This window comes from Dioscorea cayenensis, chromosome 18 (assembly GCF_009730915.1).
Source record: "Dioscorea cayenensis subsp. rotundata cultivar TDr96_F1 chromosome 18, TDr96_F1_v2_PseudoChromosome.rev07_lg8_w22 25.fasta, whole genome shotgun sequence".
Taxonomy (NCBI): domain Eukaryota; kingdom Viridiplantae; phylum Streptophyta; class Magnoliopsida; order Dioscoreales; family Dioscoreaceae; genus Dioscorea; species Dioscorea cayenensis.
This window is the reverse complement of record NC_052488.1, coordinates 5,116,659-5,180,929: the sequence shown is the minus strand read 5'-3', so window position 1 is coordinate 5,180,929 and position 64,271 is coordinate 5,116,659. Positions and strand designations below refer to the sequence as shown.

At 33.3% G+C, this 64,271-nt stretch overlaps 3 protein-coding genes across 3 annotated transcripts; all 3 read left to right on the top strand.

Annotated features, from left to right (window-relative positions):
- The first annotated feature begins 25,295 nt into the window (after positions 1-25,295).
- On the top strand, positions 25,296-26,352 carry LOC120282738. Its single transcript, XM_039289589.1, has 2 exons — positions 25,296-26,134; positions 26,238-26,352. The coding sequence occupies exons 1-2, from the start codon at positions 25,296-25,298 to the stop codon at positions 26,350-26,352; spliced, it is 954 nt and encodes a 317-aa protein (XP_039145523.1).
- Positions 26,353-29,349: 2,997 nt separating this feature from the next.
- On the top strand, positions 29,350-34,031 carry LOC120282209 (T-complex protein 1 subunit eta). The gene is made up of 14 exons (XM_039288966.1): positions 29,350-29,635; positions 29,735-29,995; positions 30,155-30,280; positions 30,370-30,573; positions 30,851-31,020; positions 31,105-31,240; positions 31,314-31,430; positions 31,858-31,977; positions 32,045-32,143; positions 32,216-32,305; positions 32,663-32,744; positions 32,820-32,908; positions 32,992-33,066; positions 33,403-34,031. The coding sequence occupies exons 1-14, from the start codon at positions 29,621-29,623 to the stop codon at positions 33,505-33,507; spliced, it is 1,689 nt and encodes a 562-aa protein (XP_039144900.1). The 5' UTR covers positions 29,350-29,620; the 3' UTR covers positions 33,508-34,031.
- Positions 34,032-50,883: 16,852 nt separating this feature from the next.
- On the top strand, positions 50,884-52,388 carry LOC120281839 (thioredoxin-like 1-2, chloroplastic). Its single transcript, XM_039288533.1, has 4 exons — positions 50,884-51,202; positions 51,387-51,563; positions 51,693-51,857; positions 51,951-52,388. Exons 1-4 carry the CDS (start codon positions 50,954-50,956, stop codon positions 52,200-52,202), a joined length of 843 nt encoding a protein of 280 aa, XP_039144467.1. The 5' UTR covers positions 50,884-50,953; the 3' UTR covers positions 52,203-52,388.
- The last annotated feature ends 11,883 nt before the right edge of the window (positions 52,389-64,271 follow it).

Below are 64,271 nucleotides of genomic sequence, written 5' to 3'. Positions count from 1 at the left end.
TATTACGTATTGCTATTGGTATCAACTTGAGCTTATCACATGCTTAGAAACACGAATGATCCTGCCAATTTTGCAGTCACTGTTCTAAACATCCAGAGATACAAGCCAAGGGTTTGGAAGAAGGATCCTTGATTCCCATAGTAATAAAAACTCAGAGGATCTTACTGGTTTTGTAATCCCCTTTTTTGTCATCGTGTAGGACGAATCAAGGGGTTTCTTTGATTATTCTTGAGAACTTATTTGCTAAGAAATTAGTATTTCCCTTTATGTATTCTATTGTTACATGAAACCCATTTCCTATTATGTAATCCATAAATTTTAACCATCTATTTTCTGATAATTTATTTTCTGATTTTTTATTATAGAATGCTACTATTGCTTCGCAATCTGTTCATAATGTAAAACTTTTTTCTAAGATTATAAATAATTTAAAATTTTCCATTTCTTTCATTGTTACTATGATTTCAACATCTGTTGCAGTTAGTTTTGTCTAATAATTGTCACTATCATATCTACTTATTTTTTCTTCTTTTATACTAAAAAATATAGTAGGTCTATATTTTTAATACAAATCCCCATCCTCCTATTCTTCCATCTGATTCTATAATTAAATAACTATTTGGAGGAGGTAATTCTAATGGTTTTAAATTCCTTATATTGTCTTTAATTTGCTAAACAAATTTATGTCTTCATTATTGAAATGTCTTTCTCCTGTTTACTTAGTTTTATTATATAATGGTCTTGCTAATTGGCTTAAATTTGGTATAAAACTAGCATAATTTAGTTTTCCTAAGAATGATTGAATTTGCTTTAAACTTTGAAATTTATCTGGCATTTCTAATATACTAGATGCCATATGTCTTTGCTTTAAACTCTGAAATTTATCTGGCATGCTCCTTTATAGACTTGCTAAAAATTAAGATATCATCATATAAGTTATAACAAAATTTGCATATTTTCTAAATATATCATCTATTTTTCTTTGGAATACTTGTGGAGCATTTTTTAAGCCGCAAGGCATAAAAGTTCATTCATAATGTCCATTATGAGTAATAAAGGCAATCCAGGGCCTGCTTTCTTTTGCTAAAGGGACTAGCCAAAATCCAGATTTGAGGTCAAATTTACTATAGATATAAGTGTTTTTAATTTTATTAATTAAAGTTTCTTTATTAGGATGTGGATATTTATCATCTTTAGTGTTATCATTTAACCTTTTATAATTAAACACTATTCTACTTTTTCCTCTAATAATTTCACTATGTTTATTAATTATAAACGCTCTAGTTCTATGTGGACTTTTATTTTTAGTGATTAGTTTTAGTTCTTCTAGCTCTTTTATATGTTTTTGAAATTCCTCTTATTCATAAGGGGTTGCTTTTAATATAGTGCAAGTGACCTTAAGTCAGGATTTATGATTTCTAATTTGTAGATATTATTTACTCTGTTAATATTTTTGACAGGGTTTTCTTCTATAGTTCCATCTTTATTCAATTTTTTTAATTAAGGGTTCTAATTTTTGCCTTACTAGATCAATTTCTACTTCTAGATTGATTTCTTCATAGATTTCTACTTCCTTTGGATTATTTCCTTAATAAGATATTCTGCATTATTAATTATAGGTTATGTCAAAATACTATCCATATGTTTACATATAGTAATTTTTTCTCGTTGAACTATGAGTCCACCATTTCTATGTTTTATAAAATTCATTCCTATTAGAAGTCTGGCTATGCTTTAACCTAATGTTGGTTTTACCCTAACAAATGGTAAAAAATACTTAATATTATTAAATATTACTGTGCAATCCACCAGTTTCTTTTCTAACATAGTTATTTTGCCAAAAGCATTTTTTACTTTTGTTATATATAAAGCATTTTCTATATATTTTTAAGGAATTAAATATGTGGAAATATAACATTTACTTGCTCTTGTATCTATGATACCTGTTATATTAACTTTATAACCATCTTTAAATTCTATAGTACAATCTAAGTTTAAGAGATTGTTATTACCACAAGTATTTTGGGATAATGCTATTGCTTCCTTACTTCTATTTCTTCATAACTTTCTATTTCTTCTTCAATTGTTTCTATAATTATAACTCCTTTTCCTTTAGTTTCATAGTAGGCTAATTTTTCTTTTTCTAATATTTCTATTCTTTTGTTGTCACTTTCAGTATTTTCTTTTGTTGACTAATTATATATTATAACATCCTTTTGCACATAGTTTGCATAAAGATAAATTACATTAATTACATGTTGTTCTATATTTAGTAATATGAAATTTATAATAAATGTCACATTTTTTGCTAAAAATTTAGTTTATGATCTATAAATTCATGTGTACAACTGCTATTTAATTTTTGCTTATATGTTTCTAAAAGAAATTTAGAATTTTTATCTAGGCTGTAAGCCATTCATTATCCATAGGTTCAATATACCTAAAACTTGATTAAATTCTAAAATATTACTTTTTTCAGTAAAATTATTTTCTTCTCCTCCAAATATACTATATATATCACTATCTTTTGCAGTATCATTACTTGCTACACTATGTCTACTTCATCTGGTAATTCTAACTGTTGATACATATTTAACCTTTCCTTTTTAACTCTATATTTAGTACAATGTCTTGCATAATGTCCTATTTCTCCACATATAAAACACTTACATTTTACAGGTGGTTTGTGTATTTTAAACCTTTTTATGGTAAATGCAATGTTGTTAAATGCTAAGTTATCTTATTATCTTTGGGGGGAGGCATTATTAAGTGCTTGTCATGTGCATAATATAATTCCCTCAAAAGTGATAAAAACATCTCCATATGAATTATGAAATTGTAGAAAACCAAATTTAAGTTATCTTCATGTATGGGGTTATCTAGCAGTTTATAGAATAACAGATCCTAAAAGGACTAAATTAGGACCACGGGCTATAAAAAGTGTTTTTATAGGGTATGCTGCAAATTCTAGAGTCTATAGATTATTAGACTTAGAATCTAATGTCATTGTACAATCAAGAGATGTTCAATTTAGAGCCTGTTTGGATGCAAATTAAAAAAATATGGCATAATTTTATTATGCAGGAAGTGCAAGTGATTATTACAGAAATTATAGCATATTTTATTCCTACAAAATGAGTGTTTGGGTAACAAAATAAAAAAATATTACAAAAATTATTACATATTTTTTTCTTACATAATGAGTGTTTGTTTTGTATAAGAAATAATTATTACATAATAAAAATAACCGTTGGATTATAACCGTTGGTAATTAAAATTTGAAAAATAGCCGTTGTAAATATAGTCGTTATAATTATAGCCGTTATCATTTTTTCCTATTTATACACATGATTCCTTTGCATTACACACATAACTCAAAAAAATTCATAGTTGTAACCATTGTTTCACAATGCATTCCTTAAAGCTTTGGAGGAAAAAAAAATGAAGAAGATGATCTACTCATGCTTAGCAATTGGTCAAGAGAATGTCCAGCAACTTCCAGAAATGTAGAACGTCACACATCCATTCTTACAGGTGTTGCATATGTACAAGAAATTCTTCAAGGTAATGAGGAACGTTGCAAAAGAGAATTTTGTATGGAGCCATATATATTTCAAGCACTAGTTGATCGTTTAAGAGAAAAATCTCTCCTCTGCAACTCAAAATGGACAACAGTCGAGGAGCAACTAGAAATGTTCATGTACACTCTAGCTCATAATGCTAGTAACCGTGATGTGCAAGACCGATTTCAACATTCTGCAGAAATGGTTAGTCGATATTTTACTAAAGTACTTTAAGCTATTAATCGACTTGCTCATGAATACATAGAACCTCCATAGACACTGACATCACCGGTTATTCATAATATCTGAAAATTTTTCCCATATTTCAAGGTAGGCAAATCTATATATTATGAAGTTTACTGTGAACTTTTTTTTGTCTTTATAAATGTTTATATGTTTGTTTATTTTTTAGGATTGTGTTGGTACTATTGATGGAACACATATTCCAATCACGATTTCTTTGGATAAGTAAGATCCTTACAGAAACAGGAAGCAAACGTTATCGCAGAATGTTATGGTTGCATGTGATTTTGATCTTCGTTCTGTATATGTACGAGCTAGATGGGAAGGTTCTGCTTCCGATGCTAGGATTCTCCAACGTTTGATTGAACAAGGTTTTGAAGTCCCAAGGGGTAAATATTATCTAGTAGATGCAGGATATGTGAATACCCCGAATTTTATTGCTCCATATAGAGGTGTTCGTTACCATTTGCAGGAGCAAGGTCGAGCGCAAACTAAACCGATCAATTATAAAGAATTGTTTAATTTGCGACATGCGTTATTACAGAATCATGTTGAACGCATCATCGGCATTTTGAAGATGAGGTTTCCAATCCTTAAAGTAGCAACTTTCCACCCAATAGACTCTCAAACTGATATAGTGGTTGCTGCTTGTATGTTGCATAACTTCATCCGTGTACATACTGGTACAGATGCTATTGAGGATTTCAATAATGAAGCCGAAAAAACTATTGTTCTTAATGGAGATGAGTCATATGGAGAGGATGTTGACACCATGAACTCTGAGCGAAATGCAGGTGCTCGTAAAAGAGATGAAATAGCAATGCAAATGTGGAATGATTATTGTAGCTATCGCCGAGCTTGACCATAGGTGTGTGGCAATCATAAAATTGTTTCTTATCCATTGTATTGCCGAGCACTTTTGGATGAATGAATCTAGGGTCTTGTTTGAAACCATTGCCTATACTGAAATAGCATTATAGAATATATTACAAGACAAAAGGATACTTATTAACAAATTCATGCCAAGAAAAAAGACCTACAATCAAAATTACATGTTATGAAAAGATTCCCATAACAACTTTAACAACAAAAGGATATTTAACAAGTTCAAGATTACAAGTTCATAATCAAAACAAGTTCATGGGGAAAAAAATTGTGCTTATGAAAACATTCAAGTTCAAGGTAACAAGTTCATAATCATCTTCTACTCAATTTTAGAGAATATCATTTTGAGCCATGGCACTTTATGATCTTCCTGAAGACATAAGAAGAGTTCACGATAACTCTTATCTTTAATGAAAATTTGGCTAGCTTTGAACATTTCTTCTTCAGTGAAAATGTCACTCATTTGATTGAACACATTCATGCAATCTTCTATTGTGTGTTTTCCCACTACTTGAGTGCCCTTGAGAATTTCGAGATATTCTTTGTTCTCGCGCTCTGGAAATGCAATGTATTTATCCATATTGAATGATGAATCTTGCGGCTTTTTCCCTTTTTGCTACCTTTTTCTTCTGTGTCCATCTTGATCTCTTAGTCCCCAAAGAATTTCATTGCTTGAACTTTGAGTTTGAGGATTCCGTGGTTGAGAACTAGGAGGTTCCACTTGCATGATATCATCATCCTCAGTCTCGTGTGTAGGTGATGGTTGCCTTGAATCGTTTAGAGTAAAAACACTTGGACTTGGGGTGTGCACTGGTGATTGGGAGATGTCTCCATAATCTTCTATACCACAAGAACGTTTGCCTTCAGCATATCTCCCTATATTTTAAATATATTATATGTTAGTAAAATAAAACTTTATAAATGTAAAATATTATAAAATATATGCTTACCCTCATAAACCTCCTGCAATGCCATAAAATATGAAAACGGTCTAGTATGCCACTTCCTTGCATCTCTATTCCTCTGTTTGATGAACATAAAATTAGATGGTTGTAATTAATGAAACTAGTCATTATGTACATACATACCTCTAGTAGTGGTGCCCAAACATTATCAAGAGCCGATACAATATGTCTTTCATAATCCCATCCAAAGCCACTTAATTCAGAAAACCCTTTTAGAAGCTTGTAGGTTTTTTTCAACTCTTGCTCTAATGCTTTGACTTGGCTTGTTGTGATGCTTGGATTTGAAAACTTGGTTTTCATGTCCCGTACCATCTTGTTCCATGCTTCTTTGGTCCATCCATATTATGAACAGTACACAGGAGTAATATACTCACCTAATAACTTTACTAGATGAGCCTTGTGAATTTCATTCCACTTTGCCCTAGTTTCATGTCTTCCTTCACTTGCCACACTTTCAATTGCAATATCTGATGAAGCACTGTAAAATAGCATGGTTAGAACTCAAAATTTTTGGTAGAAACCATCACACATAAGAAGATTAAGAAGGACAATTAACCATGAAAAAGGTCAGTAGAGGTACCCAAAAAAAAATCTCTAAATAAGATCAGCTTTTGCTTCTTGTTTTCTATGATCAGCTTTTACTTTCTGTTTATTAATTTCTAGTTTTAATTTCTGTAATCTTTCTGTAATCCTAAACTAATGACTCTCTAATCATTCACCTTGGACTCTTAGACTCCTCAATGGAACACCATTAACAGTTTCTTATCATAGCCTACAGTTTATTAACAATCTTTTAAATGTTCCAACTTAATTCTGTATCAAATTTTCCTTCAAATTCAGGTTGTACTGAGTTGTACACTGTGAGTCCCCACATTTGACTCTCACATACACAGTTTTGATCTTCATTTATTTATTTATTTATTTTTAAAAATTCATTGACAAACAATATAATAAAGTTGGTTTTCATTTTAGTTGTTAGATTATATATTCGGTAAAGCAAGCTCATAATCCACATGAGAAATATATAACAAATGAAGAAAAGCAGTACTAATTATGAAGAAAAGCAGTACGAATCTGATCCGGTTTTTAATATATTCATTTATATATATATATATATAATTAGATATAGATATATAATTAGATATAATAAATTTAAATTTTATATGGTTTAAAAAGTAAAAAAGAAAAAAAAAATCCAAATCCCTCATTTAAATCCTTTAGTTTAAATTTTCCAAATCTCTCATTTAAACCCTCTAAGATATTTTTTTTTTCTTTTTTACTTTTTAGATCATATTAAATTTAAATTTATTATATATATATATATATTAATAAATTTAAAATTTTACAAGGACGTAAGTAGAAAAAAAAAATTTAAATCCCTTGTTTAAATACTTAAAGAGTTACTTATATAGTTACATTATTATAAATATATATATATATATATACATATTAATAAATTTAAACTCTTATAGGGTTAAAAGTAAAAGGAAAAAAAATTCAAATCTTTATGTCTAAGATCGATGAAACACTTTATTATTTTTTTTGAATTTTTTTGTGGGGAGAATAATGTAAGGTTTTAATCCTCTTTTATAAGTTACAAGTTTCTCATATTTGTTTTTTTTTATGAATGTTGATGTTGTTATATAAAAAAAATCCATGGAGTAGATGAAACTTAATTTGGATCCGGATATCCGATATCCGATCCGGTTTAAACCGGGTACCCGATTTAAACCGGGTCGGATACGGGTCAAGCTTTTGCCGATCTGAAAAACCGGGTACCCGATCCGGTTTTAAAAACCGGGTCGGGTACCCGGTTTTGCTCACCCCTAGATTTAAGCTCCTATATATTTCCACCAACCTGATCAGTGCCATAATCTACTCAAAATTCTTCAGCTAAAAAGGATGCAATATATTGAAGATCTCATCTTTTTGAATGCCTTGTGCAAATTAAGTCTATTACACTAATTACTAAAAAAACAGTGATAGTAGTTAACAAATGAATGAAAAAGGTATACCATAGCAAATTATCACAACAACTAGTTAAAACATATGATGGCCATCTAGAGAACTTCCAGCTCACAACTCTAAACAACTATGCCAGTAACATTTTCAGCTCAATAGCTTTAATTTTAAAATCAGCCACTCTCCTTATATAGTTCAATTGCATAACTTTGTTTATTAATACCCAAAAATAGGCCTGACAAATCACAAGCCCAAATTAAAAAATGGTTAACAGAGATTAAGAGGGTCACAGAATTCATAGCGAAAAGGTATATGATTTTGCACACGCATGATCTAAATGCACTTTAAATGGTCACAACATGCGGTTCTTTGGATATTTTTGCTGTGATAGCTTGTAATTTATCTAAAGAACTTGTATTTAGAGGATTTATAAGTCCATCAATGACCTGTTATCCAAAGACACAATGTGGTTAATAGATGAAAAAGATAGAGAACAACAATTCAGAAATAGAATTATAGTAATAAAGTTTGATATAAAAGAATTTGATTTGATGCAGTTGGCCGCCTCACATCACAAGATCAGGTCATCACAAGGCAACAGCTTTTAAACAGATTGTAACAAAAAATTGAGTATGTTCTTCTTTAAACATGATGAGAGGAATTTCCACATGAACTCAAAGAACTATCCAAACTTAAAACATGAAGATCATACACTATCCAGATAGAACATGATGAACAAACCTTGGCAAATTGATGCCCTAATCCTCAGAAAACCCAAGGCGGAGAAGGGAGAAAGGTCGGCAACACATCCGCCGGAGATGGGAGAGCATCGGCGTTTGGGTGTAGCAGCCAACAATGCAGCCGATTTAGATAGCTGGCAGGGACTAGCTTCAGGCATCGGCATTGCCGCTCAGCAGCTGGCAACCAGCTGTCGGAGGTGGGAGGGCACTTTGGATGTTCCACTCTGGCAACAGCTTCAAGCTTCTGGCTTTACAGTTGGTAATGCAGCAGAAGAGGCGTCTGGATCCGGTGGAGTTTTTGAGAAGAAGGGAATGGCTGTGAAGGAGAGAGGTCGAATGAAAAGCCATGAGTTTCATAATGAAAAAATATTCCAGTTTCACTAGAATATTTTTTCCTGGCAGAATCTCCACATTATGCCATATTTTTGGGGTGTAAATTAGGTATCCAAATGACCATTATGGCATAAATCCATGAAAATATTTTTTTTCTACCATAATGTACGGATTATGTAGGATTTCTGGGTTATCCAAACAGGGCTTTATTGAAAATAAATTCCATAATAATTCCATAAGTGAGTCAACTCCTAATGCAACATTAGATTGTAGAGAGAAAACTAATGATCGTCACAGAAAAATTAAAAGAACTAGCACAGTCAAAGAAGTTGAACCAAGGAAAAGTCATAGAACTCGAAAAGAAAAGGATCTTCATTCTGATTTTATTTCTTCTCAAGCTTTATTCTTTTTAGTCGAAGGTACAAGAATTGAAATAACAAATAAAATTCCTATTTTATTAAATATAGAAGAAGATCAAACTCCTAAAACCTTTAAAGAAGCTCTTGCTTCAAGAGACTCAGCGTTTTGGAAAGAACCTATTAATGATGAAATGGATTCTCTAATGTGTAATGGAACTTGGGTTTTGGTTGATCCATCTCCTGATTGTAAGCCAATTGGATGCAAATGGGTATTCAAAATTAAAGATGGAAATATCTTTAAATCCAGACTAGTGGCAAAAGTGTTTAAACAAAAGGAATGAATTGATTATTTTGACACATATGCTCCTGTTGCTAGAATTACTTCTATTAGAGCGTTATTTGCATTAGCATATATGTATAATTTACAAGTTCATCAAATGGATGTTAATAAAGCATTTTTAAATGGTGAGATTAATGAAGAGGTTTACATGGAACAACCTGAAGGTTTTATTCTACCAGGAAATGAACAAAAAGTGTGCAGACTAACAAAATCCTTATATGGACTAAAACAAGCACCAAAGCAATGGCATGAAAAATTTGATTCTGTAATTTTTAAATATGGCTTTAAGCATAATGGTGCTGTTCGATGCATTTATTCTAAGTTCACTAATAAATTTGGTATAATACTATGTCTCTATGTTGATGATATGCTAATCATTAGTACTAACATAGAAGGAATAATTGACACTAAGGCATATCTATCCTCAAATTTTCAAATGAAAGATTTAGGTGAGGTAGATACAATCTTAGGTGTCCAAGTTAAAAGACATAGTAGGGTTTTGCATTCTGTCAATCTCATTTTATTAAGAAAGTGTTAAATAAGTTTAATCATTTGAACCTTAAAGAAACAAATACTCCTTATGATGTTTCCATTAATTTGAATGAAAATCCTAATAGAGCAATAGCTCAACTTGAATATGCTAGTACTATAGGTAGCCTTATGTATGCTATGCATTGCAGTAAACCTGATATATCATTTGCAGTTTGTAAATTGTCACGATTTACTAAAAATACAAGTGTGTTACATTAAAATACAATAAAAAGAGTCTTAGGATACCTTAAGAGGAGAAAAGACTTGGGCTTATTCTATGATAGTTTTCCTGTTGTATTAGAAGGATATTCCGATGCTAGTTGGATAAGAAGTACTAGTGACAAAATGCCCACTAGTGGATGAATTTTTACATTAGGATGCGGCGCTGTTTCGTGAGCATCAAAGAAACAAACATGTATAACACACTCAACTATGGGGTCTGAATTTATTGCCTTAGCAACAACAGGCAAGAAAGGAGATTAGTTGAGAAACTAGTTATTAGATATAAAGTTGTGGCAACAACCAATGCCAGCCATTTCTTTGCAGTGTGACAGTCAAGTAGCTATGTCAAGAGCACTCAATAAAATATATAATGGTAAGTTAAGACATATAAGTCTAAGGCATAAATATGTGAGACAATTGATCATTGATGGTATTATTACCATTACTTATGTGAGATCGTGCAAGAATCTAGCAATCCATTAACTAAAGCTCTACCAAGAGGTTTAATAAGGAACACTTCTGCTAAGATGGGTCTACGACCTTTCAGCTAAACTTATTATTAATAGGAACCCAACTTTTATATTAACATTACCACTAATTTAGGAGTTTGAAGGATAATAACAAGTTAGTGATAAGTGTTTCTGAGTACTAGGTTTTGCTAATTAGCAAATTAGTACCATGGCTATTAAGAAGGTGAGTGTAGAAATTAAACACTCTTAATGAAGCAAATAAAAGTATTTAAAACTTCACCTATATAAAAAAATTGAGAAGTGGTGCCGCTTCTATCAAAGTTAATTACACTTTGTGAATTTTTTATGAAGTCAGGATGGAGCACATGTAATGGTGTTATTTAAATTTCATCGATAACTTCTATTTGAATGTCATTAATAGCAAAACGTGTGCCAATTCCGATTTGGCGGATAGAATCATAGTTAAAGCTTAAGCCACTTGTGATTTTGCTAAATTCTTAAATTACTTACACTAAATAAAGGTTTAAAACAAAAGTTACTTTTATAAATGCGTTTAGCCATAATATGACTATATCAACTTCACACATAATAAGTGGGGGATTGTTAGTGTGGTATGTGTGAAAAGTTTAGTCCCGCATATGATAAAGAGAAGAATGTACATATATTTATATAGTACAAGATAATAGACAAATCAAATAGTTGGATATAGAAAAGTGCAAGTGGGCCCTCTAATATATTTATATATATGTATGTATTATATTTATTTATTTAAATCTATGGTGGGACTAGGGGCATCTTGGGCTGAGTTAAATTATTTAATTCATTATTTTTTTGTTTTGAAAGGATGTCATTTAATAGCTGTGTGTGTGTGTGTGTGTGTTTTTTTTTTCAAAACAGACACATCCAATCGAACCATTAATTCATGACTTTTCATCATCTTTAAAAAGAGAAACATTCTCATAGAACATTAATTACTTTTCTACTAAGTTTTAATCTTTGGGATTTTGTTGTATCTAGAGGGAATTATTGCAAACCTAGTGCAGACTTGTGGGCGATAAACGCCTAACAGATAGAGTATCTACACCTTAAAATCCACCAAATTCTTGTACCTCAGTCCCTGTTTACTCTAACACCTCTTCACTCTCATAAGAGTTAATAAAGACTCTTTGAAGCTCAAAACCTCTTATTGGTTTTCAACACAATGATAGACCCCTCTATTGAGAAGCTTTATTGCTTGCTTTTTGACTCTGACAAGGGTTGGTCAGAATTTCTTGAAGGCCAAGGCCTCTTTTCGGTTTTTTATACAATGATAGATTGCTCTCTTGAGAAGCCTTATTTTGTGTTTTAACTCTTGTAACTTGTAAGGGTTAATGAAGACTCCTTGAAGCTTGAGGCATCCCGTGAGTTCTAATTAATGCAGTGACAGACTACTTTCTTAAGGGACCTCATTGTTTTTTTTTTAACCCTACTAAGATTGATGAGGCCTTTTTTGAAACTTGAGGTCGTGAGTTTCAATGCAGTAACATACAGGTCCATTGAAAGGGGCATATTATTGTTTCTTGACTCTTGCAAAGGTTAATGAAAACCCCCTTGGACTTCGAAGCCTCTTGTGAGTTGCATTGTAGTGATGAAGTATTCCCTTAAGGAGGTCTCATTATTATTGTTTTGATTTAAGCTCCATTAAGATGGTTTAAAGATTATCTTAGTATGGAAATTGAAGGGAAAATTATAGAAAAATTTCTTTGCTGGCACGTGGTGAATTCTTGGAGTGAAAATGGCAGCCTAGGATCCAGTGACTTAGGAAAGCTTAAGACCTGTTTGGTTTGGAAGTGACTCACCAAAGTTGTGGAAGTGTGGAAGTGGCACTTTAGTGGAAGTGATATTTTCAGTTGAAGTTGTTAGTTTTATGTGTTTGGTTGCAAAGGGAAGTGTGACAATAGTGTTCACTTTCATGTGTTTGGTTTGGGGAAGTGAAGACCCATTAAATTTGACTTTAACACTTCCTAATGTTTTGTTGAAAAGGAAGTGAAGTTTCACTCACAACTTCTTTACAGAGGTGAGGTTACTTCCTCAAATTTGGGTGTTAGGATATATGGTGATAAGTAGACACAAGGTTGTCAGATCCGGCCAGGGTATTGACCCTGCCAAGCTCATGAGGCAAGGTGGATGGGTTCAACCGGGTCAAATAAGGGTTGAACCGGGGTGAGTAATAAACTATTAAAAAATTATAATAATTAATAATACACAAATATAATATCAAAACCACAATTATAATATAAAAAGTAACTGCTTAAATTTTATATTTGAATTGATAAATGGCCGGATATACAATAGTGTTTTTTAATTATGCCATTTATTTTCTTGGTTTTTGTGATTTAGTGATAATTTAATATATCAATATATAATTACTGAACTTATGGGCTTCATTTTTACTATTATTTATTTATTTATTTATTGGTTTTGTTAAAATAGATAAAAAAAAATTTACTCACTAATTCTTATCTTTTTATTATAAATTTTATCCATAAATTGTATAACTTTTATTATAAATTTTATCCATGAATTGTATAACTTATCCTTTTTTTTTTAATTTCCTATATTTTTTATTTAGTTAGAGGTGTTGAATTCCCATTGCTATCTTCATAGCTATTAGCAAGTTCGACTGGTGTCTCATCATTGTCGTTGTCATTATCTTCGCCTCTAACATATTTCTCTCCAAATCCAGAATACAAAGATGTGGCATATGACCTGTGGCACTATCCTCGCCACATATAATTTGAAGCCCTTTATAGTTTTCAATAGGTTTGTTAATGAAAGGTTTTGTAGCTAGGTGGGCCTGCATTGCCAAAAAAAAAAAAGGAGAAGTGAATATGACATTAACAAATGGTGAAAAAGGTTGCTCTCAATAAAAAAAAACCTTACCTCAGTATAGATGAACGGCACAATTGGATCAAGGGTAATCATTTTCGTTTTGTCATCCCATCCCACCCCACTCAAGTCTCTTGCATTTTTTCTATCTCTACTTATCGTGCCTTCAACGTCCAGTAATGGTTTTTGATGTTCTCCGCTATAAAATCAGTGTTGAATTTGGTGTTCACAATGGACGCAGCATGGGCAAATGTAGCTTTTTTTGAAAGATTTGTCACATTTGAGCCCTTTGTTAGATTGCTCAACCAACAAGAGAATCAAAAAATTATTGAATTCTCCTTCCATCTCTTGCTGGGAGTTCCACGTTTGCCTTTGGTAGCCCTCGCATTGGTACTATCATTTGCACAATTGCTAGCTTCCATACTTGAGGAAATTCTAATTATGAAAACTAATGATGCATGTCAGATGGGTAAGGGAAACAAAATATGGAAAAGATGATGCATGCAGGGTGGTGCAAGGAAAACCCAATATGAAAAAAGATGATGTATGATAAGAAATTCAGAGAAAAGAAAAAAACCAAAACCAATAAACATTGATGACCCAAGTAACCAAAGGAGAAGATACTATCCATGAGTTAATGAAGGAATCAAATCACATGTGGATTCAACCAATTCAGAATATATATTATAAACCAGAACCCCATTCATTTGATGCTAGTGAATTAGTTCTCAAATTTGGCAAGGAATAAATAATAAAAATGCAAACCCCAGAAAATAGAACCAAGAATAACCTAAGTATTATCATTACATAAATAAGCAGGAAGGATAGTAGATATAACATGGCAATATTTAAATGAATCTTGAGACACATGGACAAGCCACAGCTTCAATTCATGTAATAATGGACAGGACAACTGAGTCATGCATGAGCATGTACAACAAGTCAAATGAAAAATTGAAAATACATGTCAATGCAAGAGATACAATTAGTGGCCACATGAATAATTAAGAGTAGCAGTACAACATGAATCATTCCACAAAATACCTACCATCATAAAAAATACAAAGGATAGAAATGCATAAATCATAATTCCATGACTACAGACATACATTGCATTAATAGTAAAAGTGAGAAAAATACATTTATATGTGCATGTTTGCATGTGGTAAACAACCACAAAAACATAGAAACCAATTCAAAATTTTAAAAGAATAGCTACTCCAATGCATAAAACATGTTTGTTAATGCACGATAAAAACAAGGTTGACAAATCCTTAGGTTGCAAGTCTAGATTTGCATATAAAAACTCAAAAACCATTGATAGCATTCCTACCAATGCATGAAGCATAACTTTAATGCAAAAATTAAATCCATCTGAGTAATAAAGAGGTTCGTGCAAATAATGAAAAAGAAGAAAATGCAAAAGAAAACAAAGACATTAAAAAAAATGCAGTCATATACGCCTAGAATACTATCTACACATCTCATTAGTGATTATATCCTTGAGCTCGACCCATTGTCTATTTTCTTCACATTGTTCTCACTACGAATGAGGTTGTGATGCAAGAATCTAGTCTTCTTGCATTCCTTTATCATCGAAGATCTAATTGGGTCAACACTTGCTATGTAACTATGAACTATACAACATGCATGAAGCAACAAAACCTGAGGCTTGAAAGGAAAAAATGGGTGGGAGGTAGAATTTTGAATAGATTCTTTAGTATAACAAACACTCACTCAACCCACGATCGCAACATAGAGTGCCTTAGGTTGAATAATTCCTTTGGGTTTATCGAGGCCCTCCCGTTATGTTCTTTCTAGTGGTGTCGAACACCTCGGCAAAGGACTATGAACCTATTTATGGTCGTGTAACCCACATCTACCAAGTAATATTTCCCTACAAGAGACCACTATGGTGAATCATAATTCATTCAAAAAGGTTAAGGATCTAAAGGTTAGGTCTAGATTGGCCACCTTCTATTAGCTTAAGTCCCTTGGGTTGTGGCCATGATAGTGCGTCTCTTAAGACAGTAAAATCATTTATCGAGCCTTCCCAACCCACGAGCACATAGGAGAACCTGAGGTCAGGATGGACAACCGGTAGCACTTTTTTTCTTGTTCCTTCCCGACCATGAAAATGTGGTAACTCTAGGGGGTGGACTCATCAACATGTGCACCGTCCAACAACCCAACACAGTCCTACACGATAAGTAAACATTATAGACATATCAAATGGATTTTGTAACACTCTAGTAATTTTTTCTAGGATTATGACGTACTTACTTTGAAGTAAGGATACAAATTTTGGTTAGCTTGAATATGAGAGTGACAGATTCCGTTCGGAAGTTGTACAAAGTCATCAAGTAGTGCATATACGGCTCAGAGAACATTATTAAAATATTTGCTAATTATTTCCCTAGACCAAAGGAACTCTATTCACATAGTTCTATCCTTTGTATTATGACCAACGATATGTAAGAAAATTGCCACTTGCCCTCTATGGACACATGTCTTGTATCCACAAGTAGGTGTCTATCACGCATAATGGAGGATAAATGCATGAATGACTCTACATCCATCCTGAGGTAACTAACACAATAGTCTTGGTCACCCCTTAGATATGTTCCATTTGGTATTTCCTAGTTAGGTCTCTGAAAAGTGAAGGCAGGGGACACCTTGACACCCTAGCTTCAAGCAATTCTTCAAATAAAAATGCGACAACGATAACAATTGTTGTGAATGAGGCTATGGCGGGTATGGCATGCTCATCTAGTGCCCAATTGTCCATCTACACAAAATGATGATCAAGTGATGATTTTGACATATTAGGTCATCTACATAGATCCATTGCATTTGAAATAAATTTCCTAAACTATTTGAAAATGCATGAAGATCTTGACATTCATAATATGAAAAAAGTAGCTTGCAGAATAACTGTGCCATCAATTCATTCCCAATGTATATCGACATAGCATTGCATAAGAGAAATACATTGTACTGGATTCTTACAAAGTATAGTATGGAAAAGTGTGCATGAATTATAGCATGCAATAACTTAATAGAAAAATATTCCACGGATATAATGATTTCAGCCATAGAATAATGAAGTTACCAAACCAGCATAAATATATATTCATCTAAGTTTCCTGCAAAGGGGTCAGAATCCATATAGTACAAAATCAAATAATGAGAAATGAATTGGTAACCCTTAGTATAGCAAACCACATAAGCATATTATACTGAAAACCTAAGCAGGGTCCATATGAGCATAGCATTGGATGAAATAATAATCAGACAATAGCATGTAGCAATACATATTAGTATGAAACTAAAAGGATCATAGCATGGTATGAAAATTTGGTGTGTAACCAATGAAAAATTCAGTAATAGATCATGAATTTAACAACTTGGAATGAAAACTTCGCATACAAACACAACTTATTAATCAACAAATCCAGAAAATAAAAAACAATCACTAATGCAACACATCATGGATCTTAGGGAAGAAAAGAATACATGAAAATTGATGGCATGACATGCAAAATGGTTTCTAAGCATATCACAAACAACAAATACAAAAAATAAAAATTACAACAAAATATGAATAAAGCAACACATCATACATTTGGTACGAAAGTGATGAATCCAACTTCATGTTATGAAAAAATGACATCCAAACATAGCTAAAACAATAGATACAAAAAAACTTCCATGAAAAAAAACAACACATCATACATCTTTCCAAATAACCATGAATCCAACAACAAAGTATGAGACCATGGTTCCCAAGGAAATATACAACAGATCAAAATTTAAAAACTAAGAAACAAAGAATAAATCATAGACCCATCATAAAAAAACATGGTGATCTGTGGTAGATAAAAGAAAAAATTTTCAAAAAAAAAAACACAAGAATAAAGCAACATATCATAGATCTATACAGAAAATCATGAAGTTGACATTATGCATGTTAACAGAAAAATGGTATCCAAGCACAGCTGAAACAATAGATACAGAACAAAAATCCATGAAGAAAGTAACACATCATACATCTTGTCAACTAACAATACGTAATGAAGTACACAACAACATACCATAATTTTAAAAACCTAGAACATGCAAGAGATCATATATCTTGTATTAATAAAAAAAACATGAATCAAACAATATGGCATAAAAACATGGTGATCCATGGCAGATCAAAGGAAAAAATTACAAAAACATAACTAAGCAACATATTATAGATCTAGCAGGGAAACAAGTGAATCGAACATCACGTTATGAAAAAGATGGTATCCAAGCATAGCTGAAAGAGGAGATCCAAATAAAAAAATACATGAAGAAAACAACACATCATAAATCTTGCCAAATAACCATAAATCCAATAGCAAATTATGAATCCGTAAGACCCAAGTCAATATTCAACAACAGATCAAAAGTAAGAAACCTAGAATCATGGGTGAGATCATAGATCTGCATTAAAAACCATGATTCAAATAATATTTCAGGAAACATGGTGATGTATGGCAGATCAAAGAAAAAAATTGCAAGAAAACATTAATCAAGCAACATATCATAGATATGGCAGGAAAACAAGTGAATCCAACATCATGTTATGAAGAAATGGTATCCAAGCATAGCTAAAAGAGTAGATCCAAATAAAAAATCCATGAAGAAAAAAATACATCATAAATCTTGCCAAATAACCATAAATCCAACATCAAAATAAGAATCCATAGCACCTAAGTAAATACACAACATTAGATCAAAACTGAAAAAATTATAAATCATGGGAGAGACCATAGATTTGGCAAAAAAAAAAAAAACAACAAATTCAAGAGCTTAACATAAAACCATAGTTTTACGATCACATATCAAACAATAGACCAATAAGAAAAAGCAAATAACAAAGGAGAATAAGAATCCAACCAGAAAATCATAAAAGCAAGCACCTAGAAAAAAAATGAAAAAACAATAATGCCAAATGGAAAAGCAAGGCCCAACAACATGTCAAAACCCTACTCAAAAATCATGAATCCAACAGTATCAATTGAAAACTTCATATCCAAATGGCATGTCGGTCCTCCAGTCAATGATAAAAAAAAAAAGAAAACAATCCATCTGCAAATCATGGATATGGGGAAAAATCAGAAGAAGTAGGTGAAAATGAGAACTTGTTAACTGATTGAATAACTAAAGAAGATAAAAATCATGACCAACCTTAAAAAAACACAACAACAACCCTTGTGAGAGTGGGGATGTTGGGGACACGAGTATGCCTTACCTTGGGTGAGACAAGGGAAAAATCCATAGACAAGTGACCACAAAAACCAAGGATGCCGCCATGAGAAAGGGGAAAGTGAAGCAGTGGGAAGACGAAAAGCCCGAAGTGATGGAAGAAGTGGTGAGCTTAACGAGGCCTGGTGAAGTCACGTGGAGGAAGTGGGACTTTGGCCACATATGAAAAATAATAGAAGTTTGACTTCCCCATTTTTTCTCTGAAATGGAATGAGTGAAGTGGGATGATATTGGAGGTGTCACATCATTACTTTGGCCCACAAATAGGTAAACCAAATAGATAGAAGCGGGACAATAGTCCCAACTTCGGTCACTTTGGGCTCCACTCTAGTGAACCAAATAGGCCCTTTAGTGTACTATCTTAGGGCTTATTTGGATTGGCTTCTGGGAAGCCCATAAGCAATTTTTTATAAGTTAAGCATTTCTGGGTGGAAGAAAATATGTTTGCGTTAGCTTTTTCTACAAAAGCAGAAGCTGTTAAAAAAGCCCAAATTCAATTTTTTTCAGAAGCTAGTAAACTGATGCTTTTGAAAAAGCACTTCTGAAATAACAGTTTTGGGTGTTATTAAGTTACCAATTTACCCTTAACAAATAATGAAATGAATGTCCTCCAGCCCTAATAGATTTATTCCTTCAAAGTTCTTCTCCTACTTCTTGCCTCCACCCCTTTCATCCAGGTAGAAGAAAGCTAGAGAAAAGAAGAAAGAAAAGAGAGGGATAAGGAGATGGCTCCACCCGCATCTTCGACCTCCACGAGGAGCAGTCCACCATCTTCAGATTCAGTTGTTAATCTTTGCTCTATGTTCTCTGCTGACTATACAAATCTACAGCTTTTTTTCTCATTTATCTTTCTGTTGAGTATTTTATGTATGCTTTTCTTATGTAGGGTTGTTGGACCTAAGCAATTGGCATTTTCTGCTGCTCTTGGATTTACTTTGGGTAAGTTCCCAATTTGTGGTATGAGGACTGCAACTATACCGATCCTTGTGATTATGGAGTGAATTATGACAACTTGTTTTACTTCTATTTTAAAGGGATAATGAAGAGATTGAGTTTATGAGATTTAGAATTTTGGAAATTTAGCTTCTTAAAACTTAGGTTATGCTTGAAATTAATTATTTTGACCTTAAGGTATGATAAAGTGAATCCATGCATTGCCTACATGTTTTGATTTCTGCATCTTTTACATCTATATGTTGCTCTTTCTTCCTATCTTTTCTCTCTATTTATATTTTTTCAAAGTCTTTCTTTCTTTGTTCTTTCCTTTACTTCTATAGTTCTATCTCTATTCCTTTTCATCTTGTTGTTCTTCTTATTGGTTTTTGCTTAAGTTATGGTTTTGTCTGGAGTATATTCTATGTTGTCTTTCTCACTTTCTTAACTTATGGTTTAGGTTAGAATGTATTCATCTTAAATTTTCTTTGTTGTCTTCTTCTAACTTGATCTTTGATCCTATACAATAAATCAAGATTATCAGAATTACCTTTAGTTTTTATTTTATTCTTGGCATTCTTGTTTAGGTTACAGATGATGAAACTTTTGTTTAAATAACGTTTGGCTCCTTACCATTAAAAAGTGGTGCTTCTGTCACAAAAAGGAGATTGGGTTATACAATCTGAGTCAAGGGATTATTCCAACATATCAGTTACTATCTTTTGAAAGACTAAGTTTAAGACTATACAATTACTAAATTTTTTTTTCCAGGTGAAATGACAATTTTAACTCTAAAGCTATGTTTGGGTTGTAGGGAAATAGAGTTGAAGAGGAGACGATGTGGACGATTGTTGTTTTCTGGTGTTTTACAAATAATTATATTTTAAAAAAAATAGAGTAGTTAAATCTTCTTTTCTTTCCTCTCAACATTTTCCATTCTTGGCTTTCCTTCTATACTCCTTATTTGAAACATTCTATAGAGCATGAATTCATATTAGTTTACATTTTATTTGGTTTTAGTGTATTTCGATTAATATGAATGTTCTCTAGGGAGAAAAAAATAAAATTTCAAAGGGGCATAACATAACTGGCATTTTATCCGCTGTGTATCTGCCTACACATAATGAATTAAATCTTTGTGATAAACACATCTGAATTAACTTGCTGGTTACTACTTTGTCCATGACATATAAGAAAATTTTTCTTTTTAAAAAAAATTTTCTTATATGTCATGGACTTCTGTTAAAATTTATTAATTGTCTTCAACAAGGTGTGATTCATCTATTTCTTCCAAAAAAAATTTATTTACTATGGTTTATTCAGTTTTTTGTGTGGGTGTAAATATATATATATAAGACAAATTAATATAAGTTACATATGGTGTTTAAAATTAACCATCCACTTAATATATATATATATATTGTCGTGGTTGCTTATATGTTATGTTATGTTAAAAATTGTTAAGATAATTTTTTTTTTCTTTGCTATGTAATTAAAACATGAATTGAGGCACAAACTATATTATGATTAGTATTTTTTTTTCTAGCAAAGCCCTTTTTTTTATTTACTGAAAGAGGTTGATTTCGCCATGTTATTTTTTATTAAGGGCTCAAGATCATAAATAGTTTTTAACATGGCTTCAAAACTACCACCCAAAAGAATTGTACAAGGAACAAATGTGGGTGATGTGAATGTGGTTACAAGTGAAAATACTCCAAAAGCAAGATGAGATGACACACATACTGAAATGTTCTTAAAAATATGTGTCGAGGAGGTCCAGATTAGTAATAGGCCGCACACACTTTACAAAAGAAGGTTAGAAAAATATAATATCAAAGTTTACTGTGAGAACAAGGGTGAGTTACAACTAGAAGCAACTAAAAAACAAGTGGGACTCTCTCAAGAAAGATTTCGACATATGGGTAAAGTTAGTGGAGCACCAAACAGGGCTTGGTTGGGACCCTATTAAGAGGGAAATTTTAGCAAGTGATGATTGATGGGAGAGAAAAGGACAAGTAAGCCTATGAATCCATATTATATATAATAATGTAGTCATTTATTTGTGATTTTTATTTCAAAAAAAAATAACACATTGTCTTCTTTTTTTATTTAATTGAAACAGGAAATCCCAGAATATCTTAAATGGAGAAATGAGGGTCCAAAGTTCTTAGACATGATGGAAATATGCTTTAAAGATGTAGTGGTGACAAGCTACATGGCATTGATACCATATGCAGAACCATCATCAGAGAATGAAGTTTCTAATGACAATGTTTATGCTCAGATGAATGACGTAGACATAGAGGTAGATAACTTTGATGATGATGGTGACAGTCCTCAACAATACAATGATGCTGCTCTGGAAGAAACCAGTACAACACAAGATAGAAAGAGACAAAAAAATCACAAAGAGAAAAGGAAAAAAGTGCAAATGAGAAACTACATGAATCATTTAACTTCCTACTCTCTAGGATGGATAACATATCAGGCACCATTAATGTAAGAGTTGAGAATGATGATAGTTGCAGTATAACTAGATGTGTGGATTTGTTGGACACAGTTCTGGGGATGGAATGAGGAAGTCCACATTATTTTCTCACGGTGAGGTTGTTTGCCAAAAAAAAAAAATCATAGGGAGACTTTTGTGGCATTAGTGGAAAAGGATCCATCACTTGCTACCGGTTGGTGTCACACTTTTAACGTGGACGACCTTACCCGACTTTGACTTTGACATATGATCATTTATCTAGGGGATGGTTGCATTTTGTTTCAAGTTTTTTATTATGCCATCAACTTGTTTGTTATGTCATTGCTTTATGTGTTAAGTTTATGCGTCCAACATTATCTTGAACTTTTCACATGTTACGCTTATGAATTGAATATTGTATTAGATTATTGTCTTTATTTTATGCTAAACTTTTGTATGGTATTTGATTTTGTTTATTCATACCTTTGGGTTGAGTATTTTTTTTCCTATATTCTACATGGTATTAAACAGTTGATATTGTTTATGTAGGGTGTAAAACCAAAATGGAGTTCTTGTCCGATTCAAATACAAAATCAAAAGAACCAATGTCTAATTAAGAAGAAGAAGCTAACAATTTGGATATGCATATGGATGATTACATGGGAATGATGTATGCATGTGCTGTAGCTGCACAATACTAGTATATGAAGTCAATGTTGAAGGGAGAGAAGAGGAAATCTTCACTAACTGGTCATACTAATGAAATAATGAATGGATTAGATAGTTGTTTCTTTGAGCAAGCCTGAATGAATACAACTGTATTTAGAAGATTGGTGGTTGAACTTACTCAAAAGTATGGTTTACAATATATGAGAAATGTTAGTGTAGGAGAATCAGTGATAATGTTCCCGTATATACTTGGATAAGGAGCTACTTATAGGAATGTGGAGGAGAGATTTCAATATTCTAGAGAAACAGTGCACAAACAGTTTCATCGAGTGCTAAAAGTTGTTCACAAATTTGGAAATGATATTATTAGACCAACAGATGGAAATTTCAGAGATGTGGAGGACTACATCCAGGGTGATGTTTGATATTGGCCTTACTTCAAAGACTGCATTGGCGCAATAGATGGAACACATGTGGTCATTCTTGCCCCGGCTGAGAAATAAGTTCCATTTATCAATAGGAAATGGTACACATCAACAAATATTCTAGCCACACATGACACACGTATATTAATGGAGGCTTTGAAAAATCCGTCTTTGAAATTTCCTCAACTGCCTGAAAGTTCACATTTACTTGAAGTTAATTTTAATATCTATGTTCTATTTTTCATTTTTTATGTTATTATACTTTTGTAGGGAAATACTATCTTATGGATTTTGGGTATCCTATGATGAAAGGATTTTTGGGTTCATACAAGTGTGCAAGATATCACATTCCATAAGTTAGGATGTCTTGTCCCTTTAGGTCTCCAAATGAAGTATTCAACCATCATCACTCCAGTTTGAGAAGTGTTATAGAAAGAACATTTGAAGTTTGCAAAGCAAGATGGAGGATCCTACAAAATATGACCAAGTATACTATGAAGGTTCAATTCCAAATTATATGATCATGTTTTTGCTCTCTATAATTTTATTTGTATAATGGGTAGTAATAATTTGGATGTTCTTGAGAGCCTTAAAGACATCAACCAAATTCAAGAAGGAGCATGTGACTTTAAGGATGATGATAGTGAAAGTTCATTTGTATGGCAACAACCTATCAATGAGGACACTCAACAAATGATCACACTTAGGAACAATATTTGGGATCAATGTTATCAATATCGTAGGATACGGGATACATATCGCACAATATGTACCTAAAAAATAGGATTTTAATAGTATTGGTGGCTATATCAGTATAATTTAAATTATCGTAATTCATCTTATGTATCTATTAAAATATATCGTATTGTAAGAAGTGGCGATATTTTAAAACTTAAGAATTCAAAAGGTCATGACTCTATCCAAGGGACTTTTTCACTTCAAATGTTTTTTCTTTTTGCAAAATTTTGACGGCAAAGCAAAAAATGAGATTTTAGATGGAGAAACCCTAAAGAAGATATCGTGCAGAGCTTCAACCCCTCGGTTAGTATTTAAATTTTCATATCTAGATTTTAACTTTTTTATTCATTCTTTATATCCTCTTATTTATGAAGCTTATCATTTTTAGGATTTCATACAAATTTAGATTTGAAGTTTATGATAAGTTTATCCTTTATTTGAATAGCAATTTTTAAATTTAAACATAATACAATTTAAATGTATTTATCTAGATTCTAGATTAAACTTGGATAAGAGTCGTAAGATTTAAAAATTTTATATGAATAATTCGTGATTTTATATACATATATAATACAAAATCTATTGTTTTATTAGTTTAATCAAGTTTATTCATGGTTTAACTTTTTAATTTAAGTTTAATTTTTTTTTTATCAGTGTTATCAACATGGCTGATATCAAAAGTAGGAGAAAAGAGGATATTATATATGAACATTGCACCCCAGTTGATAAATCAAATAGAATGAAATTAAAATGCAATTATTGTGGAGGGATTTATACGGGTGGCTTAATTCGAATGAAACATCATTTAGGAAGGACTCACAAAAATGTGGCGGCTTGTAATAAAAATCTTGAAGAAGTTAGTAACTTATTTTAAGGGATACTTAAAGATCTAAAAAAAAGAAAAATATTGGAGATGAGGGGCTGATGATCTTTTTGAAGAAAATTATGAACAAGTTCCCTATGCCAGCATAAGAGGAACTTTAGACCTAACAGTTACAACAAGAGGGAGTAAAAAACAAACCACATTGAATGCAATGCTAAAAAATCGTGAAACAGTATGCAAATATATATGTAGATTTTTTTATGGCAACTCTATCACATTTAATGTGGTGAAAAGCTCATTGTTTAAGAAGATGATTAAGTCCATTGGTGAATATGGACAAGGATTGAAGCCTCCTAGCTATCATGAAGTAAGGGTTACTTACTTAAAAAAAGAAGTGGAGAATGTAAATGACTTACTTGAAAAATATAAGAATGAATGGAAAAAAAATAGGTTGCACATTGATGTCTAATGGTTGGATTGATGGAAGGGGGCGTTCTATCACTAACTTTTTAGTGAATAGCCCTAGTGGAACTGTTTTTCTGAAATCTATTGATACATCAAGCATATCTCACAGTGGTGAAAATATGTTTGAATTGCTTAACTCAATGGTTGAAGAAATTGGAGAAGACCATGTGGTACAAGTTGTGACAGATAGTGCTTCAGCTTATGTTTTAGCATGTGAGAAGCTAATGGAAAAAAGGAAAAAACTTTTTTGGTCTCCATGTGCTGCACATTGTATTGATTTGATATTAGAAGATATTGGACAATTGCCAGTGCATGCTAATATCCTCTCCAAGGCTAAGAAAATTACCACTTTTATCTATCGGCATACATTATTGATAAATATGATTAGAAAGTTTGCTAATGGCTATGATTTGATTCGGGATGGAGTGGCAAGATTTGCTACTTCCTATCTTACTTTGAGTCGTATGCATGAGTTGAAGGAGCCATTAAGAAGTATGTTTGTTTCTGAAGAATGGTTAAATAGTCCATTTGTAAAAAAGAGTGATGGCAAGAAGGTGAAAAATTTAGTTGTTGGTGAAGCAAAATTTTGGGATGCCATTGTGTATCACTTGAAAAGTGTTATACCATTAGTGAAAGTTTTCAGACTTGGTGATGGAGATGCTAAGCCTCCAATGGGATACATCTTTGAGGCTATGGATAGAGAAAAAGAAAAAATAGCAAAAAATTTTGATGATGTGAGCTCAAGGTATGAAAGAATATGGGAGATAATTGATGAAAGGTGGTTGTTGCAACTCCATAGGCCTCTACATGCAACTGCATACTATCTTACTCCAAGGTATACTTTATTTTTCATTTGTTGATTTAGTTTTTTATTTTACTATCTATAATTGATTATTATGCGTTTTTTATACATTTAATCACTTATTTATTTTAAATAGATTTCACTTTGATCCTATTTTCAACCATCAAGATGAGAAAGTGACAGTTGGTTTAATTCAAACTATTGAGAGGATGTATCTGGATGTTCCAACAATGCTGAAGATAGATAGGTAACTTGAAAATTTTAAAAAGGATGAGGGATGTTTGGAATTGATATGGTGGATGTAACAAGAGATAAAAAGCACCCAGGTATCATTTTAATTTATTTTTGTCTCTATTCTTACTTATAAGACATCACATATTTATATAATTATAAATTTTGAAAAGTACTTATTCTGTTACTAATATATGCAACATTGTGGTGGGAAAGCTATGGAAATCAATGTAAAGAGCTTCAAACTCTTGCCATTAGAGTATTAAGCCTCACATGTAGTGCTACAGGATGTGAAAGAAATTGGAGTACTTTTGAACATGTACATTCCAAGAAAAGAAATCGTTTGGAGCAACAACATTTGAATGCACTTGTTTTCATTTACTAAAATATCAATTTGCAATTGAGACAAGAAAAAAGATAAGGGAATGGTGATACATACGATCCTATCTCATTATCAAGCATGGAATCAGATGATGAATGGATAACAGAAAGTGAAGACCCTTGCTTACCTCAAGATACATTGTGGATGGGATGTTCATGAATGTTTTTCAGAAGTAGCTTCAACAAAAAGGAAAAGAGGTCAATTTATATATTCTAACTATATAATATTTTATAAATTAATAGTTTAATATAATTGTTGAGTATGAAAAACTTACTATTTATATTTTCAGGTCCTAAAACTTACAAATCCAAGCAAACAAGAAAGGAAAAGAGATCAAGATACAAGAAGAAATTCAAGATGTCAAAAATGATAATGATGAAGAATTTGATGAAGATTTAAATCAAAGAGATGATGGAGATAGTGATATAGCAAATTTGGACATTGATGATGATTTTTGAACATTTTTGTACTTTATCTATTCTAGACTATAACTTATGATTTTAAATTATTTTCCAAACTTATGAAATGATGTTTAATTTACCTAGATGAAAATTGTGAAAATGTGTATGTTATATATTTATATGTGTATATATACTATCTATATAATATCTTACGATAAAAGATACGCTACGTTACGTTACGCTACATAAAAATTAAGAATTCGATACATCATACTATACACAATTCGACAACATTGTTTGGGATCAACTCTCCGATCAATATATGAGTTAATTTTGTAGTATTTATAACTTATTATTATGGTTGTTGTGGTGTTAAAAAAAAAATTATTTGTCCCCTATGTAGGTTGTAATTTAATGTTTGTCTTGTTAGTTGTTGCTATGGTTGTTAAGATATTGCAAAACCTTAATGTTGTTATTGTTAATTGTTCTTGTAATTAATAGTCATGAAAATATTGATATAATGGCTGTTGTGAAATTGAAAATATTAGATATCTTTTTTTTCCATGTTATGACGGTGTTATTGCTATTGTTGTTATTATTGTTATTTTTTTTTTGTTATAAGCTGACAATATTGGTTTTTTTTTTATTGTTGTGATTCTGAAAATACTATTGTTTTTGTTCTCATGTTTGGATTTAAAATTGAAGTCTTATGCTTTTTTTTTTCTTATTAAACAACAATAACAACAACTACAACAACAACAATAATAATAATAATAATAATAAATTATTATTATTATTATTAGTGTTATCATTATCATTAGCAATGTATAATACCAATTCAATAAAAACTCAATGAATATCTATTTCAATAATTTGCCACCTCTAAAAGTTGTTTTAAAAATTCAATATATATATAAGTATTTTGTATTAGTTTATCGAAACATAGGATACAGAAATACACTTAGAGTGTGTTTGTTTGGCCGTATTTAAAAGTACATGTAATTGGAAATACATGATCTTTTAAAATCTAATGTTTGTTTAACTGAATCTGAAGAACTCAAAGTAGGTGCAACTGCAATGGTAAGGGATTTTGTTAGATTTGTAACTATGCCCAAATCGGGTGTAGTTCAAACTCCTGGACTCTAGAATTTAAAGCAAGTTTTGCACGTGGTGTCACGACACCGAATTTTTATCTTTTTATTATTTTTCAGACCAAGGTCTTGGCAGGATAACAAAAAATCTAGATTCATCTTTATCTTTGTTTTTTTATTTGCAAGTTTCTTTTTTTTTTAATTTTTTTATTCTTTTACAAATTTTTATCTTTAATTTTTTATTGGTTGAATATCCTATTGAGTCCCTGTATTTTACTCAATTTATCTTTTTAATCCCTATTTTTTAATTTGTTCGCAATAGATCCCTATATTGTCAAAATTGGACAAATTAAATCAAAATTGAGTAAAACACAGAGAGTAATTAGGGAAACAGCCGTAAGGGGCTGGACCTAATTTACCCTATTTTGACAATATAGGGACCTAATGAAGACAAATTAAAAGGTAGGGACTAAAGCAGAAAATTGTGTAAAATACATGGATTAAATAGGGTATTTGGTAGGCTAAGATCTTTCATCTTGTAAAATAAAAATAGTATATTATTATATTTTATCTTAAAATGAAAAAAATTAAATATAATAAATATAATATAATTATTAATAATAAAGGCTTATTATTATATTTTTATCAATATTTTGCTATAAAAAAATCATAAATTGTGTAGTATATTTAATATAATTATTAAAATTAACAATAAATTGTAATGAAAACATAATTATATATTAAAAAAATAATTATTTGCATAATTATTTTTTGTTATTATTAATAACATTTAATTGTGTATTAAAATTAATGTTGAACCAAGGTAGGGTAACCTCACAAAGATGTTTATATCCTAGAAATATATCCAACTTAATAATATTTTCAAAATCCAGATTTACAAATCCAAATACAAAATTTTATAATCCAGCATTCCAACTACATCAAACCAAACACTAGATTTAACCCTCTTTGTATTTTTAAATACAGTAATTACAACTACATTATAATTTGAAATCCACTGCATTTTTAATTAAATCTAATCGAACGCTACTTTAATTTATTTTATTTTATTTTTTCTAAATACTTTTGTTAAAAAACCAATCCAAACAACAAAAGCTTACCAAGTGATTTGGTGATTTTTGAACCTTGAATTTATATATCAAGAAGCCTCCAAAATCGAAACCCTAACCCTAACATTGACGACATCATCGGCGGCGACGCTCAGCCGCTAAAACCGAAACCCTAACCATCGGCGGCGGCGCTCAGCCTCCAAATCCGTAAAGGGTCAGTCTGCTGATAGATCAAGCTACTGCTACGTTTGACACCGTCACGACGAGCTCTAAACCCGTAACCTAGATCTCATCGTCTCTCTCTCTCTCTCTCTCTCTCTCTCTCACTTTTCCTGTCTGCTGCCATGGCTGCGATGTTGGTAAGGATTCTTGTCCTTCTCTTTCTGCATTTCTATGCATGATTGGAATGCTGATCGTTGTGTTGGTCTATGGTGATGGTTGGTTCTTCGATCGAGCAGCAGCCGCAGATCATACTTTTGAAGGAGGGGACGGATACGTCTCAGGGGAAGGCGCAGGTGGTAAGCAACATCAACGCCTGCACGGCGGTGGCGGATGCAGTGCGGACGACGCTAGGTCCCCGCGGGATGGATAAGCTCATCCATGACGATAAGGGCAACACCACCATCTCTAACGACGGCGCCACCATTATGAAACTCCTTGACATCGTCCACCCTGCAGCCAAAATACTTGTGGACATCGCCAAGTCCCAGGACTCCGAGGTCCCTCCTCAAGGCTTTTTTTTCCCATAAAAATTGAAACTTTGTCTCCTGCTCTGAAATCTCAGGGCTTTCTTTTTTTTCCCCCATAAAGATTTAAACTTTTGTATTTTAATAGCCTTAGGTATGTTGATCTGTATCTGAACATTTGATTTGGTATAGGTTGGTGATGGAACCACTACTGTTGTGCTTCTTGCTGGTGAATTCTTGAAGGAGGCAAAACCTTTCATTGAGGATGGAGTTTATCCCCAGAATCTCATTAGGAGTTACAGGACAGCGAGCTATCTGGTTGGTACACTTTACTCACATGTGTTTTTGTTGTTTGCGTTTGATTCATTGCTTGGAGGTTCCAGTAACTGCATTTTGATTTCCAACAGGCAATTGAAAAAATTAAAGAAATTGCTGTAAGCATAGAGGGGAAAAGCATGGAAGAAAAGAAAAGCTTGTTGGCCAAATGTGCTGCTACATCACTCTCGTCCAAGTTGATTGGTGGAGAAAAGGAGTTTTTTGCATCAATGGTTGTGGATGCTGTCATGGCTATTGGTGATGATGATAGACTAAATTTGATTGGAATGAAAAAGGTAATTCTTCAATTTACAATTTTATATTTTGAAAAAGTGTCATGATCCCCCTCAAATTCACAATTTTTTGCTCAAGGCATGAGGTAATTGATGCCCGAAAATATGGTGATTCCTTTACCTTACTGGAAGTGATGCCTTTTGTTTTTATTTTTATGTGGATATCCAACCATAAATTTGAAACACTTGATATTTGAGACAGTAATTTTTGCTTATCAGAAAAAATAAAGAGGAAATGAGTAGTTAAATTCTTAATTCTAAATATTGACATTTTTTGTAGGTCCCTGGGGGTCACATGCGAGATTCATTTCTTGTAAATGGTGTTGCTTTCAAGAAAACATTTTCATATGCTGGATTTGAGCAGCAACCAAAGAAATTTTTGAACCCAAAAATCCTTTTGTTGAACATTGAGCTAGAACTGAAATCAGAGAAAGAAAATGCAGAAATCAGGTATGCTAGTGTACTACATATTTTCTAAATTCTATAATATTTATGTTTGTTTACCCACTTTTTTTCTGTGTGTGGCTTATGCAGATTAACAGATCCTATGCAGTATCAATCAATTGTTGATGCCGAGTGGAATATAATCTATGATAAATTGGACAAGTGTGTCAAAAGTGGAGCAAAAATTATTCTGTCACGTTTGGCAATTGGCGACCTTGCAACACAGGTATCTTTAATCATTCACTGCTTTTGGTTTCAGTATTTGGTCATGAACATAATTTTTTAGCCTTTATGATCAGTATTTTGCGGATCGGGATATTTTTTGTGCTGGCCGTGTGGCAGAAGAGGATTTGCGACGTGTTGCCGCTGCGACTGGTGGAACTGTGCAGACTTCTGTCAACAATATTGTTGATGAGGTTAATTTCATACCTCTTGCTTTTGTTTCTTTCTAATATAGGATAGCTTCATTGACTTCCTGGTGTAGTGGGTTTTTTGTAACATCACTGTTTCGTACTGCAATGGTTTTAAAAGTTAAACTGCTAGTATGAGATTTAGGTTGGTTGGAACTTGGAACACCATTTTTTTTTTATAATCATATTTGAACTTATTTCATTAAATAAGAAAAAAACCTTTTATTAATATCTAGATTTTTGTTGATTGTATTCCATGGGCTGTTTAAACAGTGTTTGTTTTGAACCTTTTTTTGTATTTGGGATGGGCTGGTTGGGCTTATTACTGCTAAGTCCTTTAAAGAGTTTGTGCTACCACATTTCCTGTTGATTTGTTCTGCAATATTTTTTTATTCTCCTTATTTTTCTTTCTATTTTGTGTTTGGGTTGGAAGGTTCTTGGATCATGTGAAGTGTTTGAGGAAAAGCAAGTTGGAAATGAACGGTTCAATATATTTAGTGGGTGCCCTTCTGGTCAGACAGCAACAATAGTTCTCCGTGGTGGAGCAGATCAGGTTTGTCACTCTGGATCATTGCTTTTGCTAAGGTGATTTACTTGTTACTAACCACATTTATTTTCAGTTCATTGAGGAAGCTGAGCGCAGCTTGCATGATGCCATTATGATCGTGAGAAGAGCTCTGAAGAACTCAACTGTTGTGCCAGGTGGTGGTGCTATAGATGTAAGTTTCGCTCAGAACCTGATCACTTTAACTCACTTTTGTGGAGCATAATCATTTAATTTTTTACAACAGATGGAAATAAGCCGTTTCTTGAGAATGCATGCCCGATCAATTGCTGGGAAGTCACAATTATTTATTAACTCGTATGCAAAGGCCCTTGAGGTATCTTGCTGATTATTCACCTTAAGTATTTTGATCGTTCTTCAAGGAAAAAAAAGTCTTGTCATTAGGTTCATCAATGGAATGTAATATTTATTTTGCACATTCATGAGTCAGCCAACTTCTATGTATGGTCTTTAATTTTTCATGTGGACACTGATGTTGCAAATTGTAACATTGTTGATGATATCATTTATTTGGCCCTAGATGTCCCATTGATACTCTGCTGATAAACATTTGTGAATGTATTGCTAGACAAAACTATTTTCATAAGCCTTTAAAAATGTTAAATGACTCATACAATTTTGATCCACTTCTTCTAGGCTGATCTTTTCATCTGTTTTGGCTTTGTTAATGCAGATCATCCCAAGGCAACTATGTGATAATGCTGGATTTGATGCAACCGATGTGTTAAACAAGCTCAGACAGAAACATGCCCTTGGTTAGATATTTGCAATTTCTTTAGTTTGTTCTTGCGGATGATAGCACTTTTCTCATATTGTGGGTCTGTTCACAGGTACAGGGGCAAATTATGGTGTAGATATTAACACTGGTGGAATTGCAGATTCATTTGCGAACTTTGTTTGGGAACCGGCAGTTGTCAAGGTAGATGTTATGGAATGGTGCTTTTAAAATTGTTTGTTTTCATTACTGTGACTTCTAGTACTGATTTCCAATATAAATTGCAGATCAATGCTATTAATGCTGCAACAGAAGCTGCTTGTCTTATATTGAGTGTGGATGAAACAGTAAAAAATCCCAAGGTAAGTCCTCTCATAATTCTTGCAGCAATCTCTCTGAATTACTCTGCATTGATTTACCTCTTCAAATGCCTATTACCTTTGCAGAGGTGAATAATTTATTTCCATTTTTACACCTTATTTCTGGTCTTTCATTTATGTTTCTTGTATGTCTCTTTTGTCATCTGTTCTTGTTTGTTTCTTTTCCATTCTGATGTTACTCAAATATGAGATGATATATGCATTTAACTACTGTTTCCAGATACATTGATTCTTTTCATGGCTTTTTTTTGTTTTCACATTGGCTTTTAACAATTTTAAGTATCATCACTGACTGTTATTTAATGGAAATTATTTCAGTCGGAGAGTGCACAAGGTGAGGCAGCTGCAAGTGCAATGGCTGGTCGGGGACGAGGTGGGGCAGCTTTCCGAGGACGTGGTGGAAGAGGCATGCGAAGGCGGTGATCATGCCAACAGTTGATTTTTCACGCTTTTGTTTCAAGGTGGACAAGTATCTCAAATTCAGAGAGCAGATATTGTTTGGTTCCTCTTCCTGATGGCTTTAAAAAGTGGATACTTAGCACAAGCAATGTTCTTTTTTGCCAACGGGAGAGTTTTCAGATTGGTTTGGGTACTCTGAATATTTTGAAGTGGATTCCTCTTGCTTTGCAATGTTTATGTACTGATTTCCAAATTTTTATGTCTTTGTTGTTTGAACATGCATGCTGTCAGTTTTGGGAGTCTTAAAAGTGCCCTCCTACTTAATGCCGGATTCCGACATATCGTTTTCTAGCTCTGGGAACACCACTTAATGCTGTTATATCCCAACTGTTGTCACCAGATGCTGAATTCTCCTTTTGATCTCCATTCATTCACTTTTCTGCCATTCTTATGTTTGTGTTTCTCTTGAAAGGTGCATGACTATGTTGAGTGTGTGTGTGTATATTTATTGATACATTTTATGCAATGGAGGTCATGTTGATTGATTCTATAGTTTTGGCTTCACCTGCTCTCAATTCTTCTTCAGGTCACATATGGAGGCTTACCAATTGATGAAAAAAGAAATATGTAAAGTGGTTTGGTTTGTTCTTGTCAATGGAGCTACATTGCTTGATCTTTGTTTGATTGCTACCAATGGCTTGAGAGTTGAAGCAGTCAAAAGCTTGTCAATTGTTTGTTTCTGTGTTGAAATATTAAGTTTTTCTGTTATAATTTTCAGTTTTGAATTATGACTTTAATGATTATTGTGGGTTTAGGGTATTCATCAAACCGTTGTTAACTTAAAATTCATAAATTATTGGATGATATATTCTAAAACCAATGAACAAAAAATAACACCATTGGGCCCCAAAATAAAGCATCTATTGTTTCACTTTATTGGTAGTTCATTAACTGCCTTCCCACCAAACAACATTCACTGAAGTGAAATTTTAGAACAAGAGGCTTTTAATTTACCAGACACTTCAGAAGTATATCCTTAAATTTAGTGGTAAATGTGGGATGAGCGCTATGATTATGTACCAAGAGTTGATTAATAATAGGGCAAGTATTAAGATTTGATTTTGATTAGCTCCAAGTGTTTCAAGTTTAGTGTTTGCAAGCGTTTGGCTTCTTCACAAGATCTCAATGATAAGAGAAAGGCCATTTCTCATAATGAATAGCATGCGAAGTTTGCCACCCTTTCAGTTAATCACATTCTATTAATCAAAAATATAAATCTAACAACATGCTGGTTTAAGTCAGAGGCTTTAAATAACTAGTTTCAAATACAAAAAATATTCAAATTCAAATTTTTTTGTGTAGGTAAAAAACACTAAAAGGAAACATTTATTCATTATAGAACTCTGAGAGTGCTGAATTCTTTTAATCTATTTGTTATGGCACAGAGATTGGTTAGTTTATACATGATATAATGTAAAAATGCATTTCTGTTCCATAAGCTATATTGCTCTGTTCACTTCTACAGTCTTTAAAAGACAATCAACTAATTACAGTTTATCACTAACGTTCTCAGCCAATCAATACTCATCAAGATAATAAGCAATAGAAATTCAGAAAGAAGTAAGAAAATCAGTACAATTTGCTCTTGTATTCCAAAGAGCATAAAGGAAATAGAAATTCACATCAATCTCATGAATGATTTCTAATCCTTATTGAAAGAGATGCTAACCTCTTTCTCAATCTTTTGTCCTCCCCTTTTATACTTCTGCCAGCTGGGCATAACACAAACCATTTGAACCAATGATTTTACCCCCTAGCTCTTTTGCTCCTTTGTTCTTGCGCATCCTCATATCTGTTGGGTTTCAGCCCATTTGGTGGGCTACCAACAAAGAAGAAATAAAGCTTGGACTTGGCCCAAGTTAAAAATGAAAAAAAAAAAAAAAATGAAAGCTATGTCAATAATGAAGAAATGGAGGGCAACAAGGTAATTTCGTATGCTAAGGATCTCTCTATTATGAATGAGAAGGTGTCATTCTTTACGGGTGAGGACAATGTGCATCATGGGAGGAAGTGTGTGTGTGTGTGTGAGAGAGAGAGAGGGAAAAGCTACCACCAAGAACCCAAGAGGGAAGAAAGGGAAGAGAGTGAGCTAGGGCAAGGCGATCGGACGGCCAAACATTGCCGGATCTCACTCAAACTCCGGGGGGAGATTCCTTGCAAGAAGCTCTACCTATTGATTAGGTTTGATCCTTCCTTCACCTCTACTTGTTGTTTGTTATCCATCCTTGGTGATGATGATGGTGGTAATGTCATACAAATCCTCTCTTATGAATGTTGTTGCCCTCATGCATGTAAACCTCTAGTTAGCTAGAGAGGAACCATTGTAATTCATTGTTGACATAGTGGATACATATTTAAGAGGCTCTAAGGAATCCCGTAGTTTTTTCCCTCGATTTGTAGGGTTTCCACGCTAAAATTTGTGTTCTTGCATTGTTGTATATTTGTTCATCTCATTCTAACAAGAATTGAGGGGTTTGGTAGTGTTTTATGCTTGGTTTGAAGCATTGATGCTTTGTAGAAGCCTTGGGAAGATCATTGAAGCCTTAAGTAAGCTTTACAAGATCGGCAGTGAAGCACATGGGCCACATACCGGCCGTGTATGGATTGTCAGTGAGGTGCGCGGGCCACATACCGGCCGTGTAGAATCGCCAGTGAGGTACGCAGAACATAAAAGTGACTTCCACTGAGTTTTTTCATTGTTCCAAATACCGTCCAAACCCCCAACAATATCTTCAACATTTCTTACACTAATCTAAATAGCTTGTAGGGAGGACATTGATAAGCAGACAATCCATAAACCGACTCAATGCCTTTGGCCAACATCGACCAAGAAACAAAATTCCCTGTCTTTTGGAGTATTGATTCACATTTTCCTTCTGCTAAAAAATGGATAAATTTCTATATTTATGATTGATCAATTTGTTACAAATAAAAACTTCCTCTAAGCCAAATCAAAAGGAAAGTAAAGGTACTGATACTAGTGCTTGCAAAATAACTGTAGGAGCCCAAGGAAGAGAATGTGGAGTAGAAACCTTATGCAACACAACAAGAAATATTAGATATCTTAATACTTAGTTTATGATTTACATTTAATTAAGATTCCAAGTCCTTGAAGGTATACCTATCTTTTGCATTATTTTTTTTCACATGTTCATCTTAATTGTATTTTTTTTTTTATTGTTTCTGTTTTGTCTCAATCCTGTGTTTGGGTATGAAGATTTGCATGAGACACATGCCATCCCTGGTTTTGGTATATTGCCTTAACATGCAAAGTGGAATGTGGATTCATACGTTGGGTTACATTTAGGATTAATTATCACTTTCGTGTTCGAACTTGGGCAACAAAGCTGCATCTCGGTTCTTGTATAAAATAATTATCAACCTCAATATCTGATCTTGAGTGCAACAACAACTTGGATGGTTTTTATTTGCAATCTATAAATATAGTCCAGTGACGTAATGCCCTTAGCATTTTTGGATAGAGTTATGCTGTATCTTGTAAATAATTTATGAAATAGCTTATTTTTGCAGTACATTAAGAACTTGGCAAAGGATGTGGTTACTGATGATTTCTTCTTCATATTTGGTAAACTCCCAAACATTGCTGAAGCAAGAATGTTTCTGCTAATTACATGCTTCCTAATTGTTGACTTATATATACTAATTATTGTGTGAGCTAATATCTAATGGTCTGGGCATTTTATTAATTCTTTGCATGCAATAGTACTTATTTTAGATAGTTTGCTTCAACTTCAAGCCTCTTATCATTTTGAAGGGTTACTTTTTAAAAGTGTTGAGGATGTGAGATCTGGTTTGAGTGTTAAGTTTATAAAGGTAAGATATTTTTACAGAAGCTTGGTACATATAATTTAGTCCTCTACTTTCATTAATGTTTTGCTATATATACTAACTTAAGAATGTGTACAATTTGGGACTGGTTTTTTAGACGGAGGACATCTTGCTCGTTCTCTCACAGGTCTGATTAGTATCAGAACAATACATTATGACAATAGCTTTTCAGTGTTCGACTCTGTAGGTTTGTTTTGTTTGTCCTATTTAGCGCAACATGCTTGAGATTGCCTATTTTTTTTTTTAGCAAAATTGATGGTTATCTTCCACCATGGTTTAAAGTTTTTCATTAATCAGGAAGCAAATTATATGGTTAATAAGCAAAGATGATGCTTTGAAATAAAAAAAGGATTCCTCAACCTTTTATTGCTTTTATTTCAGGTGAGAGCCCAAGCTTTTGTGACACTTCTATCATTAGATTTTGCTCATAATGCTCTGGTACTGGTCATTATCATTTCCATTGGATTGATTGTTGACATGATACTTTTTACCTATTCAAATTATTTAGCTCAAGCTATATATATATATATATATATTTCACGCCTCGACCTGGAGCGTTGACAAACGACAGCATACCTACAAGGTCATAACCAAGTAGGCATGTAAAGCCTCGAAACCTGTCTCACACTAGGAAGAACAACATCTGACAAGGACAATAAATTTCAAAAGCACAAGAACTATAATGTTCGAAATATAAAGAAAACACATAACACTGGTTGACATAACTATTAAATAAAACAAGGAAAGTTTAGTCCACAACAAAAGAGAGTTTCTTAACTCGGCAACCACTAAACGGCGACTTGCTCAACGACCTCGCTAAGTTGTCCACCACTCAATCCTACTCCTGATCTGAAAGGAAATGAGAACAACTTAATGAGCTTGGGAGCCCAGTGAGCAACCACTAAAAATATCGGGATCACAAAAAGTTCAATAATTTCCAAAAATATACAAAATGTAACATAACAGATTAGATATCAAAATGAAATCTAGAAATCAGAAATAATACAAAACAGATTTAGTTTACCAAAATAACGAGCATATAAGTCCCCCAAACAACTAATGCCAAAACAAAACATCATAACTCATTTATTTAGACTCGATGACCCGAGCCAGATTTCAGAGCTCATATGTTTACCCTCGGTGATCCGAGCCAGAATATCGGAAACCGTTATTCTTCACCGATGGAACGGTGCGAAATTATAGTTTCTATGTCAGAGGTACATGTCGACAAGGTCAGTATTTAACCCCCCAGTAACAAAGTTATTGCAAAGTTAATTTAGAGACTATAGATTACTATATCAAAATATATTGGGTCCAAAATCATGGCCAATACAAATAAGTGCAATTCGGTGATCCTCTTTTCCTAATGAAAAATAATTCTAGTTTTTTTTCTCGAAATAATAATAACTTAAGCAAATTGATAATTAAATTAGAATATCTTCATAATCTAATCTGTAAGAACAAATAATGAGTACCATTACTTAAACATAGTTGCCAATCTAATAATTAATCCGGTAAATAACTAAGTATATAAGAAATCCGTCACTAAGTTTATGGTTAAGAATTTGAATAATGAATCTCGAATAATTCAGTAATTCACAAACAATAAAGGTTTCTGCAGTTTCAAAGAGTATATTATATAATAATTAACTGAACAATTGCTGACAAAACATGTGGTACATCATGAATTAAATTATTAGAAATTAATCAATTAAATAAACAAATCAATACATGAAAAATTTGTAAATTCTGACAGTGAAGGTATGTACAACAGTCAAAACCAAAGATATTAAATTAACCTATCATTATTTTAACAGTAAAACTCAAGTAATTAAATAATTATGTACATTGCTGTCGGTAACCAAAATTTTAATATATACATATATACATATTTATGTGGTTTACTTACCTGTCTATCCCCAAAAACTACAAGCACACTAAAAATTAGACTTTTACAAAATATCCTATAATAAGATCAAAATTTCAAGGCAAATCAGACTTCTTCTGCATAAATAACAAGTTTTAATGGGATGCTACTGAACACAATTTCTAGAGTATTTTATCATATAATAATAATAATAATAATAATAATAATAATAATAATAATAATAGTGCACTCCCCTAATTATGGGTTCTAATGGCAACAAACAAAAGATTATTCAAGAGTGCTTGCAATTGGATTCCAACAGAATTTTACAAAATACAAATCCAAGAATAGTTGGAGAAAGCCTATCAGTAAATATTTAAAATAAAATAAAATAAAAAAATAAAAAAAAATCCGAGTACATAAAAAGGTTGTCTTCGGTTCCCTATGATGTTGTAGACTTCGAGAAGGCCTGTTGTTTCTCTGTTTTGTTTTTTGGTGTTTCGGTCTTGTCGTATTACTTCTTGTAGTGCGCCCTTTGTACCTTGTCTTTTATCAACCTTTTCAAATAAATAAATAAATAATAATAAATAAAAAATAAAAATAAAAATAAAAGGTTGTCTTTTCATATCACTCTTAAAACAAAATCTCCATTCTCTCCACAATCAGCTTTTGGCAACAATTAATAATGCATTATGTGTCTGGATACCAACCTTGGATTATTATTATCATTCCACTAACTACAATCGAATGAGAACAAAAAAAATTACCCAATCAATACCATTCTACCATCAGGCGCTAAACCGAAGAAGCTTGCATACGATACAAATTGTCAACCTTAGCCATTATATTCAACATCTATAACTGACGAAAAATATTGACATGCAAGGTTCTTTTGTCAACAAAATTCAAGAGGCAAACAATTGGAGCTTAATAGATATCTTGGTTTATGCAAGATAAAAAAAAACATGATAAATCAACCTATTCCCTTCTAAACATTCAAATTCAATTTACTATAGCATTACAACCCACTAATCTAAAAATATCAGAAAAAGAAAAGAAAATACCAGATCAAGATCTAGAAGGTAACAAAGATAATTTCACACTTGGCAAAAGATCCGATGAAGGGAAAGCTTACCTCACAATGAAAATGACACAAAACCCTTGACAAAGAAACCTATCCCCGTCCTCACCATCAACACCACATACCAAAACAAAAGAAAAAGAGGAGAAGAGGACAAAAAAAACTAGATCTCTCCCTATTCTTAAACCAAACGAAGATCTATAACGGGAGAAACGAAGAGACGATGGCTAGGGTTTTGAAACCTAAATAGAATATAAAGATAAATAAATAAAATTCTGTAACTGCCATGCATGCACAATTAAATAAAATAAATAAAAAAAACACATGGGGCCCACAACTCCTCCCTCCTAAAAAAAGTTTAGTCCTCTAAACTCTTACCTGATCAGATGAAAAGATACGGGTATCGCTGTTTCTCATCTCCGACTTTGACTCCCATGTCACTTCACGCTCTGAATGATTTCTCCACTGAACCTTTACATAAGGAATGATCCGTCTTCTCAAAGCTTGTTCTTTGAAATCCACAATCTTCATGGGACGCTCCTCATATATTATATCATTGTTTAGTTCAAAGTCTAAAAACTGTATTACATGATCAGGATTTGCGATGAACTTCTTCGACATAGAAACGTGGAACACATTATGCACACGGGAAAGAGTTGGCGGTAGTGCAAGTTGGTATGTTACTTCACCAATGCGTTCTAAAATCTCAAATGGCCCAATAAATCGAGGACTGAGCTTTCCTCTAACGCAGAAATGAATCACTCCTTTAATTGTAGTGACCCTCAAGAATACATGATCTCCCACTTCGAATTCTAAACTTCTTCTCCTATTATCTGTATAACTCTTCTGTCTACTTTATGCCGTTAGCAAACGATCTCTGATTAATCAGACTTTCTCTACTGTAAGTTGCATAATCTTTGGCCCTAACAATCTTCTCTCTCCCACGTCATCCTAGCAAATAGGTGATTTGCATCTCCTGCCATATAGTGCCTCATAGGGAGCCATTTGGATGCTTGCCTAATAGCTATTGTTATAAGCAAACTCAATCAAAGGCAAGTGTCGATCCCATGAACCTCCAAAATTAAGCATACAAGCCCGAAGCATATCCTCTAAAATTTGAATCGTCCTCTCAGACTGCCATCAGTTTGTGGGTGAAATGCTGTGCTAAAAGTCAATTTAGTTCCCAAAGCCCTGTGCTAACTTTTCCAAAAGTGTGCCATGAAACTAGTGTCCCAATCTGACACGATTGACACTGGAACACCATGCAGCCTCACGATCTAGTCAACGTATAACTCTGCTAGCTTCTCCAAAGACATTCTAGTCTTTACAGCCAAGAAATGTGTGCACTTGGTTAATCTGTCAACCACTACCCACACAGTGTTAGTACCCTTGTGGGTTCTGAGAATACCAGACACAAAATCCATCGCAATATTCTCCCACTTCCACTCTAGGATCGGAAGTGGTTGGAGAAGTCTTGCTGGTCTCTGATGCTCCACCTTAACCTGTTAACAGGTTAAATACTGTGCCATAAACTAGGCAATCTCCCGCTTCATGTTATTCCACTAGAAAGTACTCTTCAGATCCTTGTACATTTTAGTGCTGCCAGAATGAACTGAATAACTGGTGTAGTGAGCTTCCTCTATGATTTCCTTCTTTAACTCTGAGTCATTTGGAACACAAATCTGATCTCCAAATCTCACTGAACCATCTTGGTGGATCCGAAACTGAACTTGAGTGCCAACTTCTATCTCTTGTCAAATCTTCTGGGAATAGCTGTCTTCTGCTTGTGCTGCTTTAATTCTCTCCAAGAGCATAGGCCACACCACTAAACTCGCTAAATAACCACCTGCACCTTGTAAAATCACATGGTGCTTCATCCTCCTCATATCCTCCAGGAGTGGTCTTTGGGATGTAATCAACGCAGCTACACTACCAGAAGACTTCCTGCTAAGTATATCAGCCACTACATTTATCTTCCCAGGATGATAACTGATAGTCAGATCATAATCCTTCAATAACTCCAGCCATCTCCTCTATCTAATATTCAGCTCTTTCTGAGTAAAAATGTATTTAAGGCTCTTGTGATCTATAAACACTTCACAAGTCACTCCATACAAGTAATGTCTCAAAATCTTCAAAGCGAAAATCACTGCTGTTAACTCCAGGTCATGAGTGGGATAGTTCACCTCAAATGGCTTCAGCTTCCTAGATGTATAAGCCACCACATGACCATTTTGCATCAATATACACCCAAGACCAGTTTTACAAGCATCGTTATAAATGGTAAACCCTCCATTAGAAGACGGAAGTGTGAGAATAGGTGCAGATACCAACCGGTGCTTCAACTCTTGGAAACTCTGCTCGCACTGATCAGACCACTGAAATTTTGTTTCTTTCCTGGTAAGCTTTGTTAATGGTGCAGCTAAGACTGAGAACCCTTCCACAAACCACCTATAGTAACCGTCTAACCCCAAAATCTACGAACCTCTGTCACACTGGTTGCCTCTTCCACTTAACAATTGCCTCAACCTTCTTGGGATCTACCCTGTCTAGCCAGAACTCACACTTAGAGAATTTTGCAAACAATTTCTTCTCTCTCAAGATGCCTAGTACAATCCTCAAATGTTTATCATGATCTACACCACAATATCATCAGTAAACACCACCATGAACCTATTTAAAAAAGGCTAGAAGGTTCGATTCATCAAATCCATAAAAGCCGCCGGGCATTTGTCAACCAGAAAGGCATCACAAGAAACTCATAATGTCCATAACGAGCGTGAAATGCAGATTTAGACATATCTTCTGGCTTAATCTTCAACAGGTGGTATCCAAATCGAAGATCAATCTTCAAAAATATCTATGAACCTTGTAACTAGTCAAAAAGGTCATTTATCAGTGGTATTGGATACCTGTTCTTCACTGTCACCTTGTTTAGCTCCCGATAATCGATGCACAACCGCAAAATACCATCCTTCTGAAGGATGTGTGTTTTAAAAGTTATTATTTTGATAAAGATTTGTGTATTGTTCATGATTTTGAATATTGTTATTCCTGTTCCTTGAGGTTAACATGTTATATTTTGGAAGTGTTCAGGAAGATGCACTGGGTCTTGAACCATAGAATTCCTAAAATGAGAAACATGTGATCACTAAATAAGTTCGCAATCGTGGTAATTAAGGAGAAACATTAATTACCATGAAAGATTGTCGTGTCATCAAAAGTACATTGTAGTTCTATAAGTGTTGATAAGGTATTTATCATTTGATGACATGAATATATAAAATATGTGTTTTATATATTGAACATGACCTATGTAGTTGGAACATTATATGGATTGTGTTTTGTGTCATTGATGTTTCACTGTGTCTTTGGAATCTTAGATATGAGACATATAGATTTTTCACGTGAGAAGTATATGATGTGATTACTGTTTGAATACTATCCTAGGATAGGAATGAAATTGTAGTTTGTTGTATATAAGTGTGGGAGAAATCTATATTTTAATCTTATCATTGTCCCTCGATTTCGAGTGATGATATTGTTGGGCCCCTTGGTAAAGTGGAATTATGTCGCATGCAATATAACTGATGTAGTTATAATAATAATTCACTTGAGAGACCAAGAAAATGAATATAATGCAAAAATGACATGATCCTATTTTGCATATTATTCATAATATCATGAGACAAGGATAGACACAAAATTAGTGGATCAAGCAAATGAATACTGTATCACTTGGATAACTATAATGTAATGATAGAACCTCTTATAGTCAATAATATAAAGTTTTATATTATTACCAAAGTGACATAGATCCTCTATACGGTCACACCAACTGAAGAGAAACAACAATTATTTTATATTTCATACGAATGTACAAGATAATGTGCAATAGGTGAAATACTAAAAATAAAATGTCATAATATGACGAGCATAGACAATAAATAATTAAATTTATGAGATTATGCAAATATTATTTGGTATAATGCTTGAAAGCATTATAAGAATAATAGAGACATTGCATAAACAAATAGTATGGTTGATATTATTTGTTCATAAGTTTATTTATTGAGCCAATAAAAGGAGAGATAAATGAGAGCTTGAAATGGCTAAATAAGGCTGGTGGCATTTGTGTAATTTGCACAAAGAGTTGCCCTAACCTTTGCTATATAAAAGGAGGCATAATGTAAAGGTAGGTGTGTGAAAAAAAAAAGGACTGAGCTTAAAGAAATCCCAGCCGACTTTCTCACAATGGTTCTCTGTTCTCATTGCATCTCCTCATGCAAGGTGGTTGAATCTAAGCTTTGAACTCCACATCCATCTATCTAAGTGGTGTGATAGTTCGTTGTTTAGGTTCAAGGTGAATCAAGAGGTGCTTTGAAAGAAAGGTGTTGTTCAAGAGGCCAAGAGGCAAATCCATTTCATTCTAATCAAGAGATTCTACAATCTCTTTAGGCAAGGAAAATCTTTTTCACTAGAAATAGATTTGTGTTTCTTCATGGTTTCTTTTGGGTGCACATTAAGTGTTTGTTTTAATGCCCTAGCCCTACTCCTTGCCATTGTCATACTAATAAGTTCCTTTGTGTATTGAGCCAAGTGATGAAAAATTTAATTTTCCATCATATAGTCATACACCTTCTTCTTGACGAACAACACCAGAGCACCTCATGGAGGGACACTGGGACGTATGAATTCCTTTTGAAGCAATTCCTCAAGTTTCTTCTTTAACTCTTTTAGTTCTGCAGGTTCCATCTTGTAAGGAGCCTTAGATATGTGGTTCGTTCCCCAAACCAAATCAATGGTAAATTCAACTTCTCTGTCAAGAGGCAAGCCAGGAAGATCTTTAGGGAAAACATCAGAGAACTACCTCACCACCGGAATATCCTCTAACACTGGCCCTTTTGATTTGTTTTCCACTACTGTTGTAAGAAATTCTGAGCACCCCCTCAAAAGTAATTTCCGAGATTGTAAGGTGGAAATTACACGAGGTGGTGATGCAGAATCACTCCTATGAAAGATAAACTCTGCTTCTCCAGGGATTTTAAAAACTACTCTTTTTGCATAATAATCGACTATGGCATGGAATTTAGACAAAAAGTCCATTCCTAAGATAACATCATAGTCAGTCATGCAAATAACATGCAAGCGAGCTAGCAGCTCATGACCGGCAACAATAATGGGGCAATTTTCACATGCTCTATTAAGCACAACATCAACTCCCAAAGGAGTGGCAACACACAAATTATAATCCATAGCTATAATAGGAAAGACATGCTTACAAATAAATGCAGATGAGATAAACGAATGTGTAGCTCTAGAATCAAATAATGTGCAAGCATATGCAGAGTAAACAGCTAATGTACCTGACACCACTGCATTATAGGCGTGTGTATCCTCCTGAGTCATTGCATAAACATATCCCTGGGTCTTTGGCCTTCCTGCCTTCTTCTGAGTTGAGGAAGTCGGCTGCTCACTGGCTACCTCTTTCCTGGCACGCTGACCTGAAGACGCTAGAGGCTTAGGTGCTGACACTTGCCTCGAATCCTGCACACTAGATGTCCTCTGTGCCCCAGAAAACCACTGTGGACACTCAGCAATAAGATGCTCCAAACTGCCACACTTGAAACAAGCCCCAGTATTACGTCTACAATCTGCAGTCACATGTGAACCTCACAAGTAGCACATCTCTGTTAAGAACGAGGTGGAACAGGTACAAACCCACGAGATCGCTGTGTTGGTGGCCCATTTACAGTCTGAGATTCACCTTGTCTCGCCTCCAACCTAGGCTTTCCTCCACTTCCTGACTGATGGTTCCTCTGACTATCAAAGCTTCTATCCCTCTTTTTCTGAAACATTCTATTTTGATCTTTAGTATCACTCCAGACAGTATACAAAGACTTGGCACGAATCACAACCTATGCATAACTAGTCAGGTGCAAGACAACTAACCCCTTACGAATGTGTGCATGCAATCTTCCCTCAAAATGTCTAGCCCTGCTTTGATCATCATCCACCATCTTCGAAGCATATCTGGAAAATTTGTCAAATTCCATTTCATACTCATCCACTGTGATACTACCCTGAGTAAGATTGATGAACTTCTTCTCAAACTGGACCATCTTGTCCCTGGTGAAGTATTTGCAGAAAAGAGCTTCTCTAATTGCAACCAAGAACTAAACTATTGCCTCTGACGAGTGCAAAGCTCCCCTTGATACAAGTGATTTGTAGGACCCTTGAGCATGTACACACCAAACCTCAGTTTCTCTTCTTTAGTACACTTTATCACAGCAAAAGCCTTCTCCATTTCTTCCACCCAAACTTCCACTTCATCTAGATTAGTAGTACCCTCGAATGGTGGTGGACCAGATCTTTTGAATTCCATGATGGTCTTCTCCTTAGGCTCTTGAGGAAAAAGTGGAGAAGGAGGCGGTAGTGGTGGTGGTGGTGCTGATGCCTGTCGCTGTCTCTGATCATGCACCAACCCTACCACTTCTCGAACCAGATCTATCAAAGTTTCCTGGTTGTCAACCCTATTAGTCCCTTCTTCAGCAGGAATTTTGTGGTTATCAATCCTATCAGTTCCTTCCTCGGCGGGAATTCCACCAGCAATAAAGGACTGTCTCATCAAATAAGCAACACTTCTGCTAGTAGCTCTACTGGAGGCATTCTACAAGGTAAACCCAAATACAATCAGGCAAACACACAAACAAAGGCATCCTATCAGATCAACTAGCACTTAAGGATACCAAAATAAACATGAGTCAGATCGCCCTAGCACACTAAATCAGAAGATTCTGCTTGGAAACTAAGATCATAGTTAACTATAATCAACAATTCTCTGATACCACTTAGATTTGTCACGCCCCCGAACCCAAAGCGTTGACAAACGGCCGCATACCTACAAGGCCATAACCAAGTAGGCACGCAAAGCCTCAAAACCTGTCTCACACTAGGAAGAACAACATCTGACAAGGACAATAAATTTCAAAATCACAGGAAACTATAATGTTCGAAATATAAAGAAAACACATAACACATATTGACATAACTATTAAATAAAGCAAGGAAAGTTCAGTCCACAACAACAGAGAGTTTATTAACTCGGCAACCACTAGACGGAGACTTGCTCAACTACCTCGCTAGGCTATCCACCACTCAATCTTACTCCTGATCTGAAAGGAAATGAGAACAACTTAATGAGCTTGGGAGACCAGTAAGTAACCACTAAAAATATCGGGATCACAAAAAGTTCAATAATTTCCAAAAATATACAAAGTGTAACATAATGGAATAAATATCAAAATGAAATCCAGAAATCAGAAATAATTTAAAACATATTTAGTTATTTAAAAAATAAAAAAATAACAAAAATCAGAGTACATAAAAAGGTTGTCTTTTCATATCACTCTTAAAACAAAATCTCCATTCTCTCTCTACGATCAGCTTTTAGTAACAATTAATAATGCATTATGTGTATGGATACCAACCTTGCATCAATATTATCATTCCACTACGATGAAATGAGAACAAAAAAATTACCCAATCAATACCATTCTACCATCAGGAGCTAAACCCAAGAAGCTTGCATACGATACAAATTTTCAACCTTAGCCATTATATTCAACATCTATAATTGATGAAAAATATTGACATGCAAGTTTTGTTTTTTAACAAAATTCAAGAGGCAAACAAGTGGAGCTTAACAGACATCTTGGTTTATGCAAGATACAAAAAAAACATGATAAATCAACCTGTTCCCTTCTAAACATTCAAATTCAATTTAATATAGCATTACAACCCACTAATCTAAAATATCAAAAAAAGAAAAAAAGAAAATACTAGATCAAGATCTAGAAGGTAACAAAGATAATTCCACACTTGGCAAAAGATCCGATGAAGGGGGAAGCTTACCTTACAATGAAAACGACACAAAACCCTTGATGAAGAAACCTATCCCCGTCCTCGCCGCCGGTACCACACACCAAAACAAAAGAAAAAGAGGAGAAGAGGAAAAAAAACTAGTCTCCCTCTTCTTAATTCAAACAAAGATCGAAACCTAAATAGAATATAAAGATAAATAAATACAATTCTATAACTGCCATGCATGCACAATCGAATAAAATAAATAAAAAAAACATGTGGGGCCCACATATATATATATATATATATATATGCTTTTACTCGCTGCATCAAATACCATTTCAGTCTTTTTTAGACTTAATTCCTAAACAAGCTTAATTTTTCTTGTTCATGTAGCTTTTTTTTTTTGGTTTGATTTGGGTAGATGTATAACAATGGCAGAAAATCTAAAATTTCCAAATGCTGTGCTTTTGTAGAGTTCAACAAATGGTTATTATGTTTTTAAAGGCAAACCAATGATCAGTCGATTTGGCCAGAATCCTTCTGCTGGTAAATTAAACCGGTTAAGCAGCTGGCCTTCAATGTAATAATACTTGTTCAACTTTGATGGGGTTTATGGGTAAATTTTTTAGTAAGTCACTTAACTTTGGCTCATTTTCACTTTGATCACTAAACTTCAATTTGTATCAATTTGATCACTCAACTTTAATTTGATTTCAACCGATAATAAATCAAGGATTTCAATCCCCAATTGATGATATGGCTGTCTAAAAATCTAAGTGAGTCCTCCCATTGACACATTATTAAGTCTATTTGAGATGTCCACGTCATCGAAAAAGAGCCACATCATTCATTTGGAGGTTGAAATATCTTGATTTACTACCAAGTGAAATGGAATTAAAGTTGAGTGACCAAATTGATATAAATTGAAGTTCGGTGATCAAAGTGAAAATGAGCCAAAGTTTAGTGACTTATGAAAAAATTTACCCAACTTTGATGTTTTCCAATTGCCAGTGGTCTATAGCATCAAGTTAATGATTTAAATCAGTTTATGAAAGACTACTTAATTACTGCTTTGCCGATGCTTGCGCTTCATTACAAGCTTGAAGGAAGTACATCACAAACTCAAGCTTAAATGACCACAATCAAGTCGCAATGAGGAGCATCTATGCTCATTCTTGTTGGTGTTGAATTTTTTTTTGCTAAGATGAGCAGTCTAGCTGTTAAGAAAAGTAGGGTTGTGCGTAAACCTCAGCGGAGCAAGTTGGAGAGGGGCCCACGCACACATAGGCACAGGGACCACTCATACACAACCACTACTCATACTCCAAAAAATATGCCCACACCCAAAATTTGAACTTTCACCACTTATGAAAAATTCTATTGGGTACTCAGCTACCAATAGATCACTTGGTAATTGGTCGTTGGTGTTGAATTACTCATAGGTACATTACAACTTATGTTCATTGGGGTTCAAATGAATTTGTATATATTCAGCAGTACTTAAGATTAATAATATCTTACAGAACCTAACTTTTTATGGTGATTATGGATGCTATCTGACATCTTAAGTCATCTTCATGATCATCAGGCTGCATTATTAAGATTCTATCTATCATTGTCTCGTGGCTGCTTAATGCTGGAGGAAGACGCTACAAATCTTTGGCGGAGATATTTGTAGACTCATGCCAATGTATGTTTATATCTATATATATATATTTAGAAACAAGTTTTATGGTTTCAGTGTTTTGATTATGCTATGCCAATCTTGCCTGTTTGGCTTAATTTTTTTAGACCATATGTTTCTTGTTAGGTAAATGTTTTTATTATTATTATTATTATTAATGTAGGTAGACGGTCATGTTAAGATCCTAAATAAATATAGAGTTAATACTTTGACATACCTGTATGTTTATTTTATATGAGTTAAAATTTAAACTCGCTTTCTCGACAAGACATGAATAATTTATGCAAGTAATTTGGTACCAAAAAAATCAAGAGTGGTTGGCTATAATTTTTATTTTGTTAGTGCTGTTAATTTAGTATCATTTTAGTAATTTTATTAAAAATGTGTCGATAAAGATAATTCTTATAATATGATATACATGTATAATTGGCATAAGATTTATAAATATAAGCACCGGTATTTAGACTGCAGGTGTATATGAACATTAACAAGAAGGTTGGAATATATTATTTGACGTCAAAGAGAAGCGCATGAGTGGCATCATTATTATATAATTTAAATTAATAAAATAAAATTAAGGATTCCTGACACTCAAATACAAATCTGAATTGATTTTTTCAGAATTAATTACCGTATAAAAAACCTCTAATAAAAAAATTCTGGTGTATAAAAGCCACTTAATTCATCACTTATAATATTAATTAATATAATTTTGTTCTTAAAATTGTTTTTGTAATTTTTCTTATTTAATCAACTTCCAAGCTGACGTGGCTTCTTATTTTATTTTTTTTATCCACATCTAAACAGTTTGCAAACTGGATAAAAACCAACTCCTATTATACACGTGTCAACAACTGAATCATCCACGTGGCATTGTCCTAAATCACCGCTTGCTTAACGCTCAGATTTGGGTGTGTCCCACTAATGGACGGTAAGATTAAAAACGAAAAGGATACTATAAAAGCGCTTCTTTCTCTTTCCCTCTCTCTTCCCCGCGTCTCTCTCTCTCTCTCTCTCTCTCTCTCTCTGCGATTTTGGGAAAAAGCTTTGATCTTTGGGATCCATGGCGGAGGTGTTGAGCAAGAGCAAGCTCCTTTTTCCAAGTGAAGGACGGTCTGTTTCTTTTTCACGGATGAGGAGGAGTAATTCTCTTGCTGGGCTTCATCCGTCTCTGTCTCCAAGTTTTCGATCTTTGAGGTTTTCTTCGTCTTCTTCTTCCTCCCCCTCCGTAGGTAATGGTGGGATGGCTTTGGGAGATTGGAGTCGAAGGCGATCTGTAGAGAGGAACGCCATTGATTGTCTCCATGCCAAGGTATGTAGAGGTTTCCAAATCATCATCTTTTTTTTTTAGGTCTTTATTTTATTGTGAAGTTCCTTTCTTTTGGAAATTAAGGTTTTAAGGTTTTGTTTTCCCTTTATGTTGCTTTGATCTGATTGATAAGAACCTGGGATTTTTTTTTTAACTAATTTGATGAAAAAAAAATTTTGATTTGCAGATGAGCCTTCGCATTGGAAAATCTGTGAAATGGTGGGAAAAGGGACTGCAATCAAATATGAAGGAGGTCCAATCAGCACAAGACCTTGTTGATTCTTTGTTGAACGCTGACAACAAGCTTGTTATTGTTAATTTCTACTCCCCTGGCTGTGGAGGCTGCAAAGCTCTCCATCCCAAGGTAGTACCATAACATTTGCGGAATAGAAGAAAAACCCTTTTTACTTTCTTGCTGTTTAAAAGGAAGAAAGAAAAAAATATTTTTGCTGGCTGAATTATGTTTGGAATGATATATTCTTCTTGTTTGCAGATTTGCCAGTTTGCAGAGTTGAATCCAGATGTTCTGTTTTTCCAAGTGAACTACGAAGAGCATAAATCAATGTGTTATAGTTTGAATGTTCATGTTCTCCCCTTCTTTAGGTTCTACAGGGGAGCTCATGGCCGGCTTTGTAGCTTCAGCTGTACCAATGCAACTGTAAGAGCTCTTCTCTACCTCCCATCTGAGTTTCGGTCTTTTACAAATCATGTTACCTTTTTCTGAATTATGAATACAATTAACATGTTGCAGATTAAGAAGTTTAAGGATGCATTGGCCAAGCACAGCACAGAGAGATGCAGCCTTGGGTCAGCAAAGGGCCTTGAGGAATCAGAGCTCTTGGCTCTTGCCGCAAACAAGGATCTCTCATTTAATTACTTCAAGAAACCAATGCCTGTTCCTGCACCAGATGATGTTGCAGAAGCAACTCCCATCAGCCCAATGTTTTCTCCAACTAGAGTCCTTAAAGGTTCTGAGGATAAGGTTTTTAGCAAAGTTGGATAAAAAAGAGGAGATGGCTCATTGTCATTTTACTCTCCCTATTGTACAGTTGTTACCTGTAAAGTTTGTCAGATGAATCTTATGAAGAAAATATTGTGCATTTGTTCTTCATTTCTAGTACAAATGAATGAGCTTTGTATCACTGAGAAATCAATGTTATCAGAAATATGTCTTCCTTTTTGTGCCCAAGTTGCTCTCTTTTCCATTTGTATGGTTGTTTTCCATTGTTGATGAAAACTGGAATTAAATACAGACCACAAATAAATTTATGGTTGATCATTGTTGCTTCAAGCAAGCAGTTAGCAGATAAACAACAAGCAAGGTGAGATATGTAGATAGTGTCTCTTTCTTCAATGATGAGTGGTATAATTCCTTGTGAAGAAGACACTTGGCCCTTGTTTTCTTGTTTGGTAATGTGATTGAAAGCTTGATAGACTGTTTTCTTTTTGGACTTTCTATGAAACTTGAGGCAGTAGTAGAGGCAACGTGGCTTCAGTATCAGTCTTGCAAATGTGCTGTGCTTTCTGGATTCATTTGTTTCTATTCTTGTTTGTTTCCTGATTTTTCTTCTGCTGATCATTTGTCAATGACAGAGAGAGAAAGACGCGGTGGTGTTGGATCTTTTACAACAGCAAACAAGAAGAGCTTCATGAGATTTATGATCAATATTCTCACCAGGACCACTTTCATCCAGTAAGAATAATAGCTTATAGTATATAGCAATATTTCGAATTGAATAATTTTCGGCATGATTGTTGCCTGTATAGCATAGGATGAAGATCATTGTTGATAAGTTCTTGTAAGTCTGTGGGCAAGAAACTAATGGATGAGAAACAAACTTAGAAGAGAGTATTTACCATTACTTATAAATAATATTTGCAGAACAATCACTAGACATCTTACCACAGCAAACAAGTCCTTAGACACAATCCACATATTGATTGTGCATGTGAGTATATACATGCCAAGAATAAAAGGCAGTTTAGAAACAATCTACCTTCTCACATGCTAAATTCCAGAAACAAATACCGGTGAAGAATTGTTACCGTCTTTTTGGGAAAGATTTGAAATTAATGACAATGTAAAAAGATTTAAAGCATAAATCAGTGATCAGTTCACCACAAGAAGTAGGAAAGGTTGTTCAATGACCAATAATAAAAATTATATTGTATATGCAACTAGTAATTCATTTTCAATATAAATGTAAATATAGATTTCCATTAATAAAGAAAACATAAAGAAAGAAAAAGAAAATATTTATCGAATACCCTTGAATATAATACACCTCTTCGTTCTTCTTCTTATTTAACTTCTCTTCTCTATCTCTCAAAATACATAAATGAAGGGGTATTTCTAAGCATTCAAGAGTTGAATCCGACAGTCCAAAATACATTAGTAGGTAATATAGTAATAGTGCCGGCGTTTGCTACAATAACAAGTGGGTAGTTGCTACAGTGCTGCAGTTGCTACAGTAGACATCCACTATTTATTAAGGGGGCGTTTGGTTGCAAGGCATGGATTGGGAATCATTACTTGGGGATTTCAATGCCTTGTTTGGATGACCATGCATGGGAGTGAGAGAGGAAAGAGTGAGGAATAAGTGAGGAATGAGAGATGAATGGCAATCCTCCCAAAAATGGGAGGAGGCTCATTCCTCTCAAACTTTTTGGAGTGAAATATCATATTTGCCCCTCTTATTTAATAATTAAAGTAATAATTTAATTCAATAATAATAATTAAATATATAATTCTAATAATAAATAATGATTATAGTGAAATAATAATATCCAATAAATAAAATAATGTAAAAAATAATAACTAATAATTAAAAATAATAACCTAATTTAAATAATAATTAAATAGATAATTTTAATAATAAATAATAATTAAAGTGAAATATTTAGTTAAATGAAAATAACAATAGTCAAAATATTTTAAAATTAAAAAATAATTATTATTTATTATAAAAAATAATTATTATCTAACATAATATTATTTCCTTATTAACTTGTATTAAGGGTATAAAAGTTTTTTCACCACAAATTTTCTCTTTTACTTTTTCCATTCCCAATGAATTACTCTCTCATACCCTCCAACCAAACACAGTTTTTCTTCCATTCCTAATCCATTCCACCTTATTCTCATTCCTATCTCATTCTTTATCAATTCCATTCCTTGCAAACAAACAACACCTAAAATATTCATAACACTCTTCTTTGGATTTTTATGTAAAAGATATGTCTCGTTACAACCTTGCTAAGAAAAACCCAGTGGGATAAAAACCTAGATGAGAAAAAAGAGTACGATATCCTTTGTGTTTTTGAGGGTCATTGCCTCGTTAAAAACCTTGCCTCGAAAAAACCCATTGGGATAAAAACCACGGAGAAGGAAAAAAGGAGTACATTCTCCCCGTCAAATAAATAACTTTAACTTATTTCATGAGTACTTACATCCTTAAATCTTCTACAAGTCTTTGGTGAATGCACTTGGGAAGTGATTTTGTGAATAGATCTGCTTGATTCTCATTAGATTGAATCTTTTGAACTTCTATAATGCCTTCTTTCTGGAGGTCATGAGTGTAAAAAAACTTTGGTGATATATGCTTCGTTTATTACCTTTAATATAACCTCTTTGTATCTTAAAAATACAAGCACTATTGTTTTCATATATTACTATATCATTTGTTGTTACTGATGGTAATTTGCATGATGATTGTATATGTCCGATCATAGATCGTAACCACTAACATTCTCGACTTGCTTCATGGAGAACTGGGATTTCAGCGTGATTTGATGGAGTAGCTATAAGAGTTTGCTTTGTAGAATGCCATGATATAGTTGTACCATTATAAAAAAATATGTATCCAGTCTAAGATCGCCCTTTGTGAGGATCAGATAGATATACTCCTTTCCAACGTCTTTGTGTCGGTGTAGAACTATATTTTACTAGAAGATTTACTGCAAAAGCTATATCTAGTATTGTATTATTTGCAAGGTACATTAATGCACCAATTGCACTTAGATATGGAGTTTCTGGACCAAGAATAATCTTTCATTCTTCAGTGAACAAAATAGATCTTTTTGAATATCAAGTGTCCGAACAACCATTGGCATACTTAATGGATAAGCCTTCTCCATATTTAATCTCTTCAACACCTTTTTTGTATAGGTTGATTGATGCACAAATATTCTCGAGGATAAGTTCTCAATTTGTATGCCAAGACAGAATTTGGCCTTTTTTCCAGATCTTTCATTTCAAATTATTTTCTCAGATATGATGTTGCAATTGCAATTTCATTAGGGGTACCTACAAGATTTAAATCATCCATATATACTGCTATCACAACAAAACTGTTAGTAGAACTTTTAATAAATATACATTGACATATATTATCATTTTGGTATCCTTCTTTCATAAGATAATCACTAAGATGGTTATACCACATCTGTCCAGATTGTTTTAACCCATAAAGAAATCTCTGTAATTTAATAGAGTATAAATGTTATTGATCCAAAAGTAATTCCATCCATTATAGGAAAATATGTTTCCTCATAGTCAACACCAGGCATTTGAGAAAATCCTTGAGCAACCAGTCTTGCTATAAACCTTACAATTTCATTATTTTACATTTTTTTTTCTCATGAACATCCATTTATAACCGACTGGTTTTATCCCTTTTGCTGTTGCCACTATTGGCCCAAACACCTCACGTTTTGATAGAGAATTTAGCTCATCCTAGATAGTTTCATTCCATTTTGACCAATCATTTTTTTAGCATTCATTAATTGATCGTGCTCTGGATCTTTATCTATATTTATTTCTATATCTGTAGCCACGTTGTAGATGAATATGCTATTTATTACCGTCTTATGCTGATTTATTATTTTTCCATCATCTTCATAATAAATTGAATTTTCTATATTTTCATATGTCATTGCCCATTAGTTTTTTTCATTATTATGCTTTGAAGATTTCATATTTTTTCTCCTTTCTAACAGGGGAGATACCCCTCCTCATGAGATTTATTTTTCTGCTTCCTTTTTCTAGGAACTAAATCTTTGGCGGCAATTGGTCTTCCACGTTTTTGGCATGGTTTGTTTTCTACTAGTTTTTCTTTCAATTGGGTCTTAGGAATCTCAAGTCTTACATGAGCATTAGCAGCTGGTATATATGATTTAATTACCCATTAAGTATTTCATTTACAATATTTTGCAATTTAATGATCCTTTGAACTTCAAGTTCATACTCATTGGTGCGAGGATCATATGTATGTAATTGTGATGCATTCAAATCAATTTCTTTCGGCTCATTTTGAATAATCATTTCTCCCCCTAATGAAGGGAAGACAGATTCATCAAAATGGCAATATGCAAATCTTGTAGTAAATACATCCCCTGTTAATGTTTCTAAATATCGTATAATTGAAGGGGAATCATAAACAACATATATACCAAGTTTGCGCTGTGGACCCATTTTTGAATGATTTGGTGGTGCTATTGGCACATATATACTAGGCTCTTTACCCATAATAAGATGATGTGGCGAATATGAATTACATGCAGTGGGTCGGATCCGTATTAAAGCTGCAACATGTAAAATAGCATGACCACATGCACTTGTAGGCAGTTTCATCCTTAATAATATTGGATGAGCAATAATCTGGAGTCTTTTAATTAATGACTCCGCCAACCCATTTTGGGTATACACATGAGCTACTGGATGCTCAACTTATATACCAACTTCCATACAATAATCATAAAATAATTTTGATACAAACTCACCAGTATTACCAAGACAAATTGTCTTTATGGGGTAATCTAGAAATTGTGCTTTAAGGTTGATAATTTGTGTCAATAATAATGCAAAAGCTACATTTCTTGTAGACAAAAGTGAGATATGGGACCATTTAGTCGATGCATTGATTAAAACCATAAAATACCTAAATGGTCAACATAATGGATGTATTGGTCCACATATATCTCCTTGTATTTTTTTCAAGAATTTAGGAAATTCACTAGTTACCTTTGTTGTAGAAGGACTGGTTATCAGCTTTCCCATTAAGCATGCAGAATATGTATATTCATTACTTGTTAGGATTTTTTAATTCTTCAGTGAGTGTCCATGAGAGTTATTAATAATCCGTAGGGATGGTAATTTGTACCCATACCAGTACTTGGTCAAAGAGGGTATTACCCTCTTTGACAGGGTACAAGTACAGGTAAGGGTATTACCTGCTATTTTTTGAGCGGGTACGGGTCGAGTAAGGGTATGCCCCTACCCTACCTGTACCCTTACCCTTACCCGTTGAAAAGGGTACGGGTAAAATCCGTACCCGTACCCGTACCCGTACCCTTACCCCTCATATATATATATATATATATAATTTTTTTATTAAACTAAACATTTACCCACAATTTACCCAAGATCTATTTTCATTTTATGGTGATTAATTTGAAAATAATACTTCAAACTTTCTCTTAATATGTTATTTTAAATTTTATTTAATTTTTATATTTATATTTGATAACTTATTAGAATTACTTATAATATTTTTTATATTCAAAATCTCACTAGGCATTTATAAAATTTGAATCTATATAAAATATAAATAGTAGATATATGAAAAAATTTTAAACAAAAACCAAGATAGTTAAACATAAAAAAAAGTAGAGTTACCATTGAGTCCTAAATAGACGCCATTTTTATGTGATTATATAGTTTAAGATAAACAAATATATATCAACTTGTAATTTTGAATTTATGGACATGTGTTTAAAGATTGTATTGTAATGTATAATTAATTTATTATTATTATTATGTAAATTTATATTTAAATTTAATTCGATAATTTGAACAATGGGTAAGCGGGTACCCTGCGGGTATACTCGTAGCCTGTGGGTAAGAGTAAGGGTATAATTTTTTTTACCCTTGAGGGTAGGGGTATGGGTACGGGTATGAGGTAGGGGTAACGGGTACGGGTAAGGGTTTTGGCATACCCTACCCATACCCTACCTGTTGCCATCCCTAATAATCCGGCGCATCATAATAGAACCCGGATGTCCAAGTCTTTAATGCCATATTTTAAATGTCTCCGGGTCATTAACTTTCTAGGTTAAGACTGTATGTGATTTCATCACTTTAATACTTGTAAAATATAATCCTGAGGATACATAGGGAAATCTTTCAAGTGCACGTTTTTGGAATGAAATAACTTGTGTAATATAAAGATATTCTTTTCCTTCTTTATCAACCGTCTCTAAATGATATCCATTGAGACGTATATCTTTGATGCTGAGAAGATTCCTCCTAGACTTAGGAGAATATAGAACATTTTTTATTTGCAAAGGTGTTCCATTTGGCAACACCAATATTGCTCTTCCTAAGCCTTTAATCAAGTTTGATGATCATGCTATTGTGACTATGCATGCCTTTCTCATTGATAAGGAGATAAAAAAAATATATATATTTTTACCATTAGCCATGTTTTCTAACAAAACAAAACAAAGGAAATATAATAAATAAAACATACTATATATATATATATATATATAAAGGTACATAACAAATTTAATTCATTAGAAAATCAGATGCATCTACAAATATATTTTGGGTTATATCATTTGTAGAATTATTCTCGATATTGTTAACCATGGGGTTGTCAGCAAAATTTGTCTCAAAATCTTTACCCTTTTTATTTTTAAGTGATTCTTAGTTAAGATGGACAAATTGTTTAGGGGTCTTGCAGATTCTGAACTAATGGCTTTCCATTCCACAGCGATGGCATGTATCCCTTTTTGTCTCTGACCCCATATTGTGGCTTTATTGTTTTTGTTGATGTACATCAATTTTGCTATCGCGTGGTCTGATATAATTTCAGCCCCATCACGACCGCGTCGTTCTCGATAGCCACGATATCCTAGTCCACCAGGTTTTTGTAACTATTACCGTGACTAGGCCATTTTCTTTGCCCATAATTAATTTCAGGCAGTGGTGTTGCTCCAGATGGTCAAGATTGATGATTCATCATCAACAATTCATTGTTTTGCTCCGCCACGAGGCAAGAAACTAGTTCAGAGAATTTTGTAAAATTCTTTTCTCTATATTGCTGTTGCAATATAATATCTCGAGAATGGAATGTCGTAAATGTTTTCTCGAGCATCATTTGTTCTGTTATCATCTCTCCACAGAGACGTATCATTGAGACTATTTTAAATAACTCGTAGTTATATTCTTGCACGCACTTAAAGTCTTGGAACCTGAGATTTGTCCAATCATTGCGTGCTTTGGGTAAGTGAACCATTTTGAGATGTTCAAATCTCTCTTTCAGGGATAAGCACAATTCATGTGGATCTTTAATGTTATATTCATTTTTCAGACCATCATCAAGATGATGCCTTATAAATATTAAGGCTTTTGCCTTATTATCATTAGGCTTATTATTATTAGATTCAATGGTTTTGCCTAGGTTCCTTGATTTTAAATGGAGTTTGACATCGAGGCTCCATGAAATATAATTGCTCCCAGAAATGTGAAAAGCCTCGAATTCCTTTCTTGCAATATTGGCCATTAAATACAAAATCTAGGAAATATAAGAAGTGAGTAGAAGAAAGATTAAAGGAAAAGAAAATATGGTTACATTAAAGTTAAATGAAAATGTATAAAGTATTGTATATGCAACTAGTAATTCATCTTTAATGTAAATGTAAATATAGATTTCCATTAATAAAGAAAACATAAAGAAAGAAAAAGAAAATATTTACCGAATACCCTTGAATATAATACACCTCTTCGTTCTTCTTCTTATCTAATTTCTCTTCTCTATCTCTCAAAATATATAAATGAAGGGGGTATTTATAGGTCTTTAAGAGTTAAATGAACAGTTAGGATTCATTCAATCCGACGCTACAAATTGCCCTAGTAGGTGGAATAGTAACTGTGCTGGCGGCTGCTACAATAACAAAGTGTCGTTTGCTGCAATACGCCAGTTGCTACAATATTTCATCTTCTACAGTATACACCCATTATTTATTAAAATATTCATAACAAATTAATATTTTTTTTTATTCAAAACAAGTAGTTGACAACAAGGCGAACTCAAAAGGGTTAATTTTGAAATCTAGTTAGACGTGGCCATTTTGAACTAAAACTGTGGAACCGAACCGAAACCGAACCTCAAAAAACCAAACCAGAACTGGTAAAAACTGTAACCGTCCAAAAACCGGAACCTGAACCTTCATACAAGGTTCGGTTCCGGTTTTAGAATTTGAAAATCGTGGAACCGGCGGTTCAAACCCATGGTTCAACCGCCGGTTCCAGTTGAAACAAAATATTGTATTATATAAATAATGTCATGAATCATGATATTTGATTTGGTTTGACAGTTTTAGTCATTTGACCTGTAATAACCAAGTTGATTAGGTCTGATTGTCTGAACACTTTAACCAATTGCTTAGGTTTGATTAGGTTTTTATTTTCATATTTTGTTCTCTCTTTTATTGCAACTTGATATAATTAAGTTTAGGCACTTTATTTTTCTTTATTTCTTCTCCTAATGTACTTTTATTGCAAAATATTGTTTTGAATTATTAATATTTTTATTTTTTAATAAAATATTGTATTAAATTAATTCTTGTATTTTTGTGTTCATTTTAATTTGAAATATTGGATTATTTAGTTTAACTAAAAAAAGCCCAAACCGTATAGACGCCAAATTGGATCAGTTGAACCGAACCGCCAAAACTGGAACCGGAACCGTACTGTCAAGAACCTTGCCTAGGTGGTTCGGTTTCGGTTCAAGGTTTCTTTAAACTGAAATTGGCGGTTTAGGAACCGGAGCCGGCGGTTCTTGAACCGTGGCCATGTCTAAATCCAGTTATGAAGATTGCACCACAATAGGACATTTTAGGCCTATATTCTATGATGGACCCTAGATTTTGTTTATATAAATAGTGCTGATGAAATAAATACTACAAGACAAACATCTCCAGTCTTTGTCACACATGCAAGTATATATCTTCTCTAGCAAATCAATCAGTTCCTTGTCATGTCAAATTGCAATGGTTTTTTTTAAAGGAATTTATACTCTATGAAATAAAGAAAACAACTTAAGTCTTCATTCTTGCTAGGTGATACTCTATCATCATTCTATTTAAAACCATCACCTTTGCCAATACTGACAGTTTAAAATGTAAATGATCATCATATTCAGATAATTTTCAAATAATCCTTTTATGATTTGTTTGACTTAGAAGATATAGAAACTACATGTCCAACTCCATCTATAAAAGTGGCTATAACTTAAGACATACTTTTTGGCATCTTTCGGCCATCCAACCATTTCCATGATACCTTAATAGCTTAATCACAACCAAGATTACAAACTATAATTGCCAACCATTAGTTTAGTTTAGTTTAGTTTTTTTTTTTTAGTTTTTTTTTTTAAACCATTGCCTTAATAAACATTTAACACTTCATTATTCCATTCCACCATTAGAACAACACTAATATGGTATCCCAATTCTTATGTTCCAAGTAGCATTAATTGTTACACTCTCTTCTTTTCTACTAGCCAAAAGAAACCTCAATCATCTACTCCTAAAAAATGGGTGGCAAAGGGTGTACTGGCGGGTCAGTAAGTACAATATTCATTCAATTATATAGATAATCATACAATTATATAGTTAATCATATAATGATATATAATTAATAACATGAAATCCACCATATCAGTTAATTAATATACACAGTCGAATAATATGCAAAATCAAATAATATCAATTTAAAATTCACAAATTATTGCTTATTCGATGACATTATTAATTGTTCCCTTTTATTTATTTTGGTCCTACTTGACCTAGCCAAGTATGTCCAATGGCCTAATGACGATATCTCTCTCCCTAGCCATGTTCTATCATTGCCTATATAGACATGCATCCCAATCTCATCAATTGTATCTTATATGTCATAGTACCATAACATCCTATCATCGCCTATATGGACAAGTGCAAAAAAATGACATCCTATCGTCGCCTATATGGACAAGTGCAAAAAAATATCACAACACACAACATCAATCTCTAGCCCAAAGGACATACCCAAACAAGGCAAGCACTAGTCATATACCTATTCCCAATTATTACACATCTCACATCATAACATTAAATATATTTCACTCTATCATATATTTTTATCATCTTCCTTCCAACACATATTTATATCTCAAATAGAATAGTTTACTCTTATCTTAGCACAACAAAAGTTCTACTATACCATTAATCCAAGAATAACAATATTGTACTTAATGTTTACATATATATATATATATATATATTCACATAATAAAGAATACATCCACATGCATACAAAGCACTTAAAACAATCACTCAATCCAATAATTCAATCATATATATATATATATATATACATTAACATAATCAAACATACAATCCCATATAAGCATAACTAAAGTATTTATCTCTTGCCTAGTGTTAAACCGAAGTTTGTGCACCCTCCACTTTACCCCTATCCTTCTCACTTGTAACCTGATATTGAATATTCTTTTAGAATACGATCTAATTCCTTTAGATTGAAAAGAAAATTGGGAAATCTCAAAGGATTAAGGCAAGGGAAGGGGAAAGTTTGGAAGATCTAGAAGGAAAAAATCAATGACTTTGTGAGGAACATAAAAGAATAGCTTTAGGGTTCAGAACATATCTATATATAGATATTTGTTTATCCACATTGATCCCTAGGATTTACTTTAATTCTACATTATCTCTTTTTTTCATATAGAACCCTAGTAATTACTTTATTTTTTGTTTCAAGCCTTCTAACTAATTAATGACTATTTAAAACTTCTTTACTCAATAATTAAATTATTTTAGTAAAATTATGGACAATAGCATAATTTTTAATTGTGAATTTACTTAGGGTTTTTAATTTCATGGATGTTACATGCATATGTTATATTTTATCCACTAATCAACCACACAAACAAAACATAACATAACATACACAATTACATTAACAGAAATTAACTAAATTTTAGGTTACACAATTTCTACTTGAAAACCAGTTTTATAACATAAACTTCAAAATTCAATTAAATGTAAAGAAAAACCACTGGTAGTGTCATACCTTCAAAAATCACCCCATCTTATTCTCATCAATATTGAAGTAAAACACCTATAACAATACCACTAAATCCTAAACATTAATATTAAAAAAATAATTTTTATATTAAATAATCAATAAACTAGTAGAACAGAGAGTGACATTTGTCTCAAGCTTCAATTGCTTATTAACAGCCTTCTGCTCATCAATGCGAGCATAATAACCAAGAAAGTTAAGAAACCAAGCAACGCCATTAAGAGGGACGATGAATGAAAAGTACTGAATGTAATTTCACTTTGGTGGAGATGGATGGTCAGTTAAGTTCATTACAAATAAAAAGAGCTTCTGGTGTGGCTTTAATAAGCCAATAAAAGGGTGACAATGAGGAATTGTAGGGAGTGCCACATGGCATTAGGTGAGAAGCTTAGATATGGAGAAAAAGCAAGCTTTGGCTCTAGAGAATGGTATCTAAAACCTTAGTATCGAGCTCTCTCATTTCCTTCTCTGCTTCATTTCGTCTATTTTTTGTCTTTTGTAATTAGGAAGGCCTCCAGGATTTGGTGATCCTTTGGCCTCTCATTGGGTTGTAGTTTCCTATTGAAGAATTGCAATTGAAGTCCAATTTGCGATGGCGTTTGTGTGTGTGTGTTTTGTGTGCTTGGGATCACAGGTTTTGGGAGAAGCTTAGGCTTACATCAATTAGTATCAGAGAAACAAGATCCCAAGAATAATGGAGATGAGAAAACAAGACTTCAAGAAGATTGAAGAGATATCAAAGAACTACTTGAAGGAAAGGTCTGAGAAATTGGTTGAGAAGCAAGAGAAGTCACTTTAGGAGCTACTAGACATGCAAAAAAGGGACATAGTGAGAACAATGTTGTTTAATTTGAAAATTGTGATCAGTAGTTGGGCACCCTATGGTTCAAATTTGACACCTAGCATTAGATCAGTAAAGGAAAT

Bases quoted from the DNA above. Each gene is read 5' to 3' on its own strand.
- LOC120281839 (XM_039288533.1), top strand. From the start codon at position 50,954: ATGGCGGAGGTGTTGAGCAAGAGCAAGCTCCTTTTTCCAAGTGAAGGA. The intron at 51,564-51,692 runs GTAGTACCATAA...TCTTGTTTGCAG, and splicing joins GCAAAGCTCTCCATCCCAAG to ATTTGCCAGTTTGCAGAGTT. The intron at 51,858-51,950 runs GTAAGAGCTCTT...AACATGTTGCAG, and splicing joins TCAGCTGTACCAATGCAACT to ATTAAGAAGTTTAAGGATGC.
- LOC120282209 (XM_039288966.1), top strand. The intron at 30,574-30,850 runs GTAATTCTTCAA...CATTTTTTGTAG, and splicing joins ATTTGATTGGAATGAAAAAG to GTCCCTGGGGGTCACATGCG. The intron at 31,021-31,104 runs GTATGCTAGTGT...TGGCTTATGCAG, and splicing joins AAAGAAAATGCAGAAATCAG to ATTAACAGATCCTATGCAGT.
- LOC120282738 (XM_039289589.1), top strand. From the start codon at position 25,296: ATGTCTAATGGTTGGATTGATGGAAGGGGGCGTTCTATCACTAACTTT. The intron at 26,135-26,237 runs GTATACTTTATT...TATTTTAAATAG, and splicing joins GCATACTATCTTACTCCAAG to ATTTCACTTTGATCCTATTT.